The 58,300-nt window shown below is 40.5% G+C and overlaps 3 protein-coding genes across 3 annotated transcripts; 1 reads left to right on the forward strand and 2 right to left on the reverse strand.

The window, feature by feature from the left end:
* Positions 1 to 1,052: 1,052 nt before the first annotated feature.
* On the forward strand, positions 1,053 to 5,244 carry fzd5 (frizzled class receptor 5). Its single transcript, XM_031732945.2, has one exon. It carries the CDS (start codon positions 1,728 to 1,730, stop codon positions 3,456 to 3,458), a length of 1,731 nt encoding a protein of 576 aa, XP_031588805.2. The 5' UTR covers positions 1,053 to 1,727; the 3' UTR covers positions 3,459 to 5,244.
* A 5,245-nt stretch (positions 5,245 to 10,489) lies between these two features.
* On the reverse strand, positions 10,490 to 23,476 carry ccnyl1 (cyclin Y-like 1). Its single transcript, XM_031732943.2, has 10 exons — positions 22,482 to 23,476; positions 20,626 to 20,700; positions 18,733 to 18,776; positions 18,241 to 18,341; positions 17,824 to 17,859; positions 17,661 to 17,712; positions 16,478 to 16,597; positions 15,455 to 15,621; positions 12,273 to 12,435; positions 10,490 to 11,853 (listed from the first exon to the last, which is right to left on the reverse strand). The coding sequence occupies exons 1-10, from the start codon at positions 22,639 to 22,641 to the stop codon at positions 11,737 to 11,739; spliced, it is 1,035 nt and encodes a 344-aa protein (XP_031588803.1). The 5' UTR covers positions 22,642 to 23,476; the 3' UTR covers positions 10,490 to 11,736.
* Positions 23,477 to 25,437: 1,961 nt separating this feature from the next.
* Positions 25,438 to 37,114, reverse strand: creb1b (cAMP responsive element binding protein 1b). The gene is made up of 8 exons (XM_031732942.2): positions 36,964 to 37,114; positions 32,606 to 32,718; positions 32,336 to 32,482; positions 32,125 to 32,225; positions 30,796 to 30,950; positions 29,918 to 30,103; positions 29,584 to 29,737; positions 25,438 to 29,298 (listed from the first exon to the last, which is right to left on the reverse strand). Exons 2-8 carry the CDS (start codon positions 32,708 to 32,710, stop codon positions 29,154 to 29,156), a joined length of 993 nt encoding a protein of 330 aa, XP_031588802.1. The 5' UTR covers positions 32,711 to 32,718; positions 36,964 to 37,114; the 3' UTR covers positions 25,438 to 29,153.
* Positions 37,115 to 58,300: the final 21,186 nt, after the last annotated feature.

The raw sequence follows: 58,300 nt of genomic DNA on the forward strand, positions 1-58,300 counted from the left end.
CAAGAAATACAGTTTTGTTGAAGTCAGGGGAAAAAAGCAATGAATGACAACAAAGTCAACAAAACTGAGCAGCATTCAATAATAATAACAGTATAATATAATAAAGCATGAACCTCGTGGATTATAATGCACGTGTCTACTTCACTGAAAAAGAATGGAGAAGACCGTTTAGTGTGTGTGTGTGTGTGTGTGTGTGTGGTCCTGTGGTGGAGGTGTGAGTGGGTGGAGAGACCTTATCCATCATCTGATACCTTCAAGCTCTCCCGGTAAACTCCAGCCCCTAATGCAGGAAGTCATAAATATGACTCACTGATGCGTTCACGTGCTGCTCGATACTGCGGTCAATCCCAAACATGCGCTCTAGCCGCACACGGGCTTTGTTGAGCTGCGCTACAAAAGCAAACACAAATAAAGGAGTTCACATTTTACTAATAGATAAATACGTTAAAAAAAAAGTCAACGTGTGCGTTTTCTTTATATAGAGAAAGTTTTCATTTGTAAAAGAAAAACTGAGTGCTTTTAGGGTTTTACTGGAGACCAAACAAAGCAGTGAAATACGGGTTTTTGCCACATTATAAAAACCTGGGCAAGAAGTACGTTTTTTTTTAACTGCATAATAATAGTTATGATAATAATAATAATTGCTGCATGTTAAACGTGTTAAAATAAAGGCGAAAAAAACCCCCCTTAAAATAGTCCATTCACTACTGAGAATCAGTGTGTAGCAGCTACTTGACAAAAATTGTAACCTTTTCTTATTTTTCTTCTTTCATTTTGTATTTGTTTTTATTAAATTGAGTACTTTATACACATAAAAATGTATAAAAATTGAAAACACATTTCTATAATAAAAAAAAATGGGACACAGGGCTGAGTTTGCTTCGCAGAAATACCCGATTTTGTTTCGTTTCAAGTAAGAAGAAACTCGAAAGGTGTGTTCACGGAGGAATCGTGACATTTCCGACAGCATCGAATGCAGCAGACCCTCGGAGCGGTGAGGAGGTGCTGCAGTTTCAAACGGACTTTATTCCGTCCTCGGGCTCAGTGCGCGAGGCTGCTGCACTAATAAGTTTTCACCCTGAAGAACACTTGCGGATTATTTTCGTGTTTTATTTCGTTTTCCCTCCTACAGAGGTGCAACAGGTGCAGCAGAGGGGACACTTTTAAAAGTTTGAAAATAATGCTGCTGACGGAATAAACCAGCCCGAGAGGACACGACAAGTGGATTTTACGCACCGAGCTTCGTGCGCTGGACGCTGGAGACAGCCACACGTTTGTCGTACACCGGAGAGCCGCTCTTTGCTCTGTGTTTGTTCACGTTGTCACAGACATTTTCTACCACATGATGCCACTTTTTCTGGCGTCTGTGAATTATCGGGAGGAAACGGTGTAAAAAAAAACAACGACAAAAACAACAAAATGTTAGAGGGTCGTTAAATTTAGTGGAACGTGACAGCCGGAGATGAACTTTCTCCGTAATGATTGCAGGAGCTCTGGTGAATGATTGACAGCTGCTCGCAGGATCAACTGGATTTACCGTCAAGACTTCAGCTTATGCTTTAACCATTAAGAGACTGAAAGGAGCCTGTTTATGTCCTGATTTATCCACCAGAAGAAGAAAGTTTTCAGTCAGGTTTCTGAGATGACCATGCAGTAAAAGGACTCTTGTATTAGATTTCTTCGTTAAATGACTCCAAATGAATCGTTGTGAATTTTAATATTTATTTATGGCATCTACAGTGAGACACATGCCGTGGCCCCTCATAATGCTGCTGCTGCTGCTGCTGCTCCTCCACTCCCCTGGTTTCACATTAGGTGCTTCTAAGGATCTGGTGTGTGAGCCCATAACTGTGCCCATGTGTCGGGGCATTGGTTACAACCTGACCCACATGCCCAATCAGTTCAACCACGACACCCAGGAAGAGGTAGGCCTGGAGGTCCACCAGTTCTGGCCCCTGGTCCGGATCCGCTGCTCTCCGGACTTACTCTTCTTCCTGTGCAGCATGTACACACCGATCTGCCTGCCAGACTACCGCAAGCCGCTCCCACCCTGCCGCTCGGTGTGTGAACGAGCCAAACGGGGCTGCTCGCCTCTCATGAGTCAGTATGGCTTTGAGTGGCCTGAGAGGATGAGCTGTGAGCAGCTGCCACAGCTAGGGGACGAGACCCTGTGCATGGACCAGAACAGCAGCGAGACCACCACCCTGGCTCCCCCATTCCCCAAGCCCACCCCTAAGGGCAGGACTAGACCGCCGAGCCCCCCGCAGTGCGACAGGGAGTGCCGCTGCAGAGAGCCGCTGATCCCCATCATGAGGGAGTCTCACAGCCTGTATGGCCGAGTCCAGACTGGCACGCAGCTCAACTGCGCCCAGCCTTGCCACCTGCCTTTCTTCTCGCCAGATGAGCACGCCTTCACTAGCTTCTGGGTGGGACTGTGGTCGGTGCTGTGCTTCATCTCCACCTTGACAACCGTCGCCACCTTTCTCATTGACATGGAACGCTTCAAGTACCCAGAGAGGCCCATCATCTTCCTGGCTGCCTGCTACCTCTTTGTCTCCTTGGGTTACATCATCCGGCTGGTGGCAGGTCACGAGCGAGTGGCGTGTGGCACCAGTGGCGACCAGCTGCACATCCTCTACGACACCAACGGCCCCGCTCTCTGCACCCTCGTCTTCTTGCTGGTGTACTTCTTCGGCATGGCCAGCTCCATCTGGTGGGTGGTGCTGTCCTTCACCTGGTTTCTGGCCGCAGGTATGAAGTGGGGCAGCGAGGCCATCGCGGGATACTCGCAGTATTTCCACCTCGCCGCTTGGCTCATCCCCAGCGTCAAGACCATCGTGGTGCTGGCTCTCAGCTCTGTGGACGGGGACCCTGTGGCTGGAATCTGCTATGTGGGGAACCAGAGTCTGGAGAATCTGAGGGGATTCGTGCTCGCACCTCTTGTGGTTTACCTCTTCACCGGATCACTTTTCTTACTCGCCGGCTTCGTTTCTCTGTTCCGCATCAGGAGCATCATCAAGCAAGGTGGCACCAAGACGGACAAACTGGAGCGGCTGATGATTCGCATCGGGCTCTTTACGGTGCTGTACACCGTCCCCGCCACTATTGTGGTGGCCTGCCTGGTGTATGAGCAGCACTACCGGCCCGGCTGGGAGCGAGCTTTGGCCTGCCTCTGCCCGTCCGAACGCCAGCGCTTGGGACTAGGCCCGGACTACGCCGTTTTCATGCTCAAATATTTCATGTGTTTAGTGGTGGGCATCACCTCAGGAGTCTGGATTTGGTCGGGAAAAACTGTAGAGTCCTGGAGGAGGTTTGCGGCTCGATGCTGTCCCTGTTGGCCACAGAAAGCCACCGCTCCACCCTCCATGTACAGCGAGGCCAGTACTGCTTTAACTGGACATACTGGAACTGGGCTGACATCAGGGATCTACCATAAAGCTGTTCCGCCTCATATATGAGCTTTTAAGAGGACTCATGTACAGCCACATCTCCCAGTATCCAAACACAGACTGGGATTGTGGACATATCTCAGACCTGTGAGCTAGAACTGCTTTCCTTGGACGTAGAGCTCAAACCTTTGACTGAACTTGACTGTCACTGAGGAACTAACCTTTGAGTTAAATGGATCCATAATGGAGTCCCACATGCTTCTCACTATCTCCTCATCCTGAGCACTGACAGAGAGAGAGAAAAAACACATATTTATTTATGTATATATTGTACAAATATTTGGTGTTTAAAAAAAAAGATAACGTGCCATATATTTAGTTTCTAACCAGCTGATGCCACTGCCACCATCGTAAGTGTAAGACGCCAGAAAAACAAATCAGATTTGAGCTGTATAAACTTGTGTATAAATGTGCTGTAGCATGTCAGTGTCTGAGTGAATTGTTTTTATGGTTACAAACTGAAAGTGGACTGGGAAATGGTCCTTATTATGTTGCTTTTTCCCAAAACTAGAGATGAAATTCTTTGAAAGTCTTTCTCATTTTAACTGTCTCATTAAATCACTAAAGTTTCTGTGGGGGGGAATCTAGTTTTGTTCACGTATTGTGAACTAATGCACAGTGTTTATGGTAAAGATACACAATGAAACTTCAGCCCCATCTGCTGGTTCAAAGGGGACCTGCTCACCCCCATCCCACCCCCAACAGATGAACATTAGACCACAGACCCATCTGAATTTTGTTCTTAGCTGTTGAAAAACATTAATAGCATAAATGACCAATTAATGATTATTCTATGGTGGCGAATCTGCTGTTGACTCCCTGACTTCAGCTCAGTGACCTCTAGAGGTCCTTGGACCTCACTTTGAGAACCACAAAGTGATTTTTATAGCAGTATTTTGCCAGAACAAACAGATGTAAGGGTTAGACTAGGTACAGTAAAGGTCACCTTAGACTCTGGAAAACGGAACTAGCCACGTTAAACAAATAACCAAGACATAGTTTAATCCATAGTTTAAATTTATAGAAAATTTGCAAGCAAGTAAAAAATAAGAATTTAAATTTTCCCAGGTTGTTATTTATCTCGTTCTGTTTGGGATTTGGACTGCTGGATGGAGAAAACAAGCACTTTGAAAAATCTTCTTTTTGAACAATGTCACAATTTAAAAGCTCTTTTGCTTAATAGTTAATTAACTGAAGAACTTAGAATGTACATGTATATTGAGTTTTTCTCATGTAAGTAAGAACCAAACCCTCCTATGTTGTTTGCATGGATCTGTGGTCTAATGTAAGTCATCTGTTTGACAACTTGACAAAAACTGACTTTCAGAAGTCACACTCACTGCACGGTGTACAGTTTACCCAGAAAAGTGTGCGTGTGTGTGGAGGGTGGGGATGGGAGACAGAGAGTGCTAAAGACAACAAAAAATGAATGACGGTGGACGAGTACATGAAATCTGTCTCAGTGCAGAGTGCTACAGCGCTAATGCAGAACTGACTGAACCCGTGACGTTCTGTAATATTTCCATTCATTGTTGATGGTCCTTTGTGTTTAGATTACCGTGTGTCCCCCATGTTAGATAGCTCTAATTTATTAGTCTGATGTGTGTGAAGGAAATGATTGTATGAGTGATGATGAATGCCAAAAAAAAGAAATGCTGGTAAAACTGATATGTAGATTAACGAGTACATGTTGGGGTTTTTTCCGTTTTTACATTGACAGACCTCCTCAAAGGACGTTGATAAAATACTGTAGATTTTGATTCATGTTGTGGAATTAAAAGTGTTGGATCTTGAACGTTGTGCACTGCTTTTTGACTGTGTACGAAGCCCTAAAACATTAACTGACTGCTGAAGAGTGCGCACAAGAGCACAAAGTTCAACTAGGAAGAAATTAGTTGTTCAGTAACTTGATTTGGAAGTTCTTGCATTCACTAATAATGGCAGTATAGTGGATGTGTAACCATTTGCTGCCCTGTTTATGACAAATTTGTGGAAATACACAACTATTCTACGAAGTCTCACCTACTTCTTGCAAGAGGGTTTCCATGAATAGATTGCTGATCTCTTGGAATGTGTTGTCACATTGTAGCACCACCCTACATCGTTAAACCCCTGTCAGCAGGATTTCTCTCAGTGGCTTCCAAGATCAGACAATGACGTCACAACAAGACACCCATTCATTCTTCATTCAGTCCTACAGCCAGACATATATGTAAATATCAGGTGTATGCGAGTAATTGTTACTGATAGCAAGCTGAAAATGCAGCACCTAAGAGACATTAGAATTTAACAGAAAAATAATAAAGCCCAATGTGTTGGAAGTAAACCATGTGTGGTTTGATGTGGCTTAGATACAGTGCTACAACAGTCTATTCAACGTATAATCAAGTACATTTTGGGGGTGTGAAAATAACTTTAAGAGACGATACAGTTGACGGGAATGTCTGCCTTTAAATAATCCAGGAAGCTATCAGCTGATTAAAAGCAAGATACTGTACTATTGCAGTATAAATTTTAACACACAGTCCTCGAAAAAACACGGAAAGCATTTAGGCACGTAGACATGGTCAAGACCACCTACTGAAGTTCAAACTGAGCATCAGAATGGGGGAGAAAGTTTCTAAATTACTTTGAATGATTTGATTCTGAGGTCAGAGAGGGACATCCTGACGGTTTAAAGCAACTGTAACTTCCATAACCGCTCATTACAACCAAGGTGTGCAGAAGAGCATCTTTCAACCTTGTAGGAGATGGGCTACAGTGGCAGAAGACCACACCAGGTATCACTGCTGTCAGCTAAGAACAGGAAACTGAGGTTATGATTTATATGAATTACCAAAATTGGAACAATGAAAAACTGGAAAAACATTTCCTGATCTAAAGTCTCAATTTGTTCTGCAGAATTAGGATAGTAGGGTCAGAAAATAAACATGAAAGCATGGATCCTCGTATAAGAGGTTCAGGCTGCTGGTGGTGTAATAGTGTGAGAAATTCCTTTTCTTGGCACACTTTGGGTCCCTCACTGCCAACTGAGCATTGTTTAAATGCTGCAGCCTATCTGAGTACTGCTGATGAGCAAATCCATCTCTGTTTGACCACAGGGTATCCCACACATCACAAAACTCATCACTAGTTTGTTGAACATCACATCACTATAATCAAATGGCCTCCACAGTCACTGGATGTCAGTCCAACAGAGCACCTTTGGCACACGGTGGTACAGGAGATTCACATCATGGATGTGCTGACAAATCTGCAGCAACCCTGTGATGCTGCCATGTCACTATGGACCAAAGTTTCTGAAGAATGTTTCCAGCATCTTGTTGAATCTTTGCTATGTAGAATTCAGACAGTTCTAAAAACAAAAGGGTCCAACCTGGTATTGGGAAAGTGTACTTTAGTGTCCAGTGAGTTTATTGTATATTGTTATACCACTGAAGCAGATTCACTGAAAGCAACAAAGGATCGATTCAAAAGATGTATTTAACTAACTTTTGTCTATACGGGCAGTATAGTTAACAGAAATTTGCAGAAAACAAGTGCTTTCATATGAGCTTTAAACATTTATGCAATCAGAACGATTTATCTAACTCAACTAAGGAAGACTTGTTTCAATTTCACCACTGACATGTATATAAGATAAGATAAGATAAGATAAGATAACCTTTATTAGTCCCACACGTGGGAAATTTGTTTTGTCACAGCAGGAAGTGGACAGTGCAAAAGTTATGAAGGACAATTAGAATAAAAAAATAAAAAGAATAAATACAGTACACAACTGTACAGAATAGAATAAAAATAGAATAATATATACAGTAGAATAAATAGAGTAAAATATACAATAGGATAAAAATAGAATACAAATGTTATATACAACAGAGTGAAAAATACAACGGTTGCCAGAAAGATTATTGCACATTGTGTTATTGCACATTTGTGGATGTGTGTGATTGATCAGTTAAATGCTTTATTGTGGAGTCTGACAGCAGTGGGGAGGAAAGACCTGCGAAATCTCTCCGTCCCACACCGTGGGTGCCGCAGTCTCCCACTGAAGGAGCTGCTCAGTGCTGTCACAGTCTCATGCATAGGGTGGGAGATGTTGTCCAACAGGGATGACAGCTTAGCCCCCATTCTCCTGTCACTCACCACCTCCACTGGGTCCAGAGGGCATCCTAGAACAGAGCTGGCCCTGCGGATCAGCCTGTTCAGTCTCTTTCTGTCCCCAGCAGAGATGCTGCCTCCCCAGCAGACCACACCATAAAAGATGGCTGAGGCCACCACAGAGTCATACAAGGTCTTCAGGAGTGGGCCCTCCACTCCAAACGACCTGAGTCTCCGCAGCAGGTACAGCCTGCTCTGCCCTTTCCTGTAGAGGGCGTCTGAGTTATGAGTCCAGTCCAGTTTGTTGTTCAGATGAACACCAAGGTACCTGTAGCTGTCCACAGTCTCAATGTCCATACCTTGGATGTTCAGTGGTTGCAGTGGAGGATGTTTGTGCCTGCGGAAGTCTACCACCAGCTCCTTGGTTTTACTGGCATTGATCTGGAGGTAGTTCAGCTGGCACCAGTCCACAAAGTCCTGAGTCAGTCCTCTGTACTCCTTGTCATCCCCATCAATGATGAGGCCGACTATTGCAGAGTCATCAGAGAACTTCTGCAGGAAGCACTGGGTGGAGTTGTGGGAGAAGTCTGCAGTGTAGATGGTGAAGAGGAACGGAGCCAGAACCGCTTCCTGTGGGGCCCCGTGCTGCAGACGACCCTGTCCGACACACAGCCCTGAGTCCTCACATACTGCGGTCGGTCGGTGAGGTAGTCCAAAATCCAGGTAGTGAGGTGATGGTCCACTCCTGAGTTCTCCAGCTTGTCCTTCAGAACCGACGGAAGAATGGTGTTAAAGGCACTGGAGAAATCAAAGAACATGATTCTCACAGTGCTCCCAGCGGTCTCCAGGTGAACGAGGGAACGGTGCATGAGGTGAATGACGGCATCATCCGCTCCAATGCCAGGCTGGTAGGCAAACTGAAGTGGGTCCAGTGATGAGCTCACAAGGCGCCGAAGCTGAGCCAGGACCAGCCGCTCCAGGGTCTTCATCAGGTGGGATGTCAGAGCCACCGGCCTGTAGCTGTTGAGGTCCTTGGGGCGTGAAGTCTTTGGCACTGGGACAACACAGGAGGTTTTCCAGAGCTGTGGGACTCGTCCCAGCCTCAGGCTCAGGTTGTAGAGGTGCTCCATCACACCACACAGTTGGTCCGCGCAGGACCTGACGACCCTCGAGCTGATGCCATCTGGACCCGCTGCCTTCTTGCCATTAATCCTCCTCAGTTCCCTCCTAACCTGGGTGGATGAGAGAGACAGGCTGGAGCCTTGTGTTGGTTGTGTATTGGATGCTGTTGATGGGGTGGGGAGGAGTGAGCAGGGTGAATAGAGGAGGTGTGAAGTGTCTGAGGTGTCAGAGGTGGAACAGCAGCAGTGGGGAGGGTGAGTCTGCAGCCGATGTTGGAGACTGCCTCATGGCTGAATCAAATCTGTTGAAGAAATGATTCAGTTCATTTGCCCACCCTCACCCCTCCCAGGCAGAGAGTTCTGATGTTTGTGGCCTGAGATGGTTCTGAGGCCTCTCCAGACTTCACCGACGTTATTTTGCTGCAGCTGGTTCTCCATCTTCTGCCTGTAGCTGTCCTTCCCATTCCTTATCAGTCCCCTCAGCTCTCTCTGCACCCTTTTCAACTCCTCTTTGTCTTTGGATTTGAAGGCCTCCTCTTCTGCTTGAGGACGGCTTTAATTTCTGGGGTAATCAAGGTTTGTTATTGGAGAAACACCGTACAGTCCTGGTAGGTACGGTGTTATCCACACAGAAATTAATATAGTCCGTAATGCATGTAGTAAGGCTGTCGATGTCCTCTCCGTGGTCGTCACAGATCACCTCCCACACAGTGGACTCAAAACAATCCTTAAGAGCCTCCTCGCTCTCCTGCGACCATCTCTGCACTGTGCGGGTGACTGGTGGCTCCCTGCGCACTAAGGGCTCATACACAGGGACAAGGTGCACCAGGTTGTGATCAGATCTGCCCAGGGGAGGGAGAGGTGATGAACTGTATGCCTCTTCAGCATTGGCATACAGTAAGTCCAGTGTTTTATTGTGTCTGGTTGGGCAGGTCACATACTGGGTGAAGGTGGGCAGTGTGGAGTCCAGTGAGGCATGATTGAAGTCCCCTGATATTATGAGGAGGGCTCTCGGAGATTGTGTTTGCAGTCTGCTGACCACTGAGTGGAGAGTGTCACAGGCTGCATCCGCGTTGGCCGAGGGGGGGACGTACGCTGTTATCGCGATAACATGCGAGAATTCCCGGGGCAGGTAGTATGGACGCATGCTAACAGCTAACAGCTCAATGTCTCTGCTGCAGAGTTGTTCTTTCACAGTGATGTGCCCAGGGTTACACCATCTGTCATTCACAAACACTGCCAGTCCCCCTCCTTTCCTCTTACCGCTGTCTCTTGTCCTGTCCGCTCGCAGCAGCTGGAATCCCGGTAGTGTCACACTCGTGTCCGGAGTTAGCGGTGTTAGCCACGACTCCGTTAGCATCATGTATGTGAGGCTCACACTGAGCCTCACATACATCTTAAATTTGAACTGCTTCCTTAACAAAACAAAACAAAACAAAAAGTAGATAATAAACTGCTTAAACTGGTTTACGATTCAACCATGTAGCCACACCCGTTTCTCAGTGTACTCCTAGTGCGAAGTATCAGCTCTACTTTGGACTGCTTGCGTTCTGTGTAACAGTTAAGTGCTGCATGTCTGTAAAAACAATACAATATGAGCAATTCTCTGGGTCCCTCACAACTGTGGGCCGATTTTGATTTAGATACCATAATGCCAGCCAGTAATGTTAATAAATGGTGCATGGTGTGTTTTGCTAATATACGGCTATAACAGTGTTAAACTGAACTCTGTTGAGGATATTGAGCCTGACTTCCCAATGTTTAGAACTGAGCTGATCGTAAAGACAACATAAAAGACAATAAACCGCAACACATTTGTTACATGATTAGTGTTTATTTAAAATACTCCATCTGCAAATGTTTTTTTTTTCTCAATTAAAAACAAGACAAACTTCACAGCTAGAAGCCTACATAGTAAGCAAAAGAGGAGGGGAGCATCCATCAGTTTGTTTTCCCCCTCAGTATCTGTGTAGTGTGTTCCAAACCTTGGGCTGGATGGGTCCTTGGACAAGAACAACACTGGTGATCTGATGGGGGGGTGGGGGTGGGAATGAGGTTGGGATGGTAGGATCTAAGGAGCTTAATACTGAGGCTGACCTGCATCAACCCAACTTCCATATGGAGCCATTAATTTGCAAATACTGATCCAGAGTCAGTAAACAGCCCCGTTTGATCACCCGTGGTATACACAACTTAACACCAAATTGCAAATGGCACTCCTGATTTTCCTGTGACAAAACAGACAAAACAGCTGACTGAGAAGACGTCAGCCAGCTCCCACACAGTGATATCAGCTCAGTGTCTTGTAATATGAGACATGGTGGATGTTCAATCCTGATGGACAGAAAAATGTACTCGAAACATATCGACAGTAAACATGTCTGAATTACAGTCTCCACAGTAACTTGTGGTATTAAATCTAATTTACAACAAAGGTCATTTTGCATTTTTTTGTGGCAATTTAAAAAAAAAAAAAAAGAAAAGAAAAGGAAAAAAAGGATACATTTGGTGAAAGTTTATATACTGTTAAGGAATCCCAGGAAATGACCAACCAACATTAACCTCACTATGCTATAGCACTCAAGCACGATTTCAATCTTCATAAACAACCAATGAGCCACATCTGAACAACCTAACATTTGCTGGTTTTGGTCTTTTCGTGGAATACAGTGACAGTAACAACAAATATAACACACCACTCTCTTCATCCTTTAAGGCTGCATGAAGTAATTCAAACATTTTTGTAGAAAAAAAAAAAAAAAATAGAAACCAAAGTGTATTTCAGACAGATGAACTCGATCATTCATGTTCAATGTGATCTCTCAGAAGTGATAGACATATAACAAATAAATAAAGGACTTGTAAAAACAACAGTCAAATGATAATGCTTCAGATAAGGTAAACACCTTTAATTTAACAATCACGCACGTCTACAGCTGTAATGTAAATTACCGTGTGGACAGGTCATACAGTGGCGTTTTTGTCCTTGCCTGATAACTCTGTGGGTAATGCTTTCTGGGGCTGGCTGTGGGTTAGCTGAACTTTGGAGGTCAGAGGGCAGCAGTCTATGAGAGCACAGCATTGGAGCGTCGTATACCTATCAGGTTGTCTGCGCTGAGAGATCGCCTCATCGCGGCTCGACTGAGGTCCTTGTACTTGTCTTCACATAGTCTTGAAATGGCCTGGAGGAGCATTATCAAAGCACAATTACTCGACATTCACACAGAGATGGACTAGATCATTTTGATTTAACCAGATATTTGAATTAAAGGTATCGAATGATTAATAAATGATCAAACAGCCTTTGTTACACTTTAAAAATCCAGGTCATGAGCAAAAAAGCTACACAAGAAATTTCTCCGACTGTTTCAGAGGGTGGTTCTTCCTACTATGCTAATCACTAACGCTTTTATTAGTTCTATTAAATCCTGCTTGTAAACCATGCCATAGAAACAGTTGCCAAAATAAACAGTCTTTAACTTGAGAATACAGAGTATGCACCAGCAACTCCTAATCTGAGGTCTGAGGCAGCGGGCGTTGCTTCAGAGCATTAGATGAGTATTACAGACGGAGGTTCTGTAGTCTCTGGAAGGAAGCTTACCTCTAGTTTCTGGGCACGCTGGTTGTTGAGGGGTTCCAGAGGGAAGCTGAGGTTGTTGTCGTCAGCCAACTGTCGCAGGTCAAAGTAGTACTTGGCGTAGACGCTGGCCGGCACATTGATGTTAAATTGCAGAAGTTCCAGGAAGTGGCGCTCCATCTCATTCCTAGAGATCAGGAAGACACCTTAGGGTTATTCCCAACAGTCAAAACTTGGGACATAATTTGGACTGTAAGGGGTGTGTGTGTGTGTGTGTAAAAAAAAAAAAAAAAAAAAAAATAGAGATATCCTTAGGAAAGATCAGCCTAGTCAACCAGTCTCAAAGTTAAAAAATAAATGCATTTTACAGAATTTGTGACACAGTAGGAGACATTTGAAAAGATTTTTTAGAATCACACTTGTTTTTGTTGTTCAACTTGTTCAACCTGCTTTTTCAAACTTCAAGCGGCTGGTTATGGATAGAGGTGGGTATAACTGATTCAAATATTAATAGTACTGTTGCCAATGCTGGTGGTACTGGTATTGAATAGATACTTTGTATCGTTTAAGTTCAGTATGTATCCACTGAATTGTTAAAAAAAATTTGTAATAATGAAAAAAACTACAACTCATTAACCATGACAAATGTCCATTTGTGTTGACTATCATGTTTATTCTATTTGTAGTCTATAGCACATTTAAACAGCAGAAGCTGACAGAAGTGCTTTAGAGACAGACACATTTAAAATTCATGAAAAAGTGAAAAGTGTGTTGTTGTTTTTGTTTTTTTAAATTATTGTGGAAATGAAAAAAAAAGTTATTTAGTGATCATTAAAATTATGTTTCGAATTCACAAAAATGATGATGATTCATCCCAGAAGTCATGACATGCTCTCTTTACTACATAAGCTGCCTTTATTGTTTAAAAATACTGGTACTGTATCGGTAATACTGGCCCTGTATTTAGATGGTATCGGATCAATACTAAAATTTGCAGTATCACCAGTTGTTGCGACAGCCTTGATTAGTAGCAGGTGGATGAGTAATATTTTGAACTAAATAGTCAACCACAGTTGTGCATTAAGGAAATATTAATTTTTAGCTTAGTCAATTTCTCCTGCAAGCACAACATCTGAAAGCTCCTAATATACAATATCTTTTTAGTGAAAAGCCACCGTAAACTAATCCCCCAAAACAACCACTGCAAAAGTTCCTTTTTGTACTTGTTCACAGAAAAGGGGACCAGGGTCCAACTGACAGGTAAGAAACAACCTATCAATAAAAGACATTTTGATGAGTTCTACCAAGAAAATCATTGTTGGCTTTGCTCGTTTAGCAAGCAGCAGAGAAGACGACATTATTTGAAGAAACAAAAGCAGACAGGACAAACCTCTCTACACAAACTTTTATATTCAGTCACTTTCACTTTTAAAACTCATCTCTCTGAAGATGGAATCTGATATATCTTTATAAAGGTCTCACACGCACGTGGGTAATCAGACATCCAGGCACTTAGCTGGAGTATCACAGCTCATCCTTTTCCAGACTACAACCTCCATCATCCTTCCTCATCATCACAGTCACGAGTAAAATCTAAGGGAGGTGGTCGCCAAGGAGACAGCATCCAGGATGCTTTGTTGGTCAGCAAAGGTGGTGAGAGCGAGTGTGTGAGTGTGTGTGTGATGTCTGGTCTCCCGGGGCAACTAATGGAGCGGGCGAGAGCCAGGACCATTATGTAGAAGCAGTGAGAGCACTTGAGACCCTCCTCTCCATTTCTCTCCATCTCTGTTTCTCTCTCTCCCTCTACTCTTCTTCCCATCCCTCCATCCAGACCCGACCGGGATCACAAAGACACTTCAGTGGAAGCAATGAAAACAGGGCACAGACAGGGTAGGTCAGACGTACGAGAGGGATGGGGGCTCGCAGAGAGAGCGCACACGCATCTTTCCAAATCACGAAAAAACAAGGAGGCACTTTCGACCTCTTTCACAAACACGCATATGGGCGCGCGCACACACGAAAAGCAATTGTAGGAAATAAAGCCTGGGTCTTCCAAGTGCAGCCTCTCGACTCTTATAGCCTGACAGACAGCAGAGATTGCTGTGGCTTCTCTCCATCCCAGTATTTCATCTGTCTGCTTTAAGTGCATCCTTGTTGATGTATTCCTTTTATTTATTTATTTATTGGTGATGATGGTAGTGGGGCGGTCTGAGCATTATTAACAAACAATTTTCTTAGCTGGACAGCAAAAAACAAATAAATTAAAAAAAAAAAAAAAAATATCAACGAATTTCTTCATTTTCTCATTGCATGTGCGTTTCCTGGAGCTTTCCCCACCTGAACATGCCAACAACCCACATTTTGGCACTCCAGAGTTCGCCAAGAATAAACCCAAATAACCCTGCCAATAAAAATTTAGGGTACTTGTATGTTCTCTCAACCTCTCAAACAGACCCGAGGATAATTGGAACAATGTTGATTCAGTGACAGCAGCATCTTTTTCCAAACCCAAAGGGGGAAATCAGCTTTGTACACAGGCTGAGTGCCACGGCCTTAGGAGGTGCTAAATGGGGACAGTGCTCTTCTTCCTAGCTGGATTTATCAAACACTTTCTTTCAAATTTAAGTGAAATGTTACAATTATGTTTCAGAAGTGATGGTCTGAAATTGTGCATTATATTCAAGCTTCTAGCCACATCTTATCTGGCTTTTCATTCCACTTACAAGTGCTTGAAACCGCTATTACCACATCTCATTTCTAACATGTCTGCTAGCAAACTAGTTTTGACTGAATGCACTCTGATCATGTTGCTTCACACGGGCCTGCAAGCTACAGTACAGCAGAATGAAAAGACTCTGTTTGGTTCCACAGTCGGTATGCTGTTTGATCAGTCAGTACCCGCCAAACAAGGATTTCCTTGATAAGGCTAAATTCACTCCTTCATTTGAATTGTTATTATTCTGACCCGTAGAGGAAGATTTACCTTGATATGTGCACTTAAAGCACTAAATCTGCTTTACAGTCTTGGTAATATTTGACATGAATATTTTAACATGTATTTTCTGAACATGGAAGTTGATTGATCTTGTCTACAGAAATTAGAGTTCACCAAGGATGGGACTATATTAACAGGAAACAGGTTACTAAATCCAGTGGTTCTTTTACAGTCACCATGTTCTCATTTTTCAGATCACTTTACAACTTACATGTCCTCCACAGTGATGTCTTTTAGGATCTGGCAGTAGTCAACATTCCACACAGCTTGGTCATCCCAGACTTTAGAAGCCAGTAAGATGGCTCCCAGGACAATGCGCTTCCAGTTGGCGGGGCAGATATCCAGCTCAGCGTAGGTCAGCAGCCGCTCCAGGTACACCTTCAGGACGAAAAACGTTAAGAGATCAAAGCTTCAGAGGTTTTAATAATTCCTTTGCTAGTTCACTACAATTAGTCAGGAACAATAGTCTGCTTGTGTGTACCTGTACTGAGCAAGATCCCTATATGCACCTTCCAGACTACTTAGACTACTTTCACAGTATGTAGCCACACTGTATTTGTGTTCTTGTAATAACAATGATTATGAGACAAGCCAACAGCCAACACAGCATCACTGCAAAACTACAAAGATGTGTTGTTGTTTTTTGCCATTTTGAAAACAGAATACTGAGTTTTCATTTTTGCAACAGCTGAAACAAACAAACAAACAAATAAATAAATAAATAACATTACTTTCCAAAATACCCAGCCTGTAGGATGACATAAACTTAAAGTAAAGATAGGGATTGAGCTAGAAAAATTTGAGAATCCTACTCTGACAGCTCTGACTTAAAAGTGAGTGTCTTTTGTCTTCATACTGATGATCACTTGTCATTTGTGCCATTTGGAAAAATAGCACAAATGCAGGCGTTCACTGCCATCTGGTGACCACTTAATGCAACAACAAAGTACTCAACAACAACAACCTTCTGCACAGCTGTGTACATGTCACTCAGGTCATCTTCAGTACAGACAAATATGATGCTGAGCGCAACTTGAGTTAATAACCACTTGGTGATCTTTATGTGTTTGATTAAATTCTGATCAATCAGGAAAAAAAAAAAAAGACGGAAATCAAAACCAATATAAAAAGGAAAAAAAGAATTAAAATATAAACACACTGGGTGAAATCAAATATGCAGTGAGCAATGCAATTACTGTTGTAAATGTGATAAATAAATCAAGACACCACTTACAAGAGTGACGATGGCACATTCTGCAGTGAGCTGTGCAGCACTGAAGAGCGTCCTGACGAAGCGGTAGATCAGTTTGTGTTCTGGGTCTACATATGCGTAGTCATCAGGCACTGGCTCTCTCTGCATGAGGTGAAAACATACACACTTGTCTGACAGAAGCAACAAAGATCCAACAACAATCAGGTCACATTTGTTTGTTTGGGGTTATTTTTTTGTAGCTCAGTAATTCATCTGAACGTCTGGAGCCAAAAGCTGTGTGGAAACGCACCACAAAAAGCTGGATGTGTCAGGCATGATGCAATGACTACATTCCCAAGTATAGAAAATTGATTAGTGAAAAAGAAGCTGTGCCATTTAACAGCCAAAATCCATTATTAATGGAAACCGTAGAACAAGTTTAACTGTGAAATTTCTTTATTTTTCCACCACTATAACTTCAGCTCTGCCAAAAGCACGCTGTAAGGCAGTGAAAAGAAACCACTTCTGCATCTTTATCGCAAATCTACAACTGAACGGAAGCCATTAATGCAGACCGCAAGAGAGGATGTTTTTCTTCCTCATTATGGGTTCTTTTTAAAACAGTGATTCACATCCGTTTTGTGATTCATCACTCACAACTCTTAATAACTTGTGAAGTTTCTAGAAAAACATGGCCCAGAGAAGACCAGTGGGCAGAGTGCCTACACATGTAAATGTGATCAGTCTTCATACTGACTCACATCAACATGAAGGATGTGAGTCTAACATTATTTCACAGAAATCTACGCATTTTCTCATGTCCAACACTCGCACTACTGAGCCCTGCACAACAGTGTTTCCCATGTCACCAAGAGCCCCTCTTTAAGTATCCTTGCATGCTTCTGTGGACATACATGATTTATGCTACAGGGTTGAAAATTTATTACAAGAACAAAGAATTCATTGGAAATCAAAGGTTTGCTTCAATCTGTTTGCATTACCAGTGAAGTCATGATTTGATTGGTGGAAACACGAGCTCATCTTGCCTGAAATGGTTTTTGAAACCCTCGTTAAATATAACTAAAAGTCTGCATTTCCACTTTATGTGCTTGATTTTAGCAACTTTACAAATAACTGTCACTGCCCAAATACAGACTGCACTACTGACTGGCTAAAACCACCGTTATTGAGCTGGAGAGCTGGTTAATTTCATTAACATGCTCACCGACAAGGGGTGCAACTTCTCATCAAAGATGTCCAGTGACCTGTCCGAGTCCCTACGGCACAAGCAATACAGCAGTCAATATACTTTGCAGGCACACTAGTTTTAATAAAATAATGTGCTAAAAAGTTACACGATAGTGATCAAATCCAACATTTACACATACCTGTTTTTGATGTGGTAGTATATTGCTAAAGTGACACTGAAAGAGAAAGAAAAAAAACCGATAGTTTAATAGCTACAACCTCAATGGGACACTAGCATAGTGTGTGCATGTGTATTAGAGCTTATGCTGTGACAAAATATTTGACACATTCAGCGAGAAGACTTCATTTAATCACACTCAGATAATCCTGATATAATGATCCACATTCACTGGACTAATGTCATTACAGATTACTGTCCTAAACGAGGTGAAACAACATGAGCTTTAGTCACGCATCTGTTTTCTAACACTCCAGGATTACTATGCTCTGATGTAACAGGACTTTTTTTTTTTTTTTTTTTTTCGTGTGCGTGTTTGAGGGAGGGACCTTTGGACAACACAGCCCTGTGTGTTTGTGTTTCTGAGAGACATTCTCACCATTTGATTGTGCTTTTGAGGTTTGGCTGGCTGACAGTGCTGTCGTCTATGAAGATGGTTGAACAGGAGCTGTATTTCTTTGAGAGTGGACCAGGGGACACCTTCACACATTTAAAAAAACAAAACAAAAACAAAACAACAAAAAACAACACACAATTAACTTGTGCTGAGGGGACAGACAGTCACGCATGCTTCCTACATTTCCAATTTTTCAAAAGCTCTGTGTTATAATTGTTTTGTTTTAACAATATTTGTGGATCATCTTTGTTTAAATGTTTTCCATGCTGAAAGTGATTCATTCACTGGCAAAAAATGCAAATGACGCCCTCTACAATATGTACAAGCTAACAGCCCATAAATTAAGTTCATAAGTTACATTTAATTAGTTATATTAAAGTCACCATTAGGATATTAAAAACCAAGAAGCTTAGTGTGATTGATTTTTTTAAATATTAAAAACACAAATTTAATGTAAATTTTCAAAACACTTACATGACTGACATGGTTTATGTGGTTGCTTTTCCTCTTGTCTCGTACTGCAAAAGAATTAAAATGTTCAACAAAGACTAAAAGCAGCATCAATCACAGAAAACTAATTGTATTACCACATTAAACAGCATTTAACAGCCTTTTCACACTCAAGAATCATGTAAAATAAATTATAGTTAGATGAGTTTATTTACATTTGTTTAGATATTTTTCTGTAAATATAATACCATATATACTTATTCAGCTATGTCTTGGAGACCTAACTAATAATGCATAAGTTAGCAAACCATTAAATTGATTTATGTTGTATTTTTCTTATAAACTAAATGCTTAACTTTTCAGATTCGCAGGCATCCTGCAATCTTGATACCGAACTTACCATTAGCGTAGAGCTGGGCGATAAAACGATAACGATATGTATTGCGAAATAACTTTTTCTTGATAGAAAAATTAAACTATTGCGATAGGCCTCATCTCTCTTGTCCTCTTAAAAAGAAAAAAAGAACAGCCAATCCAAATTAAGTAGCGCAGAGCCGAACCAATCACAGGCGCAGCGTCACGTCACGACTTGTTACGTACAGCACAAGCGCCAAGGCGCACATGTGTATTTGTTTTTGCAGCCGTGCAGCCCGGGTAATGAAGGAAGTGAGTTTGCCGACTAGAGAAAAATCAACCGAGAGCATGAGCGAAGGTTACCGAAGAAAAAACCGATGATGGTTCCAATGCCGGAGAGCTTGTCGAACGGAAGGGCCACAGAAGTTCCGTAGTGTGAAGGTATTTCGGCTATTTCAAGTCTGACAAAAAAACAAACAAAAAAAACAGAGTAGCGCGCACTGTAAGTTGTGCCGAAAGCAAGTCTGGATATACAATAAAGCGGTGCATGCTCAATCTCTGACTGAAAGCGCTAATTCGTCATTCGGCTTTTGTCAGACTAAAGTAACTGTTAAAACTGTTTGAAAAGCTAAGCTATACAACATTGAGAATTTCCTCTTAGTTCTCAGTTTATTTGATATTGACAAAAGTTAGTCAATTTTGTCTGTTCTTCTGTAAAACAACCTAAGATTTATTTTTAGAATTAATATTTTGTTTCTAAGTGGAATTGACAATTTAGTGGTCTGTTTTGTTTGTTCTGTTTTGAAACTTAAACGCTTTAGCGGCTGCCTTTTGTGTAGTTTGCAATATTTGCCTTTATTTATCTGAAACTGAAGTCTCATGTTCCTTAAGTACATCTACCCTGTTGAACTTATTATGGGAAATAAATATTTTAATTAAAACAAGCTGCTGATTATTTCACATTTTACTTGTGAGCAACGGCACATTTAAATCTTACAAATATAGTTATTTGGCTTATATCGTGATATATATCGTTATCGCCTGAAATGAAAAAAACATATCGTGATATGAAAAAATCTTATATCGCCCAGCTCTACATTAGCGTCCAATCTTTTGATTACTTTACTAATTTTAGACAACAGAATTCTAAAAATCTTCTGAGACCCGTTCAAGTAATCGCCAACTTGGTTTTTAATGATACACCTTAGGCTTGAGCTCTACAGTGAAGAAAGTGATGAATTTATAAATGACACTTATGTATCTGTAGAGCAGCAGCTATAACAACAGGACCTATAACAAGGTCTCAGCCAGGATAGAGTGTGCAGGATGAAGGGCATTGAGGAACACTTGTTTGGTGTAATTTCACCCAACAGTTACCGGTGCTGTTCTCTGAGGGTGTAGCCGAACATCTCACAACTAGGGGAGCTGGCAGGTTAAAGACCACTGAATTTCAAACATTTGCTCAAGTGAAAAGATGTGTGCATGTTTTCTGTTATCTGGGATTTAGATGAAGACAGTTTGTGTGAATCACTGCTGTGTGAGTGTCATGTTATGATTGCTCACCGTCTGTCTGGGACTTGCTAAGGAAGATGGTGCTTGCTCGGGCGTGGTCCGATGGATTAGACTCCAAGGCCAGCTCTGATACAACAAAAACAAGAAAAGCATTTAAATGTTCATTATTAGTGGCTGGTGTGGAGCATTTAGCTCCTGATCTGCATTAATAAATCCAAAGAAAAAGCACAAAGTTGTGAGCTAACAAAACCATCTAACACTAATAAGATCATACAGTGTATTTATGTAAATCATCATCATCATAAATAGTGGAGAATATTGTAACAGAGACAGTCAGATATGTTTACAGACTAATCTCACAAACACAATCTTTTAAAGACAAACAAGACGTGAAGCTCAGAACAGATTAGAGAGACTGGGAACCTGTTTGTGCTTATGTGTTGAAGGCTTTAAAACAAATCTGACTTAGAAGAACTAAATGTAATCTTGTGGACTGACAGGTGGATTGTGTGCAAAATTTCAATTAAAGCAGTACAATTACAATGACCTTTACTCCTTAAATCCAATTTGCACGAGTACTATTAGTAAATGCAACCGCATCACTGTCCAATTACTTTTTCAATTTATTGTGCAAATACAGAGACTATCAGAGACACAAGTGCTATATTAAAACTTTACATTTAAAACAAAACCTCCGGTTTTTAAACAACTTAGACATTAAACATAGCACAGTGTAATTAGTTTGATTTGCCGGCACTAGTTCATAGACGTACACAACTTAGAAATCCATTTTCTCCAAATTCATGCAGACGGCACATTACATAAAATACAAGGGATTAGGCGATAGAAGCATTTGTTAAGGGAGTACCATAAGGAATGCAAGACAGATTGCTGGCCTGATCCCCCCCCCCCTTTCCCACTTTCACCCTGCCAACAGCTGGTCACACAAACTGCACTCACAACTGTCCATAACCTCATAAATGGAATGAACTCCGTGCAAGCTGGGGAATCAATAAAGAGTGGCGACATAAGGACTGAGCTTGGGTCTACATCACACAGAAATATCTGAGATACTTTCCTGATCGGGGTCTGTACCACAGCATGAAATTACAGTGTGGGCATCAAAACTAAGAGGGGTACAACGCTTAATACGTACTTTTTATTGTGTAACATTTTGTTCAACCACTACCTGCTTAAGACACATTAAGAAAGGAACTTTTATCTCCATCTTTCCCTTTTGGAATTTACCCATCATGTATTTCAATTTAGGTTTCTTTAAGTGCAAAGTCTTATAACATTTCTATTTACATGTGGCCACCCAATTACTTCTCAGTTTCTTTATTTTTACTTTTTCTAAGTTTCCCCACACAGTAGATTGCAGAAATTGATTCCAAGTAACCAAGATAACACAAAGCTTGTTTTCACGTTTGATGTCTAACTTTTGTATGTAATGCCAATATGATCAATATAATGCAGTGGATAAATAGTGCCAAGAATGTCCTAATTAAAAAGGGCAGTTTTGCCACTGGCATGGTAATAAATACAGATGGGTAACTAGGCAATAACTAAAGAGGGTGTGGTGTGTGCATGTTGTCCCTACAGTTGTGAAACACTATTATTCCTTAGTTGTTGGATGATCCTTCGCTTTCGATTCATCCCGTGGGTCAATATTAGCAGAAGTGTGTGCATACATGATGTGGGCTGTATACAGTCATCTAAGTTTGCGTGTGTGTTTGGTAGTCACACAAAGATCATTCTGCACTGTGCCAGTGGGTGGATTAGGATGAGCCTCCCTGTAAACAAACAAATATGGGTGTAGTGTTTCACAGGCCCAGATACTGAAAAGTAAAACGGGAGTTAAAGCTATAAAGGAATCGCCAAGTGCTGGATGTCTGGCAGGCTCTTACCATCAGGGACCTCTCTGTCGCTTATGTGCTGCAGGTAGGGCACAGTGTCGTCGCTCACTTCGGTGCTGGTCTGGAACTCCTCCAGCCGCTCTGCCGGCAGTCTCGATGGTAGTTTGGGGCTCGACTCCGGAGACCCGCAGCATGACACCGTATTCCCCATTCCAAGCTGAGCGGAAGCTTCACACGATAGCAGCCAAATCCAATAAGTGCAAATATATGTAGCTAGCTGAGGTTAGCTTCCCTTGGCCTCATAAACATTACCAGGCTGCAGTCAGTACAAGCACATTATCTTTGCGTGCTAAAACGCCGCTCTCCACCAACTCCCAGGAACTGCATTACTGTCCATTTGTGGCTAAGTAGAGCTGCAGCCGAAGACCAAACAGCCAAAAGGTTTACCTTTTAGTGGAAAGTCAGACTGGGCGTATGTAACAGTCGATATGTTCTTGCCCTAACAAAAAGCCGCTCTTAGTTTAAAGCAGCTGGTCCATTCATTCATTCAACATGCCAGAGTTTCGGTGCTAAGTAGCCAACTAGCATTATAGCATGTTAGCTAACCAGTTAGCTCGGTTCATTAACTTTTCTCTACTCCTCATCAATTCAGCTTTGTGGTACCACGTAAATAAAAAAAAGTCTCTTCAAAATGACCGTGTTACGACTTCAAAATGTCAAATTCCAGCAGACACATTTTACGAGACTTTCCGAGCAATCCCAGTGATGTCCTCTTGCAACTGAGCCCAGTGTGTCGACAAATCCAGCTCGAGGCTTTTGCGGCCTTCTTTGGAAAACAAAGAAAAAAAGATAAAATTCTAAAAGACTAGCCAAGAAATTATCAATGAAGTTGCACTGACAAAGTCTTCTTCCGGTCCCTCGTTAGACAACCAACTCTATTCACAATTCCGGACACCCCCATTTGAGTCTCCTCCCTGTCAGATTTGTGCTGTAGGTAGACGCCACTGCCACCATCTGTTGCCGGAGCTCCTAAACGGACAAGGAGCACTGAACGTGGTAAGCCCGCCCACCTCGGAATTCCATGCATTACTATTGGCTAATAAATCAATGCGCGAGCATTTAAACCCCGCTACTTGGTTGTGAAGGCTGTCTATCAAAGAAGATTTAAACTCGTGAAATGTAATTACAACGCTCCTATTTTTGTATCGTCACTGATCCACACCCTTTTTTGACAGTGAAAACCGAAGCCCATCCTGTATTGCACTACCTGTCAGTCAGTGCATCCTTTGTTATTCAAACAACGCAATAAATTTGGATAGGCAAGCAGGGCCTGTAAGTCAGGTGGTATATTTTTTTAACATGCTACATTTGTGAAATCTTAATTTATTAAACAAATAAGAATGGCTGTTTAATTAAATGTGAAACCGAAGAGTGAGAGGAAGACTTAGGGATAAAAAAAAAACAAAGCCCTGACAAATATTTACAGATGAATTCGTGAGCTGATGATAGATTTTCTTACAGGCCACTGAAACCAGTGTCAGACAGCTCAGACAGGATTCACATTCTCTGGTTTCAGAAACAGGATTCCTGACACCTCTCCCTTCTCACTCTTGGCTGTATGTGATAAAACAGGGAAACCACAGATTGTATTGAAATTTTGCTCAACGATTAAATAAGCAAGTGACATAAATCATACACTAGTGGCAATCTGCCAGCAGTATGTGTGTGTATGTTGAATATTTTAATGTGTAAACATGAAATTCTAAGTACAAACAAAGAAAGCCATGTCAGTCATCCAACCCTATTTTTGCAAGTTCATGCTGGAGACTAAAAAAACATACTTCAGCAGACTTCATCAACTACTTTTTAAGTGAATACCCAATATACTTGAATTTACTTATAAATGGTAAATGGACTGGTACCTATATAGCACCTTTCTACTCAATTTTAAGTGCTTAAAACCCTTTCATTCTCATTCACCCAATTACACACAGTCATACAGTATTTTCTTTTCCCAAATCTATACTTAAGCACTTATATCTAACAATCACACACATACTCACACTCCTTAAAGATATGTCACAGGCAACTCAGGGTGGACACATGGACAGGAAGAGCCAGAATGATGACCCAGAGAGGTCAAACACACTGCACACTGTCTTCCTCCCCTCACCCCAACCTGAACCCGGCAGATGCCCCTCCCTGAGCCTGGTTCTGCATGAGGTTTCTTCCTGTTAAAAGGGTGTCTTTACCTTACATATAAAATCATCATGAACATCAAGAAAGCACATGCAAATAGAAAATACTGCAAAAGCACATAAAAAACAATGGAAGTGTTTTGCGGTGACGATAACATGACAGAACAGCTGCAGAAGTGACAGATACCAAAACATGCAAAGGAGTGAGACATGCTGAAAAGAAGCGTAGGGTCATTGGTGTTGTGAGGGAGAAAAAGATCCAGGTAATGTGCGTTCTGATCGCATGACTATAGATAATTGGCTACTATTAGTTGTTTACTGCAGCTGTTCCATCAAATTATTTTCTCCCCTAACCACTTCCATTGTTTGTTTTTTCCCCCCTATATGCTTAAGTTACAATGTTACAAAGTTACACGTATTCCGGCTTGTTTCTACTGACTTTTGTTCCTCTTCTCTCCAGTACATACCTCCACCTTCACCTATCCAGCCTCTCTTTGAACTGCTCCCCACTCTCACTATAGATCACAGTATCGTCTGCTAACATCATATTCCTGCCTGGCCTGATCTGTCAACCCGTCCATCACCACTGCAACCAAGGCTCAGAGCTGATCACTGATGTAACCCCACCGCCACACAGAAACGCTCACACCTCACCCCTTTCTCGATGTCCTCGTATATGTTGAAACTTGGATAATCATGATTATTAAACTGACATGCTAACATTTTATTAGAAATAGAACACTAAATACAAGAAAATCAAGCAGATTAAAAATAAACACAATACAATTAATACAATTAACAATAGGATATATAATCTTCAGTATCAGTTTATTGTGACATAGCAAGTGTTTACAAAAGAGTGACATAATGCCAGAGTAACAGCACTTTGAAATAATGGGCTGGTATAGTTTTATAATTTGACAATGTTTAAACAAACAGTATTGAACGCTTCATCTGGCAACCCCGTCTATACAAGGTACCGTATGATACATGGCATTTTCAATTGGTAACTTGCAAAATTGGCAATATACAAACTCATCACATTAAAAGTTAGAAAAAATGTCATTATTACTGTTCTAGAAATCCTATTTATATATACACACTTTTACACACATGGATATCGTTCTGTTACATGCACAAATGAGGCCCGTCGTTACAAATTATTCTGGCACACAAAAATCAAAACAATTGTCGTTTAAAAGATATTGTGTAATCACATCACAAAATTGAGCTCACCATATCAAATCAACAGAAAAGAAAGTTATTACTAGATTTTTTTTTTTATATAAGCACCACTGGATGTTTGAATTACAAAGGGGTTGACTTTCTTGCATTTCCTCTCTGTCACATCGTAATGGCACTGGTATCTAAAAGTTGTCACTGCTACCGATCCCTGCACACACTGTTAAAGCCCTGGAACTGACCATGCATTTATTACTAAATACAGATTTTTAGCCCATTTATGGTTTTCTCGTTTGTCAGACTTTATCATCATCATCTCCTGGAGTGCAGTACAAGAACATTATTTATGACTTTACGAATTCTACAGATTGCTTTAAACCTCACTACGGGTAGCAAAACTGGGCCAAAGGGACCTCAAGTGCCTTGACACCTCATACATTTCTCCTCAGCTCATGACTGAGGTTTTGAAACTAATTTGTGAAAACACAGTTAAAATAATGTTAACTTAAGATGCATTTACAAATGATTTCAGACCAGTTTGTCAGAAGATTTCAGACAAACTGGAAATCGTGACTCAAAGTCCACACTCTGTCACGCAATGGCAAATGAACTAATTTCATGTGTAGATGAAGAGTGGGAAACATAACAAAGCTAATAAGTGGACCAAATGACTTCTAGATGAGTATAAAGATCACAAGTGTGAGCTGAAGGACATTTTTTAAATTTCCCTTTCTAGCTTTTGAAGTTTTCATGTCAGCATCTTTCCCACTAAAAATGCCTCAAACTTTTGATAACAGAGGATTCCAGTAATGTTCTGGTTGAAATGAATGAATGACTGAATTGACATAAGAAATAATCAAAACTGTGCTTTAATTTCTTGACTTTTAAAAACCATTACCTGCTCGAGGTTCTGCTCATTTAGAATGATTTTCATAACAAATTTATTTCACAACAATATAACATTTGTTTTAACAGAAACAGTTGATATAAATATTGTACCACTGCTAAAACCCCCCACAATGTTCTGTTAAAACAAATAAAGCTTTCTTATGAAATACATTTTATTTTGAAAGTCATCCTAAACAATGGGAATAGGGTTCTCAAATTCCATGAGCATAGACAAAAGATATGTTTAAGAACCCTAACAAAGTTTTCCAATGACAAAATTATGAAACTGATATATCTTGTGGACCCCGAATGCTTTCAACAGACTCGCTTTTGTCTACAAACACTACTGATCCTAAAGAACACTCCAAAATATAACATCTCCATTAAAGGCCTTTTCTCATACACTAGCTGCCATGACGGTGGTAGGCCCGGTGGATAACATGAATACACACATACATTTCTTTCAATTATACACTGATATATGTTACAAATATGCAAAGTTGATTTTCATACAAGCCATAAGAACATTTTTTTCATATCAAACAAACAGGAATACATGAGTTCTACACATGCTGTAGAGTCTATGTACAGTAATATAAAAAAATAAACACACAAATACATACACATATCTGTTCAAAAACCACACACAGTCCCACAAAGTGATCTCCTCTTGACGGAGTGTACATCTTCCCACGTTATTAGAGTTAAACTCATGTTACTGTAGCCTTTATCTTCTGTAGATTTCACCAAGGATCCAATCTGCTACATATCCAGAAATGACCCGCAATCTTATGGTGTCACAATTCATATTTTACCACCATTTAACAGACATTGCAAAATGGAAATAAGATTAAAAAACAAAACAAAACAAAAGTTAATTATTACTTTTGATAGTATCGCTTGTGTTACTTGGGTTTGTTTCCTTCTTTTAATCGTCTAAAATTTTGTTGTAAGAGCATTTTACTCACTAAATTAAGAGCATGCATTGGCAAATACACACAATGTCTAAAAATTTAAATTTTTCCTTAAGCTAATGAATAAAATGCTCCCAGAATTACTAGGAATCTTTACCAAAACTATAAAAACATAGTCTAGATTGTAACAAAAATACTGTACCTTTAAAACAGTACTGCTAATGATCTTTCTGTAGTAGTGACAATCATCATGTTGAGAAAAAAAAAAGCAGTGAATAGAAAATTGTAATATTACCATTTCAATATATAACACATACGACTGCGGCAATCAACTTTCTGCTTGGACCTACGTAGCTCCACTTTCTTCCTTTTTGGCAGTTGGTAGCATCATTAAAAATATTTAGAAAACAAAGAAGGATTGTTTGTGCCTAATTAGCTGTAGAGTCCCCTTTACAATGTGGTTCACATAAAGGAGTGGATCAAGTAGAAATTCATGTTTCATTCAAAGCCTTTAACTGCAACTGACTGGGTTCGCCTGGCACAGCAACATCTTGGCTATTTTCCAGAAAGTAAAAAAAATAAACTAAAATGTACAGCCGGAAAAATATCAATTGACAATTATATATATATATCAATAAAAAAACAAAGACAACCAATGCCCCCCGCCCAAATTCTTTTTAAAACAAGCTTTGTCTTCTTGTCAAAGTTTTGGCCAGTAAACATTTTGACTACCTTGAATGTGAAGTTGTGCCACTGCAACATAACCTCTTTTGGCAAGTTTCCATTGAATCACATATTAGGACACAGTAAAAATAGTTCTTGCCTTACAGTTTGACTGTATTTGCACCGGGCAAATCAAACAGCAAGTGACAGCTACAACAGTGACACTCCAAGGCCAACTTAAAGATGGCATTATTGCTTACATAGTAAATGCAGGACTCTACGGGAGTCCAGTGAGGCCAAAAAATAAACTGTTTTTCAACAACTGAACCTTGATTCAAGTACAAAAACAAAAAACAAATTTGAACTTGGAAGAGAGATAGTGAAAGTACCTCAGTAAACCATTATGAATGATTTGCATCTTCAAGTTGGCCTGGAAGTTGAACGTTTGTTTTACTCAAAAAACAAAGAAAAAACAAAACAAGCAGATATCAGGATTCCTTCTTATTGTCTTTTTCCTGTGAAGCAACATTAGAGTAAATGATATGGGCATCAGCCAAAACTATGACAATAAAACTCAGGCTCGTACACAAAGCAACATGTTAACCACTGTCATATGCTTGTCATTGCGATCTGTATTGTAATTGCCTATGAAGTATCATTTAGCACTTTTACAATTTTTCTCATTAGACCTTGATAACAGTACACAACTTTTGTTTTTTTAAATTTATTGTAATAACAGTCTTCTGGATTGAGCAATTTTGTGGGGGTGGGGATAAAGACCAGGCAAGGGCAAACCGGAAGGCCAGGTAGACAGAAACAGTCAAAGCATTTGAAAGGTATTGAAATGCTACTTGGCCCAGTGTGGTGTTCAGGAGCAACTACTCTGATTTATGGCAGTAAAGGTCTTTAAGGGCTTTAAGTTCTTCAATTAGTGTCTTGTTTTGGTTCTCCAGAACGGCCACTCGGTTCTCCAGACATTTAACATACTCCTTCTTCTTCCTGCGACATTCACGGGCCGCCTCTCTGTAGAAGGATAAGACACAATTTGGGTTTTTGTTTCCTTCTGAATGTTGGATTTGGTGGGTACTCACTGGCCTCCTCTCTAACACCTGCAATGTGAACACTTCTCAAATGTACCAAACTCTGGGCTGAAACATACTCACTACAGGGATTATATGAATCACTATTAACTTGCTATGAATACCCTGCGATTCCTGGTGCTTGCAGCCGTAGAAATGTATTTGAAGAAACTGCAAAGACATTACAAAACAAACAAACACAAAAACACACAGTCCTCCTTTTTTATACCTGTTCTTCATGAGGCGGACCTCGCGTTTTCTGGTGACCTCCTCAGTGGCACCCTGGGTCGGAAGAGCAGGGGATGAGGCCATGACTACCCCGGGAGCAATGGTGCTGGCAGGGGCTGCTCGGATCTGATAGGCCTGAACGTCACCTGAGGCAGCTAACAGGCAAATTTGACAGAAAGCAAATGTTTAATTTGGCCTCTTAATGAACCTAGTTAACTGTTTAACTATCATGTTTACTAACGATGAACATCCAAATGTTTTTGTCTTTGCTGCCAAAGACAAAAGAATGGCTTGAAGAATGGCTGTGCTCATGGATAATAGACTGCCACTCTTACCTTGGACCACCACCTGGTTGCTGGGAACCAGTATCTGCTGGCCGTCACTGGTCTGTGCATACTGCAGTATAGTGGCACCAGGCTGAGCTGCTGCTGCTGCATTGGTCATAGTCAGAGTCTGAAGGCCCTGTACTCCATCTGTACCATTATTGGCCAGCTGAATGGCTCCACCCTGTGTGATTGCAACTATTTGTTCAGAGAGAGGGAAAGATGACAGCGGAGGAAAATAAAAGGACAGAAAATACATTATAAATTTGTTTAATTCTTATTAAGGTATTGCCATTTTAAAATGTGGGCTTGGGTTTGGAAGCCATAAGAAAAAGTAGCTATGGTGACCTAAGGTAGCTCCTCAGTCTTCCCATAAAGAAAACATTGTGATGAATGTGCTGTCAAGTTGTTATTGTTTCTTTTAGAGTCTTGCGCTTAATCAAACATGAAGCATCAAACTGTGTTTCTGTGATGAACTCGCACAAACTGTTAAACATTTCTCGGACTGCCCTACGAACAAAAAAACTAGCTAAACAGGCCTGACTTATTGTCTCCTCTATGTGATGAATATGTGTAATATTCATAACTGCCCTTAACTCTCTTAACCCAGTTTAAGTCATTTAAAAATGCTTTAAACTGTACTGAAAACATATTTTAATACTAGTGTGATCTCCCTAAATATGTTTACAGTTATATTAGGTAACTTGAGCAGTAGTGCCAAATTTTTTGGATTACTGGGGAGATAATTTAATGCTTCACATGAAGTAATGAGGTTGATGGGTAAATTGCTTTATTTATTATAAATATTTTATATTTTAATTCCTAATTATATTCTTTTAATGACTAAAATAACTTAACATAATTTAATTACTGAGCCAAATGTCACTTACTGTATTGGCCGCTGCTGGTCTGGTAGATGGGTGTTGGGACAGTAACAGTGGTGATTGCAGGTGTGGCAGCAGCAGCAGATGAGTCTTCTTCGGCCTTTTCTTCCTCGATACGAGGGACAGCAGGTGCGTCAGACGAAAGGTCGTTCAGAATTTTCCTGTTAGGACACGCAAAAGTGGATTTACTGTCAATCCTAGTTATCCATATAAAATAGTGTATCAGCCTTAGCATGAGCGTTCAGTCAGGGCAAGCGAGACAGGCAGTGCCCTGTGAAATCTAAAAACAGACATCAGTTACCAAACTGAAAGCAAACTCTCTCTTTAAACGTCAAACAGTGTTCTGTTCCATAAAGCATCTGTTATTGCCTATTTGTATCCTTCTTGTAAATATTTATGCAGTAATATTACATTAATACAATTGCTCCCATGAAAATGTAATTTGGTATACTACTACTACTTGTTGCATTACTTTTGCATTCATCTTATTTTTCTCATAATAAGAATTTAACAATATAAATCTGAGGCTACAAGGCCACACCAACACAAATCCTAATGTGGACCCACATATGATCTTTCGCTTAGAATTTAGGTATGAAAACAAAGCTATCAGCACAAAGCAAAGGTGAAAATCAGCACAAAGAGACTTTAAAGCGTCACAGTGAGTCTACTTTAGAAACAAATAGAAAATGAGGCTTCAACCTGACTGCTCATCACTGCCTTTGTTAGCTCTTGAAGTTCAGGATCTGGCTGCTGGGCTGGGGTCTGCATTTATTCAGTTTTAACATCACTCTGGGTTCTAGGCTAGGTTAACGTTAATACGCTGACTCTGCAGATGCTTGCAAGGAGCTTGGTTTAGCACTGTAATGCAGTTGTTTCTGTCCTGGATGCAGTTTACACTTTGCACTCGTTTTTTGGGGGGAATACAAATAAAAGAAATGCCCATATCCACGCTGTAGATACACCACTATTTTCCTCCTCCCCCACACAACCTAAAATCAGCCGATTGTATTGCATGTGGAACCAATGTGCAGGATTGATAAGCAAGCAAGAAGGAATTTAACTTCTGGGAACTACTTCTTGATTCCCATCCACAGCTAATGCCCTCATTGCAACTCAAGAAACCCAAACAAAAGCAGACCCCCAAGAAGAAGCACTTGCTACATTAAAATACTCACGTATGACAAATGCTCCTTTTAACTTTAAATAATAGTGGTTATATATCTGAAATTTACAGAGCCAAATGTAAATGGTTTAGTGGCCATCTGACAGTTTCCCCCCAAAGCTTTAGACTCATCTGTGGCATAACACCACTGTCTTGAATGTCTTACTTACCTGTATGAGGGGCGCCGTGACAGGATCTCTCTGCGCTTCTGAGAGTCGGTCACACTGTCTACAGACTCCTGCGAATCCTCGCTTTCTGCTATGGTGGAGATCTGGAGCATCAATCAAAAGAACAAGACATTCATCAACACTTCATGGTTAATGATCTTGTGCTATGGCTGAATAAAAAGACAGTAAAAACACTGTACTGCTCAAGCTTCACCTGTACGGCTTGGACGTGTGGGGACTGGATTACAGATGGCTGCGCAGCCTGGATCACACCGTGGACCTGAACCGTCTGTCCGTTGGGCAGCTGTACCAGTGTTACTGTGGGACCTGTTGCTGAAGCATGTCCTGCTGTCATAGATACCTAAAATTCAGAGGTGATATGACTGAGCTATCACATGCATTTTAACACACTTCAAGATGGGCACTGAATGCACTGAAAGGAGGGGAAATTGTGTCAACATCACCATCATCACGTGATTGATACCTGCGCCAAAGTAGCAATCTGTGCCGGGGTGATCTGCTGGTTCTCCGTCTCAGTCACAGCAGTCTCTGCCCCCTGCTGAACCTCTGCTGCTGACTCCATCTTCATTGGCTAACCTGAGAGTACAGATTTGAATGAAGCTGTTAAAACGAAGCTTTTGGGGAGCTGCAGCAAACGACTCGCCAGGAAGACGACTATTACTGACTTATATGCTCCCTAACATCAGGAAAATAAAAAGGTGTCAGGTAACTACAGCTTAGAAGTGTAGAATATGTTTGAATTTAAACTTCCACTTAAATAAAAACACAAAACTGGATGACTCAGAATGAGTCACCAAGGAGTCAATAACAGTAAACATAACAACAGTTGACAACCACTGGCCATCTGAGTAAAGAGGTTTAAGATCATTCTCTTCAAAAAAATATGGCTTTTATGACGCTAATCATCAACAATAAAAGCTCCTGGAAGCTTCTTCTATACGTGTGCAACGTTCTGGTATTTAAAGCCCCCACTCCTTTACAATAAGCTGAAGGCATTTGTCGTCTTAATGTCTGAATGTAAACCCTGGTCACTTTTCTATAAAGGCAGAACTGCAATTACTTACTAGGTCAGACCTTAAAATAATTCTGCATGAATTCAAACACAGCATACCTCTGAGAGAATGGCGTCACATAGCTACTACTCTTCTGCTTCTCTACGAGTTTGTTAGCTCAGCAAAAGACGACTGTTTTGGGCAACACCAGCAATAACAGAAAAGCCCAACAGGGTTTTCAGCTCTCATGCTTTCAGTGTAGGGCCTGCTTTCAGTCGGTTTCATGGTCTCACATTTCCAGAGCTAATATTTAAAAAAAAGAAAGAAAAAAAGACTTTTCTCCCTAGATTTAAGCACAATACATTTTAAGTGGTTCCCCTGCAGGTTTCTGTATTTCAACTTATTCACATTACTACAAATGTAAATATTGTAAAATATAACTTTACAGTCAAACGTTAAAAAGGTTTTTGAGTTAGTTGTTGCAGCTGTTTATGACATACGTGAAGCATCAGAATAATTCTGTTTCTAAAGTGAGACAACTGTGCGCATTTATAAAGGAGAAGCGCCAAGAGCAGTAACTTCATTGTTCATATATGAGAAATCCAGCCCCAAATAAAGACATGATTGATCAGGATGTAACAGCAAAAAAATCCGACCGTGTCCTGTCCTCACGTCCAGGAAGGCAAGTTTGGAGCTGAGCAGTTAGTTGAAGATGAATCAAAACTGACATTCAGAACCGCTAATCAGGGTTTTTATTATTTTAATTCCATTAATACGTTTATGTATTAATACGTTTCAAACATACTACTGAGTGTGTTGTCACGTAACTTTGCCCCATGGAGGAAAAGTCAAACACTCAGCCGACTGCACAACTCAATCAATTTGTGCCAAATAACAATGCCGTGTCTGTTATTTGCTCACATTTTTGGCTTTAGTAAAGACAGCATCAGAAGAAAACAGAAAACTGCAGGAAAAATAGTTTCAGTGACTAAAAGTAACACCACATATCTGCTACAACACTTGGCACACATTCATATAACAAAAATTAACTGGATGCAGTGGGAAATGTTTGAATATTCATCCCCTTGGAAGGGTTGTTTTTACCATGTCATTACTCTGAAAAAACCCACAGACAACACTGCTTCGCAACAAGGCCTTGCTCTCCTGATGCAGGCACGACACGTTTTATCTCTGCTCTGTTCACAGAGTGAGCAGTGAGGTTTCAGTGTGACAGAGAGCAGAGCACCCTGTCAGATGAAAACTTGTGATCACGTGACTTACTGTTATTATATAAATGCAGCTGAAATCACAGCACAGCCAGGATTGTTGACATACGTCAAACGGTAAGGTATTCACAATAGCCTGACGAATCTCAATGAATAAAACCGAGAGGAGCAATAAGATAAAAGAGGCAGAAAATCATCTCTACACTCCAGTATTCTCTTTTATTCCACGGTTATTTCATCTGCTCTTCTGTTTGGGAACAGTTTTTCAATTTCAGTTTGAATGCATCCACAGATTGACATGCCCTATCCAATTATGACACGCGTATCAACGTGTCGCTTCACACTGTATTTGCCCCTGTGTGAAACTGAAAAATAACTAGCAAAGAAAGACAAAAACTCCTTTTAAGGACATGCTGCTGCTTGATTTTCTTCATGGTAGCTTCCATCATATTCAACAAACTCTGCAAAGCTTGTGACTTTTTGCTGACGTGTGACTTTCCCTGATGAGTATGACATTACACAGGCCGACGTCCTCCTTCCAACTGTAATTAAAAAAAGCAATTCCTTCATATACATGGAGTAAAAATCATCCTTTAGAAAATGTGGGACACTGTCTCAAGACGTGGGACGAGGGATAAGGAACAAAAACAGAGAAACATCTGGTCACCCGAGTGACAGAGGCTTAAAAAAATAACCAAATCACAGGTTAGGTTCTTCTTAGAGATTATCAACAATTTCATTTAATTTGTGTAATTCAGACCACGTTATTAGAGCTTCATCAACATCTTAATTTTGCTGCTGATGCCATTTTCAGGGAGTTAACAATATTAACCAATTGTGCAGGGAAGACAAAAAAATGCAGTTAAACATAAACAAGTCTAACTGCACATTTTATATATATCACATATAAGTAAAAGCAGTGTACTTTCAACAGTTTTTCTACAAGACAGAGAAATACTGCTGTAGTAACTGAAAGAAGTGTGTCAGCACAACTCTTTGGGCTTAAATTATTTCTGTAAAATTACAGAAAAAGTTCCGGGGGCTCACTAGCAAGACTGTCCTGTAATAAAAAACAAAAACAAAAAAGGAATTTCCTGTTTTTTCACATTACTGTTATTTAAATTAATAATTATTAAGTACTAAGAGCAGTATGAATGGGTGAACTGGCAGAACTTTAACAGTAGAAAAAAATCCTTTTACATTTAAAATTAAATCATTGCTTTTCTTCACATTTTCCAAAGCTGTTAAGGGGGCCGGGTTGGAGTTTTTGCCGTGCTAATTCGAGCACCTGGGCCTTATGTTTGACATCCCTGCACTAGACACTAGATTGTGCATCTGAATTGTGTTTTCATATTGTCTGCATGGGCAGGTTTTGATAAAGTTGTCCTTACAAATGTTTATGAAAGAAAATAATGTCCCAAACAATGGGATAGAAATTATTTTGTGATGATGCAATCTACTCCTTAACACATACAAAGTGAAACCCTTCCAGGGTAATTCCAAGGGGACACATGGGCGTGCCCCACTTCATCCTCAATAACAAACACACACAAACTGCTTTTATTTTGGAAAGGAAAATTATTGAAGTTCTTTTTTCTTTAATAAAATAAAAACGGTTAATGATCATGAATGGCATCTTGGGCTTCACTAACAAATCCTGATCAATTATCAGGAGGTCACACTTCAAACTCAACTTAGCTGCTCCTAACCAAAAGCCCCCACGTTAACTATGATTCTAATAACGGAGCTTTGGAGAGGTGATCCCCGCCTGACTTCAGGCGATGCAGCGAGTGTTGATCTGGGACGTGTTGTTCTTTGAGCTCCGTGATCTCACACAGTGCGTAGCTTCTCTCCGCTGCATGATTGGCTTTACACATTTCTCCCTCTGCTTTTCAAAAATCACTCGGATGCTCCGTGTGTGACAGCAGCGCCACATGGCCGGGTAACGCCCCCTCAACGCACGCCGATCAGATCCCAGGAGATGTGCCGCAATTTTTTTAAAAAGTAATGAGACCGCAGACACACAATGTGCGTTAAATCCACAGGCCCGTGGGTTATGTTTTTAACGGGCGACCAAACGCTGAGGCCTGCGATGTCACATTTCTGTGTGCACATCGACGCAAAGTCAGAGCAAAATCACTAACGACGAAAGAGCGTGGATACAAATGGGTATGCAATCATACATGTAAATGTACATATAGACATATATAAGAATAACAATTTAGTCTTTCAAGTAACGGAGAAAAACGCAAATATCGTAGCTAGTGTTTTCAGTGCGCCTTTAACGGGGGGGAAAACAGCGCAAATCTTTGCGCAGAAAGCTCAGTCAGCTATAGCATCATTTACATGTGAGCGTATTAACAAAGCTAAAGTCCGACCGCCGTTTGTGGTGTCTTAACACTCTGCCCATCCTGGTTCACTAGCAAAGCCACACATTTGCTCCGTTTCTCCCAAACAGCCGCAGACTCCCCTCCCTCCATCCTGCTACAAACACACCGCGGCGCCATGATCTCTTTGTTTGCTTCGGGCCGAACCCGACCAGACCGACACTTTCTACGGCAGTGTCCCGTCTCTGTGAGCCCCGGACACCGCTTCGTCCTTACCGATACAGTCTCCCTTCGTCACTCCCAGGCCTCCGGAGCTCCACTTTTATTCTGGCCGACACGTAAGAGCCCGCGTCAGGCTACACCTCCGCCGCGTCACCGGGAACAACAACACGGAGATTGGAGAAGGACGAGAAAGCAGATGGCGACGCTGACCGGAAATGAACGAAGTACGGACGGAAAAGGCCGGAAAATCGCGAGGATGAACGGATAGCAACGACACCCTCGTGCCCCATGAAACGTCTGGCAAAATATCTTTAAAAAAACAAAACAATAAGCGGTTTATTTGCAATTCGGTAATTACATAACAAAAGCAATAAAAATCTGTCGGCTAAATCTGGTAGTCATAAAAGTGTGTTGTAAACGTGAGGGTCGCTGGGTTCATCTAAAGCCGTATACGACGAAGTATTAGTGGCCACACTGCCTATGGTAAGACAAGCTGCTTTTTATTTTTATTTATTTATTTTTTATTTTATTTTTTTTCTATGTTTTTTTAGATATATATTTTTTTAATGTTATTAATACAAACACAATCCAGTTAACTAACTTAACTTGAAAGCCCTGTGGTTTTATCTCAAACTTATTGGGCGCTCCTCAGCCTCTCAGTGGTCCCCAGTTAGTTGTATTGATTTGTTAGTTTAGTGGAGCTGCTGTTTTTGTTTTTTTAATATTTATTAATTTTTATCAAGTGCTGCGATTATAGATCACAACTTGTATTATTAGAAATGTATTATAACAAGGTTAAATATCTAACTTCACAGGGGATTCTTTTAAAGGATTTTAACTTGTTTTTCTTTTTGTTGCAGCTCCTGTCATATTTTTGATTTATTCATATAAACTAATGAAACCTCTGCTTGACTGTAACAGGTCTGTGCTTTTACTACCACATGGTAATATAATTATGTGTTACTGAATATTTCCTGGGGCACAATAAGTCTTGTTTCTTCAAGTTATATGGTTACTGCCTCCAGTTACAACTTTGTAACATCTCATTGTGATCGTCTGTTTGTCTGAAAGGGCCTGTCTGATGTGCTGAACTACGCCTATACACTAATTCGTTGGGGATCTACAAATTAGGAAGAACATTTAAAATGAAAATCTGCAGTTTTAACTTAAGCCCTTAAAATTCTATCTATATATCTATCTTCCATTTTCTTCTACTCTTAGCATGAGGATTACACTTAGATCCATTAGTTGTTCTGGTGTTTCTTGCAGTAAGTTTCAGGCAGGTCCCAGTGGGAAACTCTTCATGAATAGATTTATCCAAAGATGAATGCTGCTTCTTGTACACAGCTGGAATTAAAGTCAGTGTCGGTACAATTCTTGCAAAAACTTTACAGCAGAACTAAAAAAAAAGAAAAAAAAAGAAAAGAAATACTACAGTATTAAACTTATCCTTACTGACACCAAAGCACAGTCTGACTCACAGTGATGGTGAAGATGCCCTGCATTTTATCACCTTTCACTTTCTTTGTAACCAAGAGGTACAGTGTACATCATTGTCACATTAACCAGAAATAAGTACATTGTAATGGTTTACTGAGAGCCTCTGATGAAATGAAGAAAAAGTTAAAGCTTTTAGCACACATAATGATTGTCAAATTATGACAACCCAACTTTTTGCTGTGAAAAAGACAAACTTGCTGTAGCCATTCAGAATCTAACCACAAGAGGGGAGCATAAGACCAGCTGAGCATGTGCACGAGTAGATTTTGCAGGCATTCAATCTGCTGGAAAACGTAAACCATCTCAAGTGAGAAGTTTTCAAGAGATGAGCCAAAGGCAAACAAAAGAGAGAGAGAGAACTTTGCAAACTTAATGTGAAGTACTTGCAGATTTTCTCTCAGGCGTTTATGCTAATGAGGAGACTGAACTCTAGCCTGGGACTCAAGAGGACACAGATCCAGTTTTACTACCTAATCACTGGGTTAGAATTTTAAGCAGCGTGTCTCAGGGTATGATACATAATTAAATCCTGCTAAAAAAATATTCTGTATCACACATCCAAGAATGAGCAAAAATATGTCAGCTAGATTTTTAAATCTTGCAATAAAAAACGTTCTATATGTAGAAATGAACAAATATGGCCATATCAGACATTACATAGTCAGATGTAACGGATAACTGTGATTTTCAATGAAGAAGAAATAAAGTGGATATGATCAGTGTCCAAGCTGTCATAATTAAAAGGCTCATGACAGTCAGAAATAATCAAATGTTAAACTTACTTTGGGCATATTGTCAAATTCTTAGGTGAAGTTGGAGAAACTGCTTTGCGACATGGAAAATACTCGCATAAAGAGAGGTGTAGATTTGTGAACTGACACCAGGTGGCAGTGTGATGAACAGATGTACTGATTTTTAATTATTATTAAATAATCCATCCATCTTCTTCTGTTTATTCAATTCAGAAGCTTATCCCAGCTGTCAGGTACACTTAGACAGGTCGCCAGTCTATCGCAGGGCCAACACAGGCAAATATACAATCTGTCATGCTCACATTCACACCTAAGGCCAGTTTAGAATCACCAATTAACCTGATATGGATATCTTTGGCCAGGGTGTCCAAACATGTGGAGAACTTGCACACTGCACACAAAAGGATCCGAAGCTGGGATTTGAACTCGGGATCTTCTTGCTATGTTGTCGTCGATTTTTGTTGAGACCTCATTTTGGAAAAAACGGGGGAACCTAGAACTTTTTTTTACCAGCAAAGTTCTAGGTTCAAACCTCCTCGTCAGCCGGGGCCCTTTGTTATGGACTTTGCATGTTCTACTAGTGCCTGCTCATTTTCTTCCCAGCACAGGCAACTGTTAGGGAAATGAATGAATCCAAGTTGGCTTTCGGTGTGGATGTGAGCAGCTGCCTCCCTGTGTTAGCCTTGCAATGAACTGGTGATTTGTTCAAGGTGTAACCTCCCTCTTTCCTAATAATAGCAGTGATAAGCTCCAGCTCTCTTCCCACCCCGATGTGGATATGAGGCTCAGAAATCTGATGGATGGATGTTTAGAGTAGACGATGAATGGTGCAAAGATTCAGAAGAAGTGAGGGATTAAAAATGCCACACGAATTATGACAATGCCAATCTTTGGGAAAAATGCAAAAAAAAAAAGAATTGGTAGAAGAAAAAGAGGAATTTACACACTTCACTGCTCAAACCCTCTCCAACCACACGAATATAGATGGATATGAATAATAAGCTCTGTTCTCATGAGCTTTGTTTTCATGCACAGCTCTGCTGGGCGATGCCTGGAGAACTTCAGGGCTGCTGTGCATTTGTGAAAATGGCTATGCAGTCCAAGGTTCTTTCTTTTTACCTTCATTCTTTTTCCTCCTCCCCGAAACCAAAGCTTGGTATTTTGACCTTACCACATGGTGGCGCTGTAAAGCTGCGAAAATTCTGAGACCATGTGCTCCTCGGTCTCTGGCTCGTCCTACCCAGGACTGGAGAGACGAGAGCTGCTGGTGTGTCACCGCGCAGATATGCGGAGTTTATCAAGGCAATTCTTTTTATAATCCTCTTGATGCTCGTTGTCGGTGTTTTATCTGTTTAATAGCATTTTACTGCTACACGCCGTAAAAAACACCCTTTTTATTGTGGCACCAAACACATTGTTTGGGGATTTGACCCTGCCTGGGTAATGAACAGCAGTGAATTTGCAGCCAGTTATATATATTAAAATAAAGAGGGGGAAAAAAGAACAAGAGGTGAGGAGGTGCTGAGGTGGGGGTGGGGGTTAACCCAAAGAGGAGAGGAGGAATATTTTACAGCCTGTTCTCCACGTCTCATTAGAGGTTTCAGCTCTGCTGATTTTTAACCGTTTTTGCTGGATCGTCATGAAAAAAAAATCCACACAGACTTCGTCAAACAGAAAAAATTAGGTACAAAACAGCCTTTTAATTAAAAGATAAATGTTGTTTTTGAGACTTGAAACATATATTTGTAAAATCCTGGCATTGAAAGTTGGGATACCGCAGCTCTACAAAGGAGTAAAACCTGGAATCTAACAGGGATCGGATTTACATGAGTGGAAACGTACGAGCAGTCCAACACCCTCCATCACCATCACGGCTTCTAACAAGGAACTGTTTTTTGAAACATGCATCTAGAATTGCGTGTAGGTGATGTTATTATCCTAGATATTCAACATGCATAGAGAATATCTCCTAAGTAGCACTGAAGCTGTCTCTTACTCATAGCTACATGTAGCCGTTATCCACTGGTTTCCATTTACCACTGGGTTCCCTGAAACTAAATTGCACTCTTTTTGAAGAAATGACAACACGTCGATCACACCTATAGGGCTTGTCTGTGTGATATCTTGTCCCTATTGGTGCTCATTCCTTTACCTTCCTCGAGATTTCACTCTTGACATCACACTTCCTCCTTTACTCCAGAAGGTCAAGAGTCACCACTACACGACTAAACATTTCCTTACATAACCAATGCCGAGAAAACTTAGTCCCACAGGTAAAGGTTTCCATTTGTGTAGGAAAAACAGTTTCACTAAAATCTCTCTAGTCAGTAGCCAGAAGCCAAGAGGTGGCTCAGCAGAATTACCCCTCACGAACCAGGATGACACAGGGATGCAAAGCCAAGCCAAACACAGCAGAAAAAATATCAAACAGATGAAACAAGATTGTAGTAAAATGAAGACTGACAATGTGCACAGCAAAACAACCACACACAAAATTACAAACTATATTTACGTTTCACTAACGGCTGTCAAGCTGCAAATGCATCACAACAATGCTTTCAGGTAGCAGCAGGGAGCTAATACAAGAGCAATCATGTGAGCCTTCCATTACCGATCTAATACTGGTAAAACGTCCATGTCTGACATTTTCCTTCAGCACTTTCTGTGTTTTTAAGCAGGCACATTTAATCCTGTTTCATGTGAATTCAAACCCCATCTGGTTCACAGCACCTGGGGTTTCTACGACACTTTCGCGCCTTCACTTTCACCTCTCGGGCAAGATCTTTTTTTTTCTTTGCAGTCTTGGTTCTTGCATTTTATTTTTGGCCACGGCGTTTTAGATCCCTGCGTAATGATGTAATGATCATGAGGAGCGGGTGATGTATTAATACGGAGAAGTCATATATTTGTTTCTTCTTTTTTGTCTAAGGAAAGAGGAATAGATATTTTAAAGAAGGAGAATGCAGCGAGACATAAGAGTGATTTTACATGCAACCACAGAGGGAGAGAGACAGACAGAGAAAGAGAAAGAATCAATAGAGGCATTTGGTCTATTATCATAAACACACAGTGTGCGTGTGTATTTGTGTCTCTGCGAGTGTGTGTGTGTGTGTATGGGAAGAATGTTTTTATCTCCAGATGGTTGAGTGAGATTTGGCTGGTTGGTACACAGAGTCAGAGAGAAAAAAGCGGGCAGAAGGCGTCTTTTCTACTTGAGCTCGACTAAATGCATTTGTGTGTGTGTGTGTGTGTATTTTGGTGTGTATTTTGGTGTGTACCGTGTCTGCCAACCGCCTGCCTGTGTGTGTGTGTATATGCGTCTGTTTTGTGTGTACATGAGTGTGTATGCATGCGTGTGGTTGACCTTGAAGAAGGAGGATCAGTTGGAGGAGAGAGGGATGAGGAGTCCCCCCACCCCCCCATCCCCCGCCGCGCCTCCCCCCTGGGTAAAGAACGATTGGCTTCTCATCCACCTCCTGTCCTCTCTTTTTCTTCTTCTTTCTTCTCGGAGTCGTTTCTTTTCCACCTCCTTCACTTTCTCCTCCTTTTTTTCCTTCTCTTCTTTCTCCTTCTCACCTCCCTTTTTCCTCTCTTACATTTACCTCCCCCTTTTTTTTCCTTTTTACCCACTCACCTTGTTTTTTATGTTCTCCCTTTTTCATTTCCACACCATGTGTCCTCGTGTCTCCTCTTGTCTTTTATGCTGTCTCCTTCCCTATCCTTATTTCCTCTTCTCCCCTCGTTTAACCTTAATTCCTTCTCTCCTCTCCTTGTCTCTTCTACCACCACTTTTTCTTCTTTTCTTTTACCCTCGATCGTCTCTTCTTCTTCTCTTTTATGTCCACTCATCCCTTTGTCACCCTTCCTTGCTCATCCTCCCCTCTTCTGTCCTCTTTGAATTTCCCCTCCCCTCCTTTTTCCCTCTCTCTTTTCATCTTCTTTCCTGTCCACTTTAATCTTCTCTCTGTTTCATTTCTCGGTCTCTCCTGTTCTCTCCTTGTCTCTTTACATCCTTGTTTCCTTTCCTTTTTTCCTTTAAATCTTCTCTCCTATCCTTTCACTTTATGTCATGTGCCTTCACATCGAATAACCGTGGAGCTCTCCAACGCTCCCTTTCAGCGGCCAAGGTGCTCTGCATGAAAGAAATGAAGAAGAAGAAAGACGTGTCTAAAGTGAAGGAGAGCAGGGGGATCGAATGCCAATCTAAAACCTATTTCAAAGGCTTTGGAGACAGCAGGATGCCCAGAGGGTAATTAAAAAAAACAGAGAGAGATTGGAAAAAAAAACTTGTCACAAGAAATGGTGAAAGAGACGGTGTCACGATGTGTCTGCGACATGTTTCATATTCACAAAAGTCTGAGTCTCCACACATTTACCACGTACTGTTGTCAGTGTACTTTCTCTCACTTGATTTAGTTTTGTGCCATATGTTGATCGCTCACAGCGTCTTTGTTTGCTGCTTTTCTGCTTATTCACCAGTGGCGGAGATCTTAACTCGCATTCTTATCTTTCTCAAAAATTATACAACATATGATATGATGCGAGTTTGAAAATTTTCTCTTCCAGCCTTTTGCCTGCTACCATGTTGGTATTTCTGGACTGTATTTGGACAAGAGGGTGAAGTACTATGCTGTCAGCTAACTTTAGTGGGTTTGACTAGCAAAGTGCATCTGTAATAACCTGCACAGTGGGACATTGTACTTATCAGACTGATGGGACTGGATTTTTTTTTAAAAACTAAACGGCACTAAGAGCACAAAGTTTAAGAGGTGTATAGCTCTGTAATGCGGGCCTAACAGACATATGCTGACTACAACCACATGTGGCAGCATTCGGCTGTCAGTCAAAGCGGCCAAGCCCTCAATAATGCAAACTGTAAGCCTTATTTAAATGAGCGACTTATGTAAAACCCCTGATGCAGTTCTCAGAAAGAGTTAAATTAGCTAAACATTGTGACGTCTGCTGCTCGTGCGTGTCTCAACAATGCGATACTTCCAGAAGTGCAGTTTATGCCATGTGATCCTCTACAACACGTGCATGCGGATATCTATAAATCACCTCTTTCTACACTGCTGTGAATCTGTTTGTACTGCCTTGTTAGACCTTGGAGCAAAAAGTGGGAATTTGTTTAACAGGTACATTTAGAAAACTCATATCCTTGAGGATGACTACATCTGTATTTTCAGGGCTTTGAACTGCTGATTGAATTGAGGGGGTGGGGGTAAAAACAGAGAAACACCAGCACAGATGGTACACACACACATCAGTCTGCATTCATTTCATGTTCAGTGTAGAGCTATGTCATTTAAATTTCAGGAATACATAGTTTACATCAACAATAAGCTCTCCTTATTAAAAAATGTAACTGTATAAAAGCACAAAAGGTCATGTCTTGTACTCTGCTGTTGTGACCTTGCTCTACTGCATGCCTTGTTGGTTTATCAAAAACCCCCCAATAACCCAAACATGCTGTTGATTGAAAATAGAGTAAAGCAGGGAGTCATGCTGGACAGATAATTAGAAAGCAAATGGCCTGAGAAGTAATATGGAAGCAATTTTGCTGTTGGCAGCGTGATTAAGGTGCCTTTTTAAAATTCATCAGTCTCACACTCCCTCGGTGACAAAAAACGATATTTTTTTAAATCGACTGTCGCCAAATGAGGACGCCGCTGTGGAAAACTCAGCACGCAGAGGCTGTGAAGACATGGCGCCATAAACACACTGAGCTACTTAGGATAATACTAAATGCGAAGCATTCAGATGACAATGTGAATACATCAGCTACGTGTTAGTTTTTAATGGCTACAACTTTCATTTTTTGAAGTGACAGCCCAAAAGCTAGCGCTGCAGTCTGCGGCTGATGATTTTTTTCCGGCAGACACAAACGCACAAATATGACAAGTGTCTCTATAGTGCTGTCTGTATCTGTGATATTCCCCAGTGGTGTCGTGCCTTATAATGAACGTTATTAAAAATGTGGAAAAATATACATTGGGGGAAATTTAAAGAGTGATTCCTGGAAAACTGCATCAAACGCAGATCAAGACAGCGGAGGCTGTGACAAAAGCACTACTCAGCAATACCTCACACGCCACATGTAATCAAAAAGCATGACAGACTCGACGTGTTTTCAAAACGCTGTCACCTTGAGAGGTGAAATGTGGGTCTGTGGCGCTCTCCTCCTCCATGTCTAGCACACCTCTCTCTGCTCTTTGAACTGAATCACAGGTTCAGACAGTGGCAGACTGTCAGAGGTTTTACTGTTTGCGCTCCTCCGTCTGTGCGACGCACAAACAGGCTTATGTAGACTCGGTCCAACATCCCTGAATCACAGCCTGACATTCGCTCGTTTGAAATGCTCTGTGGTGAGTTTGTGTGGAGGGGAAACCTGTGTGGGACGAGCATCGGCGTAACAAACTCCTCTTCCACGTGTTCAAAAGGTTCAAATGGGATTTTTTTGTAGTCTACTGTGTGACCTTTTGAAGGTGCGGAGGAGAAGGCGAGAAAAGTAGCACAAAGAGACCTTCGTCAATGGAGGGTATCCATGCATTCAATTTCCACTTTGTCTCCTGTCAAATTTGCTGTTAATGTTTACTAACCGGACTGCTGTTCCCTTCTGCGTGGAGGCCTTTGTGCCCCTTTCACAGTATAAGTGTCTCATCATTTATTATATAAAAGCTTATTTAAGTCCAGTGATGTGTAAAAAAAAAAAAAAATCCATGGGAGAGAAGAGAATGAATGAAAAGCATTCCCCATTGTCACCCTCAGTTACTGTTGCCATAACTTTCTCGCTTTGTAGTACAGCATGTAAGCTTTCTACAGCAATAACAGGATTCAACATACATCCACAGTAACTCAGGAGGCTTCAAAAAGCAGCTTATTGTTACTGTTCACCATCGGGTTTGTTGAAATGACATCTAAGCTTTTCTAACTATCCATTTAATGGAACTTGATAACATCTTAGCTTACATAAATTGTTTAGTACATAGGAATGTAAAAGAAAAGGGGGAAAATGCACACATTGGTTTTGTATTACAGGACATCCAGTTGTTTCTGTGATAACAGTGTAACAAGATGCACCCCGAATTCAAGTCAATTTTATTTATATAACGCCAACAACAACAGTAACCTCGAGGTGCTTTACACTCTAAGGTAAAGAGCCCTCAGTAATAAACAGAAAATCCCAACAATCAAATGACTGACCTCTGAGCAAGCACTTGGTGACAGTGGGAAGGAAAAACTCCCTTTTAATAGGACGAAACCACTGGCAGTACCAGGCTCAGGGAGGGGCGGTCTTATTGTCAGGAACAGCTTATAGTAAATAAAAATACTGGTGGCTGCCACTGCTAACCCTCAGCCTCCTAGTAGACACATCTATGGTATCGATTTCAAGATCCTACATTGTCTTATTCTCGAGTTATTGCATTTACAAACTTGCATGTCCGCAAGGCCTGAATGTGGTCAGGTGACAACAATACCCCAGCAGCCTTTTACGGCTGGGGGTGGGGAATAACTCTTGAGGCTGCGCGTCCACATTGAAACGGCCGAAAACGCTCACGTTCCAGCACTGCGCATGTGTGAAATGCAAGAAGATTCGACCTGCCTCATTTCTTTCTGCCATTTATTTACTTTCCGGCTCTTTGAAACGTCGCGGCAAAATGTTGAGGAAAAGCACCGAGTTTGTTAAATGGACTAACAATGAGGTGGAGTTGTTGCTGCGAGTAACACAAAAGTACAAAGTTGCAAAAGCGAGTGAGAATTAAAGAATTTGAAGAAAAGCTATCAGGAGCATGTACAGACTGATATTAATCTTTAATAGGGCTGTCAAAATTGAGAGCAAACAAAACAACCGCTGTATAATACCCTCCGCTATCTTAGTTTAATTGGTCACATGACTGCATCATATGACTAACATGCGTCATCGTTTTAGAAAGTCTCCATTTTCGCAGTCCACACTGCGATGTGAAAGCACCGTTTTCAAATGTATGCATCTTCGAGAGCATTTTCAAAACGCTGCGTTGTCCATGAGCGAAAAACGCCGTCTCAGTGTGGACGGGAGGCCAAAACGGAGAGAAAACGATGCGTTTCCAAACAAAAACGCATCAGTGTGGACGTAGCCTTAAACTGCTTGGAAGAGAAAAAGGGAAAAATACATGAAAAAAGTAAGGCTAGAAATCCTGTTAATGAGATTTAGTGAAAAACTACAATTAAAAAACAGAAAAAAAAATCAAGAAAAAACAAATTGCCAAAATGAAAGTGCCCAATTTTGTCAGCAAACCTGAAACAAATTCAAAGATGGTTGTAATCTGAACGCTGCTCCTAAACAGAGTTGCAGTTAGTGAGCACCAAAACAACAAATGACATAAACAAGCTACAGAGCCTACAGCAGCTCTATGATCAAACCAACAAAGGAAGTCATGTGACATCATAACAGAACGGCAACATCCCTATAGAAAGGAGCTCGGCGTCATTTATGGTCATTCATCCTTTAAACCATAACCATGACTATTTGCTAACTTCAGTACAATGTTTATTAACTAATTTACTCAAACCCCTAAACATAAACTGACCATAATCATAGTGTTATCATATCATAAAACAGATATGACTTCGTGAGTTTAGAAGATGCTGACAAATAATATCTTGCTCATAAATCAGGAAGGATGTTTAAGTGTTGCTTAGAGGCCATTGGTTGATGATCAAATGACCAAGTTTCTTGGATTGATGTGACTTTAATGTGGGGGATTTTAATGTAACCTGTAACCCAATGATGATGCAGTTAGCTAATGAAAAGCTCTTGGCGATGGACGTAATGAGCCTTATATTGGAGCAGAGAAGCACAAAGCTTATACTACACCCTTGTTATTTGGAGGTTTAATTATGAAAAAGCTATATAAGAAAGACCCAGACCTCCAAACTCTTTGCACACTAAAGATTTCTATATAAGCCACACGTGCACCCTTTTAGGATATGAAGTCCACAACTTGGGCAACTCTGCTGTGCCTGTTAGAGTTTCTGACCTATAAGCAGACAGTACTGGGTTGGGGGGAGGGTTTAAGTTAAGTCTGCACGTCAAGTTTCTTTTTTCACATCCTGTTTTCTTCAGTGGCAATTCACGGGTTATTTTTGTTAGCTACTCAGTGAAACAAGCTAGTTTGGTTTGCTTCAAACCTCTCTATGTTCATAAAGATCGCTTCAATCCACTAACAAGTCTAATATTATTTACCTTGAGGAAAAAGCAGACATACTTAATTTACCAAACAAAAATCTATAAAGTGAATTTACAGCAGTTTTTCACATCTTACCTCCCCGATGATGCACTGACAACTAAACTTATTACTGCTTTACATCCACAGAGAAGGAGAGGCCATCTAATCTTTTTTTCCTTTCGGTGCATCCCACTTTGTACATTTAATGTCTGGCAGAGGAGCTCGTCATTTCCCCTGAGCTGAGAGTGAGTGCACACGGAGGAGGAAGGGGGAGACGTGGAGCATAGGGCTATTTTTATGAGCAACATAATAAAGATATGGAGATTAAGCATCTATATGCTACCTGAGGACCTTCTCTCTGCTCGCAGTCTGGCCCAACAACCTCTTCTTTTGTTTCTGCTCTCTGGCTCCCGTGGAGGATAGAGAGAACAGGCTGAGATGAATGAGAGTAATAACCCTACTGTCAGGAGAGAGAGAGGGAGAGCAGTGGGGAGGGCCATGATGGTGTAAACACCAGAGCGAAAGCTTGCAGGTTTATGGATCTATTTTTACTATGGCACAGGGGAAGAGGAGGAGGAGAAAAAAGGGGATGAGGGGAGGGAAGAGGAAGTGGTATGAAAATGGGAGTTCTGCATTATTCATGGACCCAACGGAGGAGTGTGGATGGTGGCTAGTGATGGTGGTTGTTTCACAGTCTTCACATGCATGTTTATACTTATGCACGTATGAGTACACTGATTAAATAATTACAATACCATCTATTTTCATTTCTTTGTTACATATTAAAGAGCCACTAACCATACAGTAAGAATAATCCAAGCCTTCTGCAAGCCACGACGAACCTACAGACCACGCAAAACTTTTTTTTGTCCTGTGTAGTTGATCTGTTACAGCCCAGGATATAATCTCAACACAGCATAAGCTGGAGAACAAATCAGAGCTGGAATCTAATAAGACAGAGCTAAAAGGATGGGATTAATACATTTAGATTCATCACGTGCACACACACAGTACTTAACCAAGTTCTTGGTTATTGCAGTCAGTTAATGTTAACTGTTGCAATAAACATCTGAAAGCAGTCTGTGGAAAGTCCTGCTGTCCACCCCATACTGTAGCTTTACAGATAATTACTGTGTTCAGTGCACAGAAAGCCATGGTTCAAAAAAAGAAAAAAAAGTTTATCAACCATTGGCTTGTTATCGTCTCCAAAACACTTTCTTTCCTTTAGTTCTCATACAAATGATCTAAAACAGTCAGTTTCCACCGTTTCCACACACACACTCTAATAAATTTAAAGCCAAAAAGTTTGTCCTGTTATGTAGTTTCACTTGTTCATTCTGTGCTGAGAGACACAGTTGTGTCCTTCTTCTTTTGCACAAAAGTAGGATATATTAATGGAGAGTGAGTAGTGAATAGTACAAGTAATAAACAAGTATCAAATAATTAAAATAAAAGTAATATAAAAGTAAAAAAATCTATAAAAGTAATCAAATAATAATAATATCAATATATTATAAAATATATTAAACAAATACCATGTTTGCTTTGTTAACTAAAATGCTAAGGAAACCTTAAAAAAAGGTTGCACTGACTGACTCGCTGTTGTATCTTGTAGTAATAAGTAGCATAACAATAAAGTATAAATAAAGGAACAAACTGGCCTTAGTTCAGCTTTTGTTGACATTGCTGGCAGGAATTATAAACGTTTTGTTTCTTTACATGCTTTAGTCTGTTTTGGATATTTCTGAAATGTTTTTAAGTTAAAAAAAGAAGGGTAATAATAATAATAATAATAATAATAATAATAATAATAATAATAATGATAATGATGATGATAACATAAAAATGTAATTTATGATAAGTACCTTTAAGAAAATAATAATTTTAAAAATAATTTCTCTGTATTACCACCTTCATTTATTACTTACATTAATATTACAATATACAGTAAGAAATGGCACAAATCCTTCACATCTAGACTGTTTTTGGTTGTTTTTATGTTTTGATTATTGCAATAAATAAAAAATCCTGCCTAGTGTGATAAAAACTCAGTCCTGTGTAGTAAGTAACTGCACTGTACAATATAAAGCGCCTTGAGGCGACTTTTGTTGTGATTTGGCGCTATATAAATAAAATTGAATTGAATTGAATTGAATTGAATTAAGTTTGGCATCACCAAAAAAGGAAAAGCAGGACATTTGTTGAAAATCTGGAGTAATCACTGACTTCACTCCAGTCTTTAGTATTTTACAAAAGCATCCAGTGGGCTGCACTGGACCCTTTGGTGGGCTGTGTTTGGGCCCTGGGCCACATGTTTGACACCACTGATTTCAAAGCCTTTTAGTGTCTCACAACACGTGTTCACCTGAGACTTTCAGAAGAGTGAAAGCTAAACTTTCAGACCTCATTATCTTTATCACAGATATTATCTGTTTCCTGACAGTTTTCTCAATCTTTAATGAGTAGCTGATGCCATTAATGAAAATCACTAAAATTACTAAACCTGTCACAAAATCAAAATTCTAGTTGCAAAAGATGTATCAGAGGAATCCAAGTAAAATATTTGATAAGATTTTTTTAGTTTAATCGCTACTTCAAAATACCGAACACACTTTTCTTTACTACACCTACTATTAGTTGTGTGGCACAAGTTTTATTAGCTCTTAAATTTGGTAATAGTATTATATAGCAGCAATAACAATAAAACTATGAAATATCGCTGTTAATCACATATTTCAGTGTAATATTTTAATATAGTATAAAGGATTCGAGTGTAGCCACCAAAAAGCCTTGTAATGGATGTGTGTGTGCATGCGTTCATGTGTGCTGCTCCTATCTCTTCCCTCCACAGTACATCAGCGGGAGCTGTCAGATCAGCATCAGGCCTTGCCAGTCAGATTAAGGATGTTACTGCAGCAGCACCCTGTCCGTCTGCAGATAGATTACACTCTCTCTCTCTGTTTATCTCCACCCTGTCTCTTCCTCAGTCCCCGCCTCTCTGTCTTCCGTGTCTCTGCAGGACGCTGCTGCTCCGTCAGCGCAGGTCCCAGGGTCGAACGGAGGGGAGCTGAGGTGAGTGGAGGAGGTGAAGGGACAGGTGGCCCAGCATAGTGTCACCACAGCTGCAAATGATGTTAATGTTAATGAAAAGTTCTATTGTGATCTAAAATAACTTCATAACTCCCTATCTCTCTATGTGGACTGGTGAGTGGGAGGTCACATCAGGAGTACAATGCCGGTGATGTAAACACTGAAAATGTGAAAACTGCATGGTGATAGTCATTGATGGCATTTGCAGTTCACACTGAAAAATCAAGGAAAAACCTACAGTGAATATCAATATGTTTAAATTCAAATATTATGCTAGGAAACTGTTTATGTTAATATTTATTGGTGTTGGTATTATGAGTTGGACAAATCTGTCAAAGATAACATAGTTCAAAAGGCATAAAATTGTATTTTCGGATTAACAGAGTGATTTCCAAAGAGCTATTAGGTGAAAACTTGGCATATTTTAGCACAGCGTGCAGTGTGTCCTTAAAAAAATTAAGGAAACTGGACAAACAGAGGGCAAAAGAAGTGGTAGGGCTAGAAACTATCTACAGCAGACCAGCAGTAGTTGAAGGTCAAGTGAAATCCAGCAAAGACCTGACACACAACCTGAGAGATGCATCTGACCATTCAATTGATCCATCTACTGTTCACTGAAGCCTCATCAGAAATGGTCTCAATGGGAGGAAATGCTGGAAAGGAGACGGAGAGAACTGGACTAAAAACCTGAAAAACAGGTCTGATGATGTGATGATTTCAAATGTAAAATTTTTGGTTCAAATTTTGTTCGCTAGTATGTACAGAGGAGGTCAGAAAAGAGGTACAACAGGTATCTAAAGCAGCTGGTTTAGAACTGCATTTAAGCCAGTGGTGTGCAGGATCTTGTCAAGACCAGTTGAGTTCTGAATGCAGAAAACTAAGCTCAGATTTTGATCTGCAATGTAATACCATTTTCAAGAAGTTCTTCAAGAAGCCTGGAGAGCTATTCCTGGGGATTACTTAAAGAAGGTGGTTGGCTAAGACAATTCAGGTTGTGTTGAAGAATAAAGATGATGATACAAAATACTGAATTTCAAACTTGTTAGAATCATACAAACTGCACATGCTTCAATAAATTGCTGCAGCTATTTTCTAATTTCCTATCAAATATAAAGAAATGAGAGGCTGGCTCAAGACTTTTGTGCATTACCGACCAGCTTGAGCAAAAAGACCCGAGACCCGAATCCCACAACTAACTGAAAACAGTTACTGCTTTCTCTTCTTTGATACGTTTACACATCAGTTTTATTCTGTCTTCTCACATTATAGTTGGATACTACCAACAGTTTCCAAACTGTTACCAAAGCAAGTCATTCACAGGCTTAGCTTTGCATGAAGAGTGAAAAAAGGAAGAAAGGCAACAAAATCATCATACTTGTGAATCCAAAGCTCACTAATTAACAATGCAGCTCTTCAGTTGTTATATAAAAGCAGTTTGTAAAACAATTCAGCCTCATTAATGAGTTTATTGGGTTTTACATGATAGTTTATCAGTCAGTTAATTTCCTCAGTAAATTTCCTATAAAACACACCAATTCTCTGCCTCTGTTTATTTTTTAAGGCATCCTGGTGTAAATGTGATATCTTCACGTCAAATAAACCAGCAGATCCTATTATAGCTCTACTGGCCCATCGCTGAACCTCGGTGTCTTTGTAAGACTTGTGTGTAAAATAAAACTGCTGCTATGCTTGAAGCTCCATTGTGAGGAAACACAGCCTTCATGCCAGTCTGAAAGAGGGAGAGGAGGGCTGAAAACTGTGCACAGCAACAGCACAGAGGGGTTTTACTGTGTGCGACATGACCCTGTGAAGGTCACTCATCCATTTTAATAATAGGCTTGTATGACCAAACACAGTGTCTGCAAGTCAGTGATGCAAAGACACGAGGATATGATGTGAGTGCAGATAAGAACAGAGATAAACCCATGTATATGAAATATATGAAGCATAAATAAGCCAAGAGAAACATCTAAGAATCAAAGAAATATATAAATGGAGAGCTCTCTCTCTGTCTCTCTCTCACACACACACGCAATTTCCAGGAATCCTCCAATCTCTCCGGCTCTCCACAAATCAGATATGTTTGCTTTCCCCGGATCAAAGGGAGGTCATCTTAATGACTATTCCCAGTGTGCCCTTCTTGGTGAAGTACTGACAGGGGAAGAGGTTTTTTGGCGATCCTCACATGGCAAATTTTATAGAAGTACTAAGAAAAATGCTTTACTTATTACATCTAGAGTTCAAGCTTTCCTGTTTACTCCCACTTTGGGAATGCACTGCATTGCTCAAAGGCACTGTTACCTCTACAACCATTGAGGTACCGCTGGGAGAAATACAGTGTGACACGTGACAACAGTTTGATGTCAAGGTGACACATGTTGTTGGGTATCAGGCACCTGTGCTGCACCTGCTCGGTGTCATTGTTACTGAGCTGGAAAAATGCAATGGAGCGATCATCAAAAAGGCATGTATCGAGGTATTCCTTCATTTCAGGCCACTTTTCCTCTGCCGCTGTATGAAGGTGACAAGCTGATGAGACTTGTTTTCGTCTCCATAGTTTCATATAAAAGTGCATAAAATACACTTTCCTCATCTACATTATACTATTTATTTTCTGTGATAAATTACCAGCTGGTTCTGGTTGGTTGTCATAGTAACAAAAAAAATGCAACTTGAGTCACTATTTGTATCCTTTTTCAACATTCTACATTCTCTGTGCACAAAATTCAGCCCACAAAGTATCTTTCCCAGTCTGGCGTAAAGACAACCAAACTGGCTTGCACAGGCTTGACCCCCAGTGCCTTTGGGATGAGCTTGAGCTTTGAGCCAAGCCTTATTGCCCAACATCGGTGTAGGAGCTCAGTAATTTTGTTGTAGCCAGTGAGAGCAAATCTGTACAACCAGTTTCACAAATCTGGTGGAAAGCTTGAAACAAAAAGAGTGGAACCTATTAAAGCAGCATGCCCAAACCAATATATGTGTGTGTATATATATATTTCAAACTGATCTGTACATGATGTGAAGTTATGTCTTTTCAGTATTTTGCTAAACAAACAAATATGCAAACTTTGTGTTTGTGTATTTAAAGGTCAAATGAAAAAATACTGGGCAGTTTTGTGTGGGCTAAACAGGTTAGTTTGCAGTACTGTGGTGAGTTTCCACTGATGCACTATGTTGTACTGGTGTAGAGTGGCTGTGGTGTTCATGGTCAATGTTAGCTTACATGAAGGGTATCAGACATCAGTCTGAATATAAAGTGATGATGCTGATTAGATTTACTCAGTGAATTCCATGGTGATACTAGCATTACTGTTTAACACAGCGGTCCGGTCCGCGGGTCGTTTGGTACTGGGCCATGAGAATTGAGGCTTGGGTGTGAAATTTATGGTTTTCAGGGTTTTTATCGTTAACTCGGTTTCCCTGGGTCATTTCCCGTGTTGTAGTTGTGTGTCTTATTTTGAACCAAGTTACACAATTACACAGTGAATTTGCCTTTATTATTATATTTACAAAATACTACAGTTTTTGTCTTGGTCGTATCATTTTATTTTGTTGTATTTATCCGCAGCACCTTAATGGCCAGTCCGTGAAAATATTGTCTGACATTAAACTGGTCCGTGGCGTAAAAAAGGTTGGGGACAGCTAGTTTAACAGGTTGGCAATGTCAGCTAAATCTGTAAACAGCAGCACAGGTCAGCTGATCACTGCCTGTACACAAGGAAACACTAGAGCACACAAGAGCAATAATTGTGACTTATTTCTAAGCAATTCTTTTCCCAACACTGCACCAATGTAATCAGTCTTAGGGTTTCCCCCACCTGCCATATTCCACTCTAACCCCTATTATACTCATTTTTCTGTTTAGGTGTGAAAGCAAAGTTACCTGTCTACAATGCAGGGAACAGAAATGTATTATTTGTTTTAATTGCCTTGCTATTCTCTTGTGTTCTACATCATTTTGGATTTCTCAGTTTCAAAAATTAATAGTATATTTTCTTCATTTAAACGAAAGAAATCTTAAGGAGATATACATTTTGACCAATCATCTCTAATCGCCCTTTTTATTCCCACTGCGTTAAAGTTTGTTCAACTTCACTCTAACCTGGTGCATATAAATTCACTGATTTACATAAACTTTATCAATCCCATTAAATTCCATCTTTATTCACACTTCCAGTCCTTTAACCAAGTTTCATTATATTGTGCCAAAAACAGCATAAACAGCATTAATGGTTAATTAGTCCACTGCATAAATTAGAATAAGGCCACAGTCTGAGGATAACATGTAAGAAAATTAATTGCGTAGTGATAATGTTACGTAAAGCAAAGACACACACACACACACACACACACACACACACACACACACACACACACACACACATTATCCATAATCAGTACTGACAATTCCACAGCCCTCTGATTCTTGTTCAGTCCTGTGTGTGTGTGTGTGTGGGTCTGTGTATGTGTGACTGGAATAGCAGGTGACTTGTTTTGGTGCTGAGCCCCATATGTGCCACGTAGAAAGGACTACATATGCGTGTGTGTCTGCATGTGTGTGTTTGTCTAGCTAATCATGTGTGGCTGAGTGCACTCAACAACAACAACACCCCATCACCAGACAGACAGGCTGGCCGGCAGGGACCCCTGTCCACCATCTGTGTGTGTATGTGTGTGTAAATGACACACACATACACACACACAATCACACACAGACTGGTGGTAGAGATGGTCTGGTCTCCACCTGTCCCCCCTGTCATTACCCAGGAGGTGATAGAGGGGAACAGAGTGAGAGAGAGAGATATGAGGAGGGAGGAGGAAGAAGGGGGAGGGAAGGTGGAACGGGGAGAAAAAATGGAGGAGGTGGAAGAAGGAAGAAAGAGGAGAGATAAACAGAAAAAGAAAAGAGACAGAAAGAGCAGAGAACTCAATGTGACAGAGTCGCAGGTGAAAAAAAGCAGATAGAGACGTTGAGAGACTGCAGAGCTGAGCTGATGTGGCAGAGACAGAGAGACGTGATGAGGATGGACAGACTGAGATGTGGATTGTGAGGGAAAGGATAGATCAGAAAGGAATGGTGAGGAGAGAAGGACTCAAATATATAAAGAGGCCCAACAGTCTGTTTAAGTGAAAAATATAACCAGAGCAATAAAATCACCAGCGTTCAAACAGACTGAGAACAAAGGATGTGAAACTAAGATAAGCTGCAAATGAGTATGATAGGAAGAAAATAAACGGATATTCAAATATTGGTCAGGGTACTTCTATTCGTGATTAAGTCACTGATTAATTGCGTTAATTTACGGTGGCCCTGAGAGGTCAAATGCAAATAGAAAAAACGCTGCAAAAGCACAGAAAACACAAAAGAGGTTAAACAAAACAGAGTGTAGGTAGAAAAACCAGAAACTCACAAAACACAGGAATCTTTAGAAGCATTTTAATCTTTTCTAGGTAAACAGATAGCAAATGTTTTTGGGGATATAATAATGTGACAGAACATCAGCAAAACCAAAACATGCAACACACTTAAAAGAAGTGCATTCATCGGTGTTGTGAGGGAGAAAAAAGATGCAGGTAGTGTGTGTTTTAATTGCATGATTCATATAATACTGTTTGCTATTAGCCATTTGCTGTTAGCTTGTCATCTCTGCAACTGCTGCGTCACATTATTGTCTCCCCAAAACACTTGTGTTGTGTTTTTTGACTTGAATCTGCAGGATGATTCATTCAAACTGAAAGTATCCTGGAATGGAGCCTGCTAACAAAGTTAGCGAATCTAATTTCACTGTTTACTTTTCATCTGACTCTAAAATAAACATTTTTAACATGATTTATGTAAAAATCACATTTTTACCTCCACTACAACGGTTCTGTGATTGATTTGGTTTGTTTGTCTGGCTGCTAGCAGGATTACTCAAAAAAGTTACGACATGAAAAATGTGCCTGAGGTGGAGCTTAATCCCACATAGAAGTGATTAAACTTTGGAGTCATTCTGTATCCGGATCTGGATCCAGGAATTTTTGGAAGCATTCTTTACAATTGCAAAATCTAACATTTGCTCTTTAAACAGATTCAAAGCAAATGGAAATAAATAAATAATGAAAAACAAAAACTAGGGGCTGTTTTCTCACAAACTAGTCCAGATCCACACACCCATTTGCATCTTGGGACTTCATTTGTGCACAATGTGGAGGGAATTTTCAACCCTGATGCAGTATGATGCAGCCAGGGGCTTGTTATCCAAACATATACATTGTTTTTCTTTGTGTTTCTCCAAGTCTCTGCTATACAATAGCCCAATTAATGGGACCTAGACCAGATTAAAATAAACTAGAAATCTCCTTTGTCTACGAGTCTGACCATGGTTGGTTAGTGCGCTCTAATAAGATGATGTGACACTAATCTAGATTTAATAGTGTTTTCTCTGGATGTTACCGTCGTTAAACTCTAAAACATCTTTGGTAAAAGAAACACATTGCAGTAGTGAATATGGTTCCTGCATACTGGTGTGATGAAGCAGTTCATTGTCCATCTGTCTTCTGTTTAACTCGCTCCATCTGGTACAGCTAAGCAGCTACAGAGCAGCTGATTCATTGTTTCCTGTTATTCAGTGTTTCTTCACCGTTGGATATTTTTATTTTTATTTTTTACCAGAAATGGAAAAAGACATTCTTAAACTGATGTAACACCAAAACTGTTTACGAATCACTGTTAAGACTTTGATCAAAGAGCTTTTTGGGTAAGAACATGATCCTGGTCACTGTAGGTGTTACACTTTGTGCCATTAGAAACAATCGCAACATGAACCATCACTTTGGGGAAGATGAAAGGCATCTCTG

Source organism: Oreochromis aureus, linkage group 16 (genome assembly GCF_013358895.1).
Source record: "Oreochromis aureus strain Israel breed Guangdong linkage group 16, ZZ_aureus, whole genome shotgun sequence".
NCBI lineage: Eukaryota > Metazoa > Chordata > Actinopteri > Cichliformes > Cichlidae > Oreochromis > Oreochromis aureus.

What these genes read in the sequence shown, in the direction of transcription:
- fzd5 (XM_031732945.2), top strand. Translation starts at nt 1,728, where the DNA reads ATGGCATCTACAGTGAGACACATGCCGTGGCCCCTCATAATGCTGCTG.
- ccnyl1 (XM_031732943.2), bottom strand. Translation starts at nt 22,641, where the DNA reads ATGGGGAATACGGTGTCATGCTGCGGGTCTCCGGAGTCGAGCCCCAAA. An exon ending in CGACAGAGAGGTCCCTGATG is followed by an intron (nt 20,701 to 22,481) that starts GTAAGAGCCTGC and finishes TTGTTGTATCAG; the next exon opens with AGCTGGCCTTGGAGTCTAAT. An exon ending in ACATAAACCATGTCAGTCAT is followed by an intron (nt 18,342 to 18,732) that starts GTAAGTGTTTTG and finishes AAATGTGTGAAG; the next exon opens with GTGTCCCCTGGTCCACTCTC.
- creb1b (XM_031732942.2), bottom strand. Translation starts at nt 32,710, where the DNA reads ATGAAGATGGAGTCAGCAGCAGAGGTTCAGCAGGGGGCAGAGACTGCT. An exon ending in CAACCAGGTGGTGGTCCAAG is followed by an intron (nt 29,738 to 29,917) that starts GTAAGAGTGGCA and finishes TTTGCCTGTTAG; the next exon opens with CTGCCTCAGGTGACGTTCAG. An exon ending in GTCCGCCTCATGAAGAACAG is followed by an intron (nt 29,299 to 29,583) that starts GTATAAAAAAGG and finishes ATCCTTCTACAG; the next exon opens with AGAGGCGGCCCGTGAATGTC.